Here is a 72089-nt window from a genome sequence, read left to right as displayed (position 1 = left end):
GTGTGTGTCTGTCTGTTTGTCTGTCTGTGTCCCTGTCTGCAGCCCATGTTCGGAAGAGGAGCTGCTGTCCTGGGGCCAAGCCCATGGCATTGTCCCCCTCAGTGACAGGCCCGTGGATAGCCCCGCGAGCACCGTCACCACGAGACCCATCACAACAATGCCCTACAATGCGCTGTCTGTCACCTGTCAGCCGGCTGGCTGGCCGACATCACCAAGCCCAAATGCAATCGCCCATGTCACTGCCACATCCTATCTGCTTTGTTGTTGTGACTATTTAAACTAAAATCCCACAGACTACAGATGAAAATGTGCCTTTTGGCTAAACATGGCACATTGACATAAATGTTTATTCCTGTGCATTGGCAATGTCAAATGTAATGAGGTTGTTGTTTGGTTCTGTGCATGTTTGGTGGCCATTTTCAAGATGTCATCATATTCCATGGTGATAATAATGAAAGCTGTGTGAAATTTCAAGTCTCACCAATTTGGATGCACTACTTACAACCAATAGTTCTGGCCATGCATTATGATTGACAGAGAGTCGATTTATTTATTTCACAATAAACCGTGAATAAATACATTTTCACACATGGTTTGATAGTAAACTGAAATTGGATTTAAATCATTTTGCGTCACTGGAATTGAGCTACAGAATAAAGGCTATAGCCATAAACTCTGTCACTATCACATTCATATACTGTACATAGATATAACTAATTGCTATTATTAACCAATTTACTGTGGGGAAAAAAACTATTTCCTGTCTTTTGGGGTAAGAGTTGATCAAATGTATTGAATTTATAGTTATTTGGTATGTCTTTTTCTAGATGTCAGTTACTTGCCAGACGGCCATGTTTGATGGTGGCAGTTGAGTCTCTCAGGTTTTCTTCCCAGGGTGGATTCATAATTCTTTGTCCTGCCTTCAAAGCCCTTGGCAGATTAACACGGCAACAGTGCTGTGTGATTTGGCCTGCCGTGTAATTTATGTACCTTCCCTGGCTCAAGGGTTTGCCTCTGCACCTGTTCGGGTCCTACAATAAGCAGTGTGTCCATGCCAGGACTGTTGTGTGGGGAGAGTTGGTGACTATGGCTATGGGGGTGGCTGTGCAGGTCAGCTTTTGAAAGACGGCAAATCTTTTTTTCCGTCCTTCTTTTCCACATGAGTTGTGGTCGAGAGGGAGGGCATGAGGGGTGCACTTCCAGGCCAACCAATAAATCCGCGGTGACCTCATACTGTACGCGAGATAGATTCATCGATAGGCGCAACATAAAAGGCCTCCACTGTGGTAATGTGGACAAGGTGCGCCGGCTGTCTTAACAGTGGCTCCTTCTATGGAATTGTTTCAGTGCCAACAGAAATTGTATTTGAATTCCATCATTTCTAATTTGTATTAGGATATAGAATTAGAATTTCATATATTTGAATTTGTAATCCACAAATTGAATCAAATACAATAAACTGAACTTGTATTTCATGATTTGAAACTGAATTGAGTGAATATTGCATTCAGTTTAAAATCTAAATGTAAATGTAATTGAATATTCAAAATCAATATATATACTGTGTATATACTGTATATTTATTTATTTATATATATATATTCAGTTTCAATATAGTATATATTGCATTCATTGTCTGTTTATCAAGTTTACAAACTATAATTTCAAGTTGATCAAAGTTTCATATTTTTCAACTACTCAGATGCATTCAGATTCAGTTTTCAAATTCAGTTATCTAAATTCAGATTCAAAACCAATAACAACAACCTAGTACTTTGCCAGCCAGGAAAGGTAGAGGAGAACAGATTGAATCAAACTCTCACTGTGGTAAACAGAAGCTTCTGGTGGTTTCTGAAGCCAATGTGGCATGTTGAATTTATTTTCTTCCTATGAATTTGGACCCTAGCATTTGAACCGTTTTGGCTATAAGCTATTACATGGAAGTGCCTTCCGTTTCTCTCTATGATGATCACAGACCGCGTTAAAAAACGCAATTTGGCCCCAATAAGAATATAGTTGAATAGCCCTGTCATAGCCCTTCTAAAGATAGCCTTTCCACTCCCTATTTAATCTTGCTCTTGTGACTGACTGGGTTCAAACCAGGTCTCCTACATGTTGATTCAGGGGAACACATATGACAGCCACTCATTTGAAATATAGCATAAGTCATTAGCTTTTAAAACGTATAAGGCTTAAGCAGACAGCCAGAGCGACAGCAGAGAAGATGCTGAGACAGATAGACAGCACAACAGGGAGGCAAACAAAATGGCTAGAGCAGAGGCACAGTTATAGTGGTGAGTTGTATCTCCAGTGGTGCTTTTACATATTGTATTTGTTTTAACGGAGTGGCTGCGGATCCAATTTTTTTCTGAGTCTTTAGTCTGCCAACTAGACTAAAAGATCTGGAGCTTCCAACAAAAGACACAGGTAGGCTATGTTTGTTAGCACCATCTGCTAAAAAATTCGCTCAATGTACATCATTCAAAACAAAACTCTAGGCTACTTCGAAACAACACTGTATAACTCAAGATCTAAATGCATATCCATGAAACCGATTGAGATGAAATGGTTTGTTACTAATGTATGGGTAAAACTTGATTATCATTCACGGTTGAATGCGGTGTGTTTTTGACTTACCGTAACGCTTTGCTATTATATCCGGTTCTGTTATGTAGAATACTGTGATCATTATGTGAGATCTTGCAGACATTGATTCAGCTTGATAAAATTTTATTAAACGAGCACCATTCACCTGAGTAGCCTGTTGTCTGCGTGTAAAGTAGAGAATATACACGTCCAGAACGTGGTCCGCACACGCACAGAATCTTCGGGAAGGTCTGGATCTTTTAGTCAGCAGACTAAAGATCAAGTGAGTTGGCGGAGCACACAGTGATGTGGGCAGGTTTGGATTAAATGCCAGGGCCGAATTCATGTCCCAGTCCGCCCCTGGAAGCTTTGATAAACTTGAAATTATAGTTTGAAATCTTGATACACTGACAGTGAATGCAATATCTGCCATATTGAAACTGAATATACAAATATTGAATTAGAATATTCAAATAAATTGAAATTTAGTTTTATAACTGAATGCAATTTTCACTCAATTCAGTTTCAAATCAGGAAATACAATTAAATTTGTGCATTACAAATTCTAAAATATGAAATTCAAATTCAATATCCTAATACCAATTCAAAATTATGGAATTTAAATAATATGAATGTTGGCACTGAAATCTCTCCATGTCCTTCCTTCACAACATTCAACATGGATGGACCGGACCACTACCCCAATGACGAGATCTAGTTTGCCACTTGAAGCACCTGAAGACCGAAGACCTGGGATCGGAAGACACCACAAATGTTTCACATTAAGGTTTCATCATTGGGAGGAGGACAGGGTGCAACGGAGGAAGGGGGAAGTGCGGATGGGAATATGATGGTGCGCTAGTGGGTGCATGGATGGGTAACGGTGAGCCCTAATAAAGATGTCACAAGCAAACATCAAGAGACACAAAGTCTCAATTTCAGCCAAGGTGCTGCCAGCCAGATGTGGAGGCATGAAACCGCGATTGGACCATAACCCGACCTGTCTGCCATGCTAAATCCAAACCTAACAGGCAGAACCTCCGAGCCCTTTTTGAAGTGGGTGCCAAGAGGTGTCCAGATCCTTAACGACCGACAATTTATTACAACATCGTCCTGCTGGGAGTGAGAGGTCAAAGTATGCCCGGTGAACCCTAGAAAGCCTTCTCCGTCTTGCCTTATTTATCTCTCCTCTTCTCCTCTCTCCTGTGCTCCACCCCATCGTTCACCCCTCTTTTTCCTCCCACCTTCTTCCCTCCAGCACCTGTTTAACACCTTGCCCATTTATGAACTTTGTCAAGCTGCTGTTAAGTGTTTCGTGTTACTGTTGCCCTAGTAGGAGTGCAATTGGCTGTGCAAACTGGGGTTGCATGTGGTCGTCAGGCCTTCTGCCCAGGCTGTTAGTAGCCAGCACTTCCCTCCTCATAACGTGTGCCGCAAATGGAGACCCGTAGCCTCTCGACGATGTGGTGACCACGTTAACTCCTCCTCGAAACATACTTGGCCTGTGAATACAGATCATGAACACATAATCTATGTCGCTTTGCAAGAATTAGGATGCTTCAGCGTTGACTCATTTAGAATGTGTTAAGAACCTCTTTAGGTGTGACCTCTTTGATAACGAGGCGTTTGGGGAGGGCTAGATTTAGTGTAATGTTTGGGAGCCTAAAAAAAGCATTTATCCTAGGTAACAAACAGGGATGAATTAGTCCTCTGAACTTGTTTGGTGCTTTTCCTAGTTTCTTTATGTTGATTTATTTTAACACTTTAGACTTCCTCTCAAATATGCTCTCAACATCACCAAACTATTTCAAAGTGGCACTTCTGTCAGTGTTAATTGAAAATTCAGCACAACCTGGGATTGACTTAGGCCAAGACCAGATGGCCTTGTAAAATGAAAGAAGAAAGAGCATGTGAAACAAAGCACACATGTCCTGAAATCGCCAAATTCCAAGGGGATTCCCTGCCTTTCATCGAAACAAGTGTGAGGCTGCAATATCCAACTGAAAAGAAATATGCACAAATTTGCACCCTCAAACATGAAATCACGTTTGCTCTCCTTACTTTGCCCCTGTCTTTTTGACACTGCCAAATAAAAGTATTGGCCTTCACATGGGGTGTGCGAAAGAAAACTTGAGGAGCGAGGAGAGAAAAAAGAAATCAAAGAAAATATCTGGCAAAGAGATTTACGACTCTGGCGAAGCGTTTTCACTGCCTCTTAACCAGCAGCAGAAGTAGAAGGCTCAGAACTGTGGTTATGACAGCTTGAGACGGGGAAAAAAGAAGATTCCATAAAATGGCTTCACGACTCTTGTTATCAGGACTAAATAAATCCCACTTTGGAGAGGCCTACATATTTCACCGCTCTACTCTCTCATTGGTGGGGCCGTTGAGGCCTGACTGCAATGTTTTTGAGACTCTTCTTTATCCCTAAATTTGTATCTGGATGTAAACTTCATCTTTGCTCACTGTTTTGAATGAACAATATTACATTTTAATCCTGTATTGGTTAGCTTCAGAATATCTTTACCACAAAATGGGTATATTATACAGTGCATTGTGGGTACTGTAGCTACAGGTCCTGAATAATATCAAGTTTCAAGTTTTTATTGTCACGTGTACAAGTACAGTGAAATGCCTTTCCTGCAAGCTCTTACCTTAACATACCTTATGTTACGAACCCTCCATGTAATTGCGGATGCCGGTCATGTCCTGCCTCCTCCTTGAAACTGCTGCCAGCTGAATGGTTGTACCTGTCTTCCATCCATCCTTATCCAATCTCAGATGTTATTACAGGTATTTATGTCTCTGTCTTTCTGTTTCCCTTCATTATTTTTATTTTCCCTGTCGGATACAATGTCTTTTCCAGCTCTTCTAAATATGCTTCTTCAGTTTGCTCTTCTAAGGAAGTGTTTATTGGTTTGTCTTGTTGCCATATGTCTGTGTGTGTATCATCCTCAGGTTGGTGAGTGAACATGCACTAAAAATAGAAGTCAAAGTTCTGCCATAGCAATGTGTACAGTAAGTTCCTGCTACAGTGCCTTGCAAAAGGATACATCCCCCTTGGCGTTTTTACTATTTTGTTGCATTACAACCTGTAATTTAAATTGATTTTTATTTGGATTTCAAACAATGGACATACACAAAATAGTCCAAATTGGTGAAGTGAAATGAAAAAAAATTACTTGTTTCTAAAAATTAGAAAAAATAAATAACGGAAAAGTGGTGCGTGCATATGTATTTACCCCCTTTGCTATGAAGCCCCTAAATAAGCAAGGGGCACCACCAAGCAAGCGGCACCATGAAGACCAAGGAGCTCTTCAAACAGGTCAGGGACAAAGTTGTGGAGAAGTACAGATCAGGGTTGGGTTATAAAAAAATATCCAAAACCTTGAACATCCCACGGAGCACCATTAAATCCATTATTAAAAAATTGAAAGAATATGACACCACAACAAACCTGCCAAGAGAGGGCCGCCCACTAAAACTCACGGACCAGGCAAGGAGGGCATTAATCAGAAAGGCAACAAAGAGACCAAAGATAACCCTGAAGGAGCAGCAAAGCTCCACAGCGGAGATTTGAGTATCTGTCCATAGGACCACTTTAAGCCGTACACTCCACAGAGCTGGGCTTTATGGAAGAGTGGCCAGAAAAAAGCCATTGCTTAAAAAAAACAATAAGCAAACACATTTGGTGTTCGCCAAAAGGTATGTGGGAGACTCCCCAAACATATGGAAGAAGGTACTCTGGTCAGATGAGACTAAAGTGAGCTTTTTGGCCATCAAGGAAAACGCTATGTCTGGCGCAAACCCAACACCTCTCATCAACCTGAGAACACCATCCCCACAGTGAAGCATGGTGGTGGCAGCTTCATGCTGTGGGGATGTTTTTCATTGGCAGGGACTGGGAAACTTGTCAGAATTGAAGGAATGATGGATGGTGCTAAATACAGGGAAATTCTTGAGGGAAACCTGTTTCAGTCTTCCAGAGATATGAGACTGGGACTGAGGTTCACCTTCGAGCAGGACAATGACCCTAAGCATACTGCTAAAGCAACACTCGAGTGGTTTAAGGGGAAACATTTAAATGTCTTGGAATGGCCTAGTCAAAGCCCAGACCTCAATCCAATTGAGAATCTATGGTATGACTTAAAGATTGCTGTACACCAGCGGAACCCATCCAACTTGAAGGAGCTGGAGCAGTTTTGCCTTGAAGAATGGGCAACAATCCCAGTGGCTAGATGTGCCAAGCTTATAGAAACATACCCCAAGAGACTTGCAGCTGTAATTGCTGCTAAAGGTGCCTCAACAAAGTATTGACTTTGGGGGGGTGAATAGATGCACGCTCAAGTTTTCTGTATTTTTTTTCTTATTTCTTGTTTGTTTCACAAGAAAAAATATTTTGCATCTTGAAAGTGGTAAGCATGTTGTGTAAATCAAATGATACAACCCCCCAAAAAATCAATTTTATTTCCAGGTTGTAAGGCAACAAAATAGGAAAAATGCCAAGGGGGTGAATACTTTCGCAAGCCACTGTATGTTATGTTCTTCTGCCCTATTGCCCTTCGGATGCGACTATTTTTATTCAGATGTGTTATCTGGCACAGGAAATGCCTGGGAAATTCACCAATTGCATTGCAAACTTGTAAAATACATGATGCGTGTACGTGTTTGCACATGTGTGTGTGCTTATGTACTTGCATAAAATGCATACGTGTGATGTCTCACATGCCTGAGCTCTGCTTTTTACTGTATATGTGTTGTGGTACATTCTGTTGTTGCATGTTCAACAGGGTCACCTAGTCAAGTCACACAGACCTTGGAAGAAAAAGAATCATGACAGGAAATAGAGAAGGCTGTCCTGTTTGACTTGGTCATTTATTGCACGTCAGATGAGTGTCATATTCACATAGTTCACAGTACAGTCCTCCAGCTCATTCAAAAATACAGGTCATAAATGGGGGTTAGACATTTCAGAACAGGCTTGATTTTGTATCCTCTGAAAGTACAGTATAACCTGTGATGCTGTATTGCTAGTGTAATGATAAGGCATACTGATTGGAAAACAAATCAATAGGCAATACCACCCAGTCACATCAAACAGTCCTCTCCCACTGAGAAAACAGTTAAACCCATAAAACTTAGGAAACAGGAAACTAACAAGGAACAACCGACCAGTGGGGAACCTGTGGGAGGGGGGCGGCCCAATCGGGTATGGGGGGGCTACTTACCTCTTAGGTGATATTTGGGAAGTGATATGATGTGGGAGTGTGCCATGTTTCACTCCCCACACCTCACCCGCCCCACGCCTGGCATGGCAGGGGTTCCTGGATGGCACTGCCTGCCTGAAGCCCATATGGCCAATCACTCAAGTAGCTGAAATGTTTTGAAAGGGACCAGGCAGCAACTCGACGCGGTCCAGGTTCCACAGGGGTCAGCGTCTGGTTGGGATAGCCACTTTTCTACCAGCTTTTAGGGACATGCTGCTGCCCATTTTATTCTGTCAAAGGTCATAGGCCTAATCACATTCTTAAATCACTTTTTAAAAATGTGTTTTATGTAGAGAAGTACAAAAATAGGAAAGCGTGTCATAGGTATAAAATACTAACTACAGGACTACTTTGGTCAAAACTGATTCTTCCATTGAATCGTTTCTCTCTTTGTGTCCGACCATAAATGTGTTGTTATGGGGCATTCTGTGGATTGCGGTGGCGAGCCCGGTAAGAGTCCGGTGAGAAAGACAGTTGGATAATATTTCCTCAGCTCAAGAGCAGTGTTTACGAGTCTGTGACATTACAGCGTAGCGACAGGGTCCCACATCTGTGCAGATTCTCAGCTGCTAGAGCCATTCAGGATGTGGACATGAATATCCACTGGTGGAAAGGTAAGAGACCCTGAGGATTATGGGAGTTATTCCTGAAGACGGTGACACTTTTGCAAAGGAGATATGGATAGTTGCCCCCTCCTGTTGTTAGGGTTGTCATCATGCGTCATCTTAATTATCAAACACTGTCATGGTTTTGTGTAATAAAAAGGGTTGGAAAGTGAATCGTGGACGCAAAAAATAAAAATATGAAGCTATTCTTATTATATTACACACATTAAGGCTATTTATACATCTTCAAGCACATTTTCTAAAGATAGTGTCCAATATGGCTGCTTAAACATACAGTATACGTGCAATGAAATCTCAGTGAACATCAGTTCATACTGATATAATATTGTCGTTTTCATAATCCCTCTTTGGATTCAATTGTATAAAATACATGTAATCGTTCTCATCACCAGTCCATGTTGTATGAAAACACAAAAAGATCATTATAATACAGCGATACACAATAGTTATTATTGTAGAGGAGAAATGTCAACTTAAATGTCAACTGTTGTTCACCTCCACATTTGATCGATTTGTCAGGGCCTGCAACTTTTTTTCCCTCTTCCAAGAGTTCTGCTCCTTGACATAAATCTGAACCTTTTCCCAAGGCAAAGAATATAAACCCTGAGTTTTACAAGGATAACATGGTTCACAGCAACTATGTCCTTCACTCAGATGTCCAGCCATACCATGCGTGAAATAAAAACGTATACTGATTTGATTGAAAGCCAAGGCCTGACTGTTTTTCACTTTGTTTGTAAGCTTCCATTTAGCATTTTTTGGCAGACTTTTCATCCTCCTCAACTGCTCGCAAGCTTTAAAAGCCTGACTATTTCAGATATTTCTAATGGTAATATGTAGCCCTATGTTGCAGTGAAGAGGGGTAATTGCCATGGGAACAGGCTGTAAATGATGGGGCCATGTAGATATTGGTTACCTTTCTCAGAGTAGGAGCAACTCCCACTGTGGCCTGGTTTATACGCACACCTGTTCCTCTCCTATACAGACAGACACACTCATAGTATGAGCCACACACAATGGCCAATATGCAGCCCACCTGCTCCCAGCATATAACAGGAATTATTGTACTGTAATATTGGTCAAAGGGTAAACCTGTAACAGCCATGGTATAACTGTTTGGACCCGCCTTTCCCCAACACACAAAATGCTATAAGTCAGAGACAACACATATATAAAACAAACTACCTCAATATTAGAACAAAATACCCAATAATTTGATTATATAACCATTTAAAGCATGACTTCTTTCAGTAACTGCTCTCAAGGAATGTGACATGGCTGCATTTGAGGAACAGCTCATCACGTCAGTAAGAAGACAATGGCAGATTATTTTAATAGAAGTCTGAAACCAAATTTGCTGAGGTGGTAAATCACTTAAACAGCTGGACTACTAACCTAGAGTCACTCCTTTTATGATGCGCAACCCAGTTTGATCTAAATACCATATCCATACAATGGTTTTTATCGGACATGTACGTTTTTTGAAACGGTTTGTTAATTACATTGACCTTTGGTCAATGTCATTATGATTGAATACCTACAAGTAAACAGTACCAACAATTCTAATTAATGTTCCTGAATTTCTAGAAGGCATGAGAAACGGGAGAGAAAGTAAGCAGCCGTGTCTTCTTCACTTTGTCTAGCAGCCGACCTAACTCTGTTGTCAGCATTCCCACTAGCCTCGCTCTCCTCTCCCCTTTCAGCTGCCCAGTCGTTTGGGCTGATCATGAATCATGAAAATTGATTATGCTGTCACACCTCAAATCCCCCTGCCCAGGGCTTGACCGCGGTGTGTGTGACTATCGGTCGGTCAAGCCTGCTTAGGGATGCACTGCTGGCCTACCCTGGAGAAGGGCCAGCCGGCCGGTCAGCCCCGCAGGTCATGCAACCTCCTACCGTGGCGAATGGAAGGAGATCGCTCACGTCTGCAAGAGGGAATGAAGACATCCTGCTTAAAATACCAGAGGCGGCCCAATTTCCACGCTGTCTTCCCTGTCTCCCCTTCCAGTTCCCCGTCGCCACCTTTTCTGCTCGCTAGCCCAGTGTCATCCATCTTAATCCGAGTTATGACGACACCCTACTTTGGCCAGACAAGATTCCCACCAACTCCATGGAGATATCTAGAGAAGTTAGGAGGAGGAGGAGCATCATGTGATCCTCGGGTCATTTGTTGGTTTGGAATATCGAAGCCTCAGCATATCTGAAGAGGCAAATATGATTCAGTAAACCAATATTAGCGAGTTAATCCAACTAAAAGTTTGAACTCGCTCCAGAACAAATAAAGTGTGTTGAATTAAGTAATGTGCTTGTTTTTATAGTTACATGTCATTGTGATGACCTTGACCTGAAGCAGTCTGAACTATCCCCTGGTCACTTTCCCCTCACAAAAAAACCCTGCCTAAATCAAGAAACATTCAAAATGAGTGTTGTGATACATTGCCGTGAAAAAGTATCTGCCCCATTTCTGATTTTCTCTATTTTTTGCAGATTTTTGATATTGAATGTTATCAGATCTTCAACCAAAACCTAATATTAGATCAAGGGAACCTGAATTTTCAAATAACAAAAAAATTTGATACTTACAAAATGGAATGCAGTGTTTGCTTTTCTCCATACATAATGGGACCCATCTCATCCAAAAAGTTGACTGAATTTTATCAAAAAGCACCTGGAAGCACCTGGATGATCATCACGACTCTTGGAAGAATGTTTTATGGACAGATGAGTCAAAAGTATGCCTTTTTGGATGACATGGGTCCCATTATGCCTGGCGAAAACCGAACACTGCATTCCACAGTAAGAACCTTATACCAACGGTCAAGCATGGTAGTGGTAGTGTGATGGTTTGGGGATGCTTCGCTGCCTCAGAACCTGGACGACTTGCCTTAATAGGAAAAGGAATCATGAATTCTGCTCTGTATCGGAGAATTCTACAGGAGAATGTCAGACCATCCATCTGTGAGCTGAAGCGGAAGCGCAGCTGGGTCATGCAGCAAGACAATGATCCAAAATACTCATTAAGTCTACATGAAAAGGGCTAAAAAGCAACACATTTGAAGTTTTGGAATGGCCTAGTCAAAGTCCAGACCTAATCCCAATTGAGATGTTGTGGCAGGACTTGAAACGAGCAGTTCATGCATAGTTAAAGCAGTTCTGCATGGAAGAGTGGGGCAAAATTCCTCCACAACAACGTGAGAGACTGATCAACAACTACAGGAAGCATTTGGTTGGAGTTATTCCAGCTAAAAGGTGGCACAACCAGTTATTGAGTGTAAGGGGGCAATTACATTTTCACACAGGGTGTTGCATAACTTTGTTTCTGAAATAAATGAAATTGTCACGACTTCCTCCGAATCTGCCACCTCTCCTTGTTCGGGCAGGCTTTGGCGTTCGTCGTCACCGGCCTTCTAGCCACTGCCGCGCTGCATCTCATCATTCCATTTGTTTTGTCTTGTTTATTACACACACCTGGTTCATATCCCCTCATCAGTACCTGTATAAGTGTTCCCTCTGCCCCCTTGTTTTTGTGCGTGATTGTTTATTGTGGAGGATAGAGAAGCTCGGTGGAGCTCTGTGTATTTTGTATTGCCGGGAAGATTCCCTGTGTGCCTTGTATTTTCCAGTGCACCTGTTTTGCGCACTGGAGCATTTTGACGCATTACTGCGTAACTCTGTGTTTCAGAATAAATCCTGTTATTCTGTGATTTACCCTCCTGTGCCTGACTCCTTCGAAATCACCTCATCACAGAAATAAGTATGTAATTGTTGTGTTATTTTTTAATTCAGGTTTTGGTTGAAGATCTGATAACATTCAGTATCAAGAAATTTGCAAAAGTAGAGAAAATTAGAAAGGGGACAAATACTTTTTCACAGCAATAGTACGTCCAAAACAACCAGAACATTTTCATGTGTCCTCTGTTCTTTTTTCATGTCAACATGAAGACTGCAAGCCAGGCTTACACTCCCCAGCCCAGGCTTTCATTCAAACTCCACTAATGGCTTCTGCAGATTGTTGTTCTTTTTTATTGTGAGGATAAATCTGCTGTAACAAGCTGAAAACACCCGTAAATCTGGCACTGGGCTCAGGTTGCAAAGAGACTTTAAGGGTCAGCGTTGCTATGGTGATGCATCAATCCTTCTGCAGGCTGAGGAGTGTGCCATGAAAGAGTGGACTGTGTGTGACAGCGTTACTATTGTTATTGTGGGGCGGCCATTAAAGCATTCTTTGAGGACACAGATTGAGAAGACCGACTTAACCTCTCCCTAGCATGTCTGCACTTTGGGCAATACGTGCTTCTTTTGAGTGCACCAGCACATGTCCCATCTATGCTCACAATGTCATTCATTCAAATACACTTTTTGATACTTTAAATAACACCATTAATACTTGGAATATGAAATAACTATGTAATTATGTGGTAACTATTTCTACTTAATTAAGTCATGAGAGATGGTAGCACATGTATAGTAATGAATGGAATAAGCAGGACGTATTTCAAGTGCTTTAAATTATACTTATTAACATAAGCCAGAAGGAGTGCCCCCTACTGGCCACTTGTACACCATTTACAGAAGCATCTGTTCTCCCATCCACATATTGAGAATGTTAAACTCTGCCTAGCATCAGATCAAAGCAAGGGTAGGCTAAATGAAATAAAAATACAATAAAAATAAGATTCATTGAGGTATTTCAACTCATGTTGGTAAGGAATTCAGGTGTACAGTGCCTTTGGAAAGACCCCTTGACCTTTCATACATGTTCTTATATTACAGCATTATTCTAAAATGGATTAAATAAATAAAAATCCTCAGCAATTTACACACAGTACCCCGTAATGACAAAGTGAAAATAGGTTTTTAGAAGTTTTAGCAAATGTTTTACAAATAAAAAACAGAAATACCTTTTTTACATACAGTACAAGTGAAAGGTTTGGAGACACCTTCTCATTCAAGGGTTTTTCTTTATTTTTACTATTTTCTACATTGTTCAATAATAGTGAAGACATCAAAGCTATGAAATAACACATATGGAATCATGTAGTTACAAATAAAGTGCTAAACAAATCAAAATATATGTTATATTTGAGATTCTTCAAAGTAGCCACCCTTTGCCTTGATGACAGCTTTGCATTCTCTCAAACAGCTTCATGAGGTAGTCACCTGTAATGCTTTTCCAACAGTCTTGAAGGAGTTTCCACATATGCTGAGCACTTGTTGGCTGCTTTCCCTTCACTCTGCGGTCGAACTCATCCCAAACCATCGCAATTGGGTTGAGGTCGGGTGCTTGTGGAGGACAGGTCATCTGATGCAGGACTCCATCACTCTCCTTCTTAGTCAAATAGCCCTTACACAGCCTGTAGGTGTGTTTTGGGTCATTGTCATGTTAAAAAACAAATGATACTCCCACTAAGCGCAAACCAGATGGGATGGTGTATCGCTGAAGAATGCTGTGGTAGCCATGCTGGTTAAGTGTGACTTGAATTGTAAATAATTCACAGACAGTATCACCAGCAAAGCACCATCATACCTCCTCCTCCATGCTTCACGGTGGGAACCACACATGCGGAGATCATCCGTTCACCTACTCTGCGTCTCACAAAGACCCTGCGGTTGGAACCAAAAATCAAAATGTGGACTATTAAGAACAAAGGACAGATTTCCACCGGTCTAATGTCCATTGCTCCTGTTTCTTGGCCCAAGCAAGTCTCTTCTTCTATTTGGTGTCCTTTAGTAGTGGTTTCTTAGCAGCAATTCGACCATGAAGGCCTGATTCACGCAGTCTCCTCTGAACAGTTGATGTTGACATGTGTCTGTTCCTTGAACTCTGTGTGGTGCAATCTGAGGTGCAGATAATTGTCAATTTCTGAGGCTGGTAACTCTAATGAACTTATCCTCTGCAGCAGAGGTAAGTCTGGGTCTTCCATTCCTTTCGCGGTCCTCATGAGAGCCAGTTTCATCATAGCGCTTGATGGTTTTTGCGACTGCACTTGAAGAAACTTTCAAAGTTCTTGAAATTTTCCGGATTGACTGACCTTCATGTCTTAAAGTAATGATGGACTGTCATTTCACTTTGCTTATTTGAGCTGTTAATATGGGTAATCATCTGTATACCACCCCTACCTTGTCACAACATTTACATTTACATTTACATTTACGTCATTTAGCAGACACTCTTATCCAAAGCGACTTACAAATTGGTGCATTCACCTTATAGCCAGTGGGATAACCACTTTACAATATGTATTTATTTTTTATTTATTTTAATTATTGTTTTTGGGGGGTGGTATATCCCAGGTATCCCAGGTATTCCTTAAAGAGGTGGGGTTTCAAGTGTCTCCGGAAGGTGGTGAGTGACTCCGCTGTCCTGGCGTCGTGAAGGAGCTTGTTCCACCATTGGGGTGCCAGAGCAGCGAACAGTTTTGACTGGGCTGAGCGGGAATTGTGCTTCCGCAGAGGTAGGGGGGCCAGCAGGCCAGAGGTGGATGAACGCAATACCCTCGTTTGGGTGTAGGGACTGATCAGAGCCTGACGGTACGGAGGTGCCGTTCCCCTCACAGCTCCGTAGGCAAGAACCATGGTCTTGTAGCAGATGCGAGCTTCAACTGGAAGCCAGTGGAGTTTGCGGAGGAGCAGGGTGACGTGAGAGAATTTGGGAAGGTTGAACACCAGATGGGCTGCGGCATTCTGGATGAGTTGTAGGGGTTTAATGGCACAGGCACAGGCACAACACAACTGATTGGCTCAAACGCATTAAGAAGGAAAGCAATTCCACAAATTAACTTTTAACAAGGCACACCTGTTAATTGAAATGCATTCCAGGTGACTACCTCATGAAGCTGGTTGAGAGAATGCCATGAGTGTGAAAAGCTGTCATCAAGGCAAAGGGTGGCTACTTTGAAGAATCTCAAATCTCAAAAATATATTGAGATTTGTTTAACACTTATTTGTTTACGGCTTGATTCCATATGTGTTATTCCATAGTTTTGATGTCTTCACCATTATTCTACAATGTAGAAAGTAGTACAAACAAAGAACATCCCTGGAATGAGTAGGTGTGTCCAAATTTTTTTGACTGGTGCTGTAAGTATTCAGACCCTTTGCTATGAGAATAGAAATTGAGCTCAGGTGTATCTTGTTTCCATTGATCATCCTTGAGATGTTTTTACAACTTGATTGGAGTCCACCTGTGGTAAATTAAATTGATTGGACATGATTTAGAAAGGCACACACCTGTCTACATAAGGTCCCACAGTTGACAGTTCATGTCAGAGCAAAAACCAAGCCATGAGGATGAAGGAATTGTCCGTCGAGCTCCGAGACAGGATTGTGTCGAGGCATAGATATGGGGAAGGGTACCAACGCATTTCTGCAGCATTGAAGGTCCCCAAGAACACAGTGGCCTCCATCATTCTTAAATGGAAGAAGTTTGGAACCACCAAGACTCTTCCTGGAGCTGGCCGCCTGGCCAAACTCAGCAATCGGGGGAGAAGGGCCTTGGTCAGGGAGGTGACCAAGAACCCAATGGTCACTCTGACAGAGCTCTAGAGTTCCTCTGTGGAGATGGGAGAACCTTCCAGAAGGACAACCATCTCTGCATCATTCTACCAATCAGGCCTTTATGGTAGAGTGGCCAGACGGAAGCCACTCCTCAGTAAAAGGCACATGACAGCCTGCTTGGAGTTTGCCAAAAGGCACCTAAAGACTCTCAGACCATGAGAAATAAGATTCTCTGGTCTGATGAAACCAAGATTGAACTCTTTGGCCTGAATGCCAAGAGTCACGTCTGGAAGCATGGGGTTGGCAGCATCATGCTGTTGGGATGTTTTTCATCGGCAGGGACTGAGAGACTAGTCAGGATCGAGGCAAAGATGAACAGAGCAAAGTACAGAGAGATCCCTGCTCCAGAGCGCTCAGGACCTCAGACTGGGGCGAAGGTTCACCTTCCAACAGGACAACGACCCTAAGCACACAGCCAAGACAACACAGGAGTGGCTTCGGGACAAGTCTCTGAATGTCCTTGAGTGGCCCAGCCAGAGCCCAGACTTGAACCTGATCAAACATCTCCGGAGAGACCTGAAAATAGCTGTGCAGCAACACTCCCCATCCAACATGACAGAGCTTGAGAGGATCTGCAGAGAAGAATGGGAGAAACTTCCCAAATACAGGTGTGCCAAGCTTGTAGCGTCATACCCAAGAAGACTCAAGGCTGTAATCGCTGCCAAGGGTGCTCGAACAAAGTACTGAGTAAAGGGTCTGAATACTTATGTAAATATATATTTCCATTTTTCATTTTTAATAAATTTGCAAACATTTCTAAAAACCAGTTTTTGCTTTGTCATTATGGGGTATTGTGTGTAGATTGATGAGGGAAAAAACGATTTAATCAATTTTAGAATAAGGCTGTAACGTAACAAAAATGTGGAAAAAGTCAAGAGGTCTGAATACTTTCTGATTGCAATGTAATTTAAAACCAAGTAGCTCTTGGAAAAACTGCTATAGTTAAATGGTAGTAAGTGACCAAATCAATCATTTTCGAAAAAAAGACGTGCCATCCTATTTCAGTATGCATGTATGTTGAACACTGTCATGTGATTGACACCTGACCCTGTATGCTGTCTCGTTGTGACACCTCAGTGATGGACACAGAGTCTAATCAACTTTGAATTTGCCACTATCGATAAACTGCTGCCCACACAGCCATTTGAGAATGATCAAGCATGACTGACTTTACTGTCAAATTGGGAATGACAAAAAGTCATTGTGTACCTAATTTGAAGGTATTGACCACAATGCTGGTATATTGTACTTGCTCCTCATGTGTGCTGTAATTACCTATGTTTTATGCATTTCCCAGAACACCTTCTTCAGCCATAGCCTGCTGACCCTCTGTGCATCCTTTGGTTCCAGTTAGAATCTTCAGTTGACAGAGGATGGATGCCCAAAATGTGATATATCTATTCTTTAGGTCATTTGTTCCAATGTTCCAAACCAATAGGGAGAAAAACATTTGGACTTTGTGGAAAAAGTGGGGTGAGTGAGTGTCATTATCGGGCAGTCATTAAGTCACCAGCATTGGCTTGTCCATTTCATGTTATCACTGTGGACAGGACAATATTATTTGGCACCAAACCACCAGCACTGTTCCTTTTCGGAAATTACATTAAAATGCAATTAAAATAAAATTATATTCTTAATCCTTAAAAATTGTCAGAAAATCATATTGTTATGTACAAGATAGCCTAGTTAATTTTTAATTTTTTTACTACCAGAAGTTTGTCACTTTTATTTTGAATGCAGAGTAGCTTACTCTTGAAGTAGACTAGGCCAGGCAGAAAGTTTAGGGGTATTTATGTTTTATTTCCTTTTGTAAAATGAGTATTCATTGTATTTTCACTGGTCAGAAACTAAGGGTTATTGCTTTGCTAACAGGTGTGGATGGAGTAAGACTGGTGGCCTGTTGTAGGCCTACTCCATCTCTATTCAGGTACAGTGCCTTGCAAAAGTATTCATCCCCCTTAGCGTTTTTCCTATTTTGTTGCATTACAACCTGTAATTTAAATGAAATTTTATTTGGATTTCATGTAATGGACATACACAAAATAGTCCAAATTGGTGAAGTGAAATGAAAAAAATTACTTGTTTTAAAGAATTCTAAAAAATAAATAACAGAAAAGTGGTGTGTGCATATGTATTCACCCCCTTTGCTATGAAGCCCCTAAATAAGATCTGGTGCAACCAATTACCTTCAGAAGTCACATAATTAGTTAGATATAGTCCACCTGTGTGCAATCTAAGTGTCACATGATCTCAGTATATATACACCTGTTCTGAAAGGCCCCAGAGTCTGCAACACCACTAAGCAAGGGGCACCCCCAAGCAAGCGGCACCATGAAGACCAAGGAGCTCTCCAAACAGGTCAGGGACAAAGTTGTGGAGAAGTACAGATCAGGGTTGGGTTATAAAAAAATATCAGAAACTTTGAACATCCCACGGAGCACCATTAATCCATTATTAAAAAATGGAAAGAATATGGCACCACAAAAACCTGCCAAGAGAGGGCCGCCCACCAAAACTCACGGACCAGGCAAGGAGGGCATTAATCAGAGAGGCAACAAAGAGACCAAAGATTACCCTGAAGGAGCTGCAAAGCTCCACAGCGGAGATTTGAGTATCTGTCCATAGGACCACTTTAAGCCGTACACTCCACAGAGCTGGGCTTTATGGATGAGTGGCCAGAAAAAAGCCATTGCTTAAAGAAAAAATTAAGCAACACATTTGTTGTTCGCCAAAAGGCATGTGGGAGACTCCCCAAACATATGGAAAAAGGTACTCTGGTCAGATGAGACTAAAATTGAGCTTCTTGGCCATCAAGGAAAATGCTATGTTTGGCGCAAACCCAACACCTCTCATCACCCCAAGAATAGTTATGCATGCTCAAGTTTTCTGTTTTTTTGGCTTATTTCTTGTTTGTTTCACAAAAAAAAATATTTTGCATCTTCAAAGTGGTAGGCATGTTGTGTAAATCAAATGATACAAACCCACCAAAAATCCATTTTAATTCCAGGTTGTAAGGCAACAAAATAGGAAAAATGCCAAGGGGGGTGAATACTTTTGCAAGCCACTTTATAGTGCCTTTTGATATGAGAATTGCAAATGTTTTGTTTTTTATAATTTTTTTCACATTCATGCATTATACTGTTAATTTGTTATAATGTATCTTTTAGTACGACTATTAGTGTAAGCCATTATATATTGTAAACCAAGACTAAGAGCCTGTTGTATTCTATCTGTTTTTATAACTCTATTCAGGAGATTGATAATACTGTATACTCAGATCCATCCATTCTATGTGGTGTCAGAGTGAAACCCTGTAGCCTGCACTTCGTTGGAGATGGTATTGGGCCTCTACTACAAGGTATGGCAAGAGTGGAAGCTGTCTGGTAGTTGGAAGTGATAGTGGTATTACCTTACACAGCCTGCTAGTTGACCTATTGTTGATATTATATTCATATCACAACCTCTACCTAAGGAGCATTCAAAAAATGTTCCTGCTCAGCCTTCATTTTTTTATAAGCCACACACGTCTAGGGCTGGCATGGTAATTGTATAATCGTGTAACCGATCGATTATGGATGAAGACCAGTGGTATAGTGGAGGGTAAGCGCAAGTAAACGTAATTGACCCACCTTTTGCCAAACTAGCCAGTTTTAGAATTTTGTGTTGTGGAACAATCAGCTGACTGAAGCTGATGTGCTGTTGAGTTTCCATGGTAACATGGACTCTTTACAACATGATGAAACTTGGTTGTTCCTTGTTTCAGCAAGGTGTTGTAGCAAACCCCCCTCCCAGCAGCAGCAGCACATGCAGTCATTTTTCTTATTTTTCTTTGCTATTCAAACTTTTATAATGGTGACCGCAGTCATTTGGCTGACCAATAACCGTCATCTGAAATTCTATGACCGTCACAGCCCTACACACGTCACTAACTTTTGATAAACAATGATGAGGTAGAGTAGGCGGTGTATTTCTGTCAAAAGTTCATTTGTTGAGGAGGCTACCAAACTATTGTAAAGTTTGAAACATTCAAATGTATATTGTGATTAGTTTAGCGTCACAGGAATTCGAAGATATTCAGTCAGACGACTGACCTCAGTTTGCTCTTGATAAAGTCATCAGCGGCTGATGGGAACCACATGCCAGCACTCTGTTTCAATGAACAGTTAAGTTTAATGGAAGACTTGGAGAATGACATGGGTTCTATCAAGGTGAACTCTATTGTGATATATGCTGATGAGCTGAGAGTGCACCTCCCTCTCTACGTACTCTGTCTTTTCTAGGCTATTAGAACGTTTGGCTCATGCAAGCTGTTGAAAGAGGCCTGACAATGGACAAGTTCAAGAATGGCAGAATGGTTGTGCGCATACACTATATATACAAAAGTATGTGGACACCCCTTCAAATTAGTGGATTCGGCTATTTCAGCGACACCCGTTGCTGACAGGCGTATAAAATCGAGCACACAGCCATGCAATCTCCATAGATTGGCCGTACTGAAGAGCTCAGTGACTTTCAACATGGCACCGTCATAGGATGCTACCTTATCAACAAGTGCCCTGGTCATCTGTAAGTGCTGTTATTGTGAAGTGGAAACATCTAGGAGCAACAAAGGCTCAGCCGCAAAGTGGTAGGCCACACAAGTTCACAGAATGGGACCGCTGAGTGCTGAAGAGTGTATATTGTAAAAATCGTCTGTCCTTGGTTGCAACACTCACTACCGAGTTCCAAACTGCCTCTGGAAGCAACGTCAGCACAAGAACTGTTCGTTGGGAGCTTCATAAAATGGGTTTCCTCGGCCGATTAGCCGCACAAAAGCCTAAGATCACCATGCTCAACGCCAAGCGTCGGCTGGAGTGCTGTAAAGCTTGCCGCCATTGGACTGTCGAGGAGTTGAAACGTGTTATCTGGAGTGATGAATCACGCTTCACCATCTGGCAGTCCGACGGACAAATCTGTGTTTGGCGGATGATGATGAGAACGCTACTTGACCCAAAGCATAGTGCCAACTGTAAAGTTTGGGTGGAGGAGGAATAATGGTCTGGGGATGTTTTTCATGGTTCCGGCTAGGCCCCTTAGTTCCAGTGAACGGAAATCGTAACACTGCAGCATGCAATGACATTGTAGTCGATTCTGTGTTTCCAAATTTGTGCCAACAGTTTGGGGAAGGCCATTTCCTGTTTCAGCATGACAATGCCCCCATGCACAAAGCGAGGTCCTTACAGAAATGGTTTGTCGAGATCGGTGTGGAAGAACTTGACTGGCCTGCACAAAGCCCTGACCTCAACCCCATCGAACACCTTTGGGATGAATTGGAAAGCCGACTGCGAGACAGGCCTAATCGCCCAACATCAGTGCCAGACCTCACTAATGCTCTTATGGCTGAATGGAAGCAAGTCCCCGCAGCAATGTCCAACATCTAGTGAAAAGCCTTCCCAGAAGAGTGGAGGCTGTTATAGCAGCAAACGGGGGACCAACTCCATATTAATGCCCATGATTTTGTAATGAGATGTTCCATGAGCAGGTGTCCACATACCTTTGGTCATGTAGTGTATCACTCATCTTCACTAGTTATTCTTATCTTTGAACTTGGGGGTCAAGTCAAGAAGGAGATATTTTACCTTTCAGTTTGTGCTAAATGTAACAGTTGAGTATGCATACAAGAGCTTGTTATGTGTTTCTTACAATAAGCCTTAATTCTTGAAGTCTCTCGAATACCACTCCCATTTAGATGTATGTTGCTTAAAAAAAGTGTTTATTCATTTGATTAATTTCCAATATTGCTATGGGAACGTTGTCCCTGAGCCTTCACATTGACGTGGTTGTTCCAAATGTTTGACAGAACAAACTCAGCAAACGCCTGACCATTCTCTGCCATGTCCCCTGTCCCATCATGGAATCCTTCCTCATAAAACAAAGTGATAAATGTTGAAACGTTGACCAGGCTCATTTTATACCATCCAAAGGAAGAGGGAAAAACAAAGTTATTGAGCAGGGAACATCACTTGCTGCCGTGCCATTTCGCATTTGATTAATCTACAGCCAAACGTGAAGTCCGTGATTGTGAAACGCTGGATCTGTTAAGGAACAACTGTCATTCATGAATGCGTTTCGGGGCAACTCAGACCAGGACCTGGCAGTCAATGTGAGAGTGAATGAATCAAGGGGAGGGTTAGTTGGAGACCAGTGAGGCTGGAGTTCTTTCTTTCACCACATGCTCTGGTTCCTTGTCAGGACACTTTGCTGGAAGTGCTCTCCATCGGTAATGGACTGCTCAGGTGGAGGATCACAGAACACATAGAATCAGATTAAAGTGCCAGTGGTCTTCTTTGATCTTATTCCGGTCAGTCTCTTGTCGATTTAGGCCCTAGGTGAAGTAGAAAGAAAACGCCATAATTTGACAGGCAACAAGTGCTTGACTTGAGACTGAAAGAAGTTTGCTGTACACAATGACCAAGTGCTTTGTAATTTATTATTTAATTATTGAATAACGATTATTGAGTTATTATTAAGAGGTTCTAGTTTGCATTATGTCACTATCTTTTACACTTGTGCCAACGCTCTGAAAATGTTCCTGGCAGTTTTTAGGATATGGAATAAGCTTCCATTAATATATTCCTATTGCGTGCATGACACCTGGCTTTTTATTTTATCTTCCAAAATGTTTACTAGGAATCAGACACAAGACAATTTCGGTCTTCTCCCCCCCAAAAAGGACATATAAAATTAAATCACACTTGAAACCCCTCAATTTTGTATGTCATACCTGTCAGAACTTCAGTGCCTCACCACATCAATGTGATTGCTTTTCAAATCGTTTGACCCACTGAGGTGGTTGTCAGGATACAAGCAAACATTGCCAAAATCCCAGTAAATATTGGACTTAAGTGTTCTGCAAATTCCCTATCAGCAGCTCAGTGTCTGCTGACAGCTAAGTGAAATGCACATTTCCTGGCAGAAAGAAAAAATATATTAATTAAAAAAAGCTGTAGTTGTGTGCCTTTCTACCAGAGCATCTGTTTGGGATCTGTTTTTATTTCCCTCCATTAGATTTGCCTTCCCCTTCGGGATATGGCTCCCTTGAACGCTCACCATTTCTGTGAATGCTACAGGAAATGAACATTTTCATTCTGCATGCCAAAGCTGGTTATCACCCTCATCAAGCTTTCATCAATTATTTAGTCCTTTCTCAAGCGTGCTAGATCAAACATTGCCATGAGTTTGCTATGATTTCTCAAGACTTCAGAATGAGACTTCAGAACTCAATAGAGATAGCTTTCTTTGAAGGTCATGCAAAAATGAAAGATGTTTGTAAAACAGTGAAATATATGTGATTTGGGATATTACAGAACAGAAATATTGAAGTAATAGAAAACGTTCAAAGAGAAAGAGTAAAAAGTCATAAATTACAATCATATGTGAGTTGTCTTCCTCCCACAATGTTATTAAGATTACATTTAAGTAGAGCTGATCAGAGTATCTTGATGTCACAGTCGCCAGTGGTCTTTAAAATTCTCTCGAAGTCTCACGCTTCTTAATACATCTGTCATAGCTTGTCAAGCCTTGTATGACGAGTTGGATCTTTCAGTCAGTAAAATAATTTCCTATAATTTCTCCCATCCATCTCTAATCTTGGCTAATGAAATTGTCATCCGACACCAAGTTTGAGGAACGCTTGGGGAAGAGACAGTCTATAATTGCCAGGATAGAGCTGGGATCCCAAGAGACCTATTCATCAGTTAATGTTGTTATTGTTCAGAGGATGAAAATTGCATTTAGCTGGATTGTGATTTTCTTCCAATAAATTATTTTTGTAAGCAAATATCCCACGTTTCTACAGTGGCTTGCGAAAGTATTCACCCCCATTGGCATTTTTCCTATTTTGTTGCCTTACAACCTAGAAATAAAATGGATTTTTGGGGGGTTTGTATCATTTGATTTACACAACAATGCCTACCACTTTGGAGATGCAAAATCTTTTTTATTGTGAAAGAAACAAGAAATAAGACAAAAAAACAGAAAACTTGAGCGTGCATAACTATTCATCCCCCCAAAGTCAATACTTTGCAGAGCCACCTTTTGCAGCAATTACAGCTGCAAGTCTCTTGGGGTATGTCTCTATAAGCTTGGCACGTCCAGCCACTGGGATTTTTGCCAATTCTTCAAGACAAAACTGCTCTAGCTCCTTCAAGTTTGATGGGTTCCGCTGGTGTACAGTAATCTTTAAGTCATACCATAGATTCTCAATTGGATTGAGGTCTGGGCTTTGACTAGGCCATTCCAAGACATTTAAATGTTTCCCCTTAAACCACTCAAGGGTTGCTTTAGCAGTATGCTTAGGGTCATTGTCCTGCTGGAAGGTGAACCTCAGTCCCAGTCTCAAATCTCTGGAAGACTGAAACAGCTTTCCCTCAAGAATTTTCCTGTATTTAGCGCTATCCATCATTCCTTCAATTCTGACCAGTTTCCCAGTCCCTGCCGATGAAAAACATCCCCACAGCATGATGCTGCCACCACCATGCTTGACTGTGGGGATGGTGTTCTCGAGCTGATGAGAAGTGTTGGGTTTGCGCCAGACAAGCTCAATTTTAGTCTCACCTGACCAGAGTACCTTCTTCCATATGTTTGGGGAGTCTCCCACATGCTTTTTGGCAAACACCAAACGTGTTTGCTTATTTTTTTCTTTAAGCAATGGCTTTTTTATGGCCACTCTTCCATAAAGCCCAGCTCTGTGGAGTGTATGGCTTAAAGTGGTCCTATGGACAGATACTCCAATCTCCTCTGTGGAGCTTTCCATCTCCTTCAGGGTTATCTTTGGTTTCTTTGTTGCCTCTCTGATTAATGCCCTCCTTGCCTGGTCCGTGAGTTTTGGTGGGCAGCCCTATCTTGGCAGGTTTGTTGTGGTGCATATTCTTTCAATTTTTTAATAATGGATTTAATGGTGCTCCGTGGGATGTTCAAAGTTTCTGATATTTTTTTATAACTCAACCCTGATCCACAACTTTGTCCCTGACCTGTTTGGTCTTCATGGTGCCGCTTGCTTGGTGGTGCCCCTTGCTTATTGGTGTTGCAGACTCTGGGGCCTTTCAGAACAGGTGTATATATACTGAGATCATGTGACAGCTCACGTGACACTTCGATTGCACACAGGTGGACTTTATTGAACTAATTATGTGACTTCTGAAGGTAATTGGTTGCACCAGATCTCATGTAGGGGCTTCATAGCAAAGGGAGTAAATACGTATGCACGTACCAGTTTTCCGTTATTAATTTTGTAGAATTTTTTGAAACAATTTATTTCACTTCACCAATTTGGACTATTTTGTGTATGTCCATTACATGAAATCCAAATAAAAATCCATTTAAATTACAGGTTGTAATGCAACAAAATAGGACAAATGCCAAGTGTGATGAATACTTTTGCAAGGCACTGTACAAGGTACTTGTAGTACATAAAGTTTTGTTTAGATGCGTAAATCATGTAGAATCCTAAAATTGTCCTCCTGAATAAAGATAAATAGTAATGACGTATATTTGTAGGCACTAACTCCGCTATGGTTCGTTGGACAAAGCCTATGGAGAAATTAATGGCGTTTTTGTAGGGTTTTTGGATAAATGCCCAAAATATGGTCTGTGGTAAACATAGGTTTAGGATTTCTTTTCTTTTATTTTTTTTATTTTTTTTATGGTTTATCAAGGGATCATTTTTTAATTTTATTTTTTTTAATTTTAAGGGGTATATCAGCTTAATATTGCAGATAGATTGTAACTTCCATCAATGTAATTGTCTGCATCACTTCCAATCCCCCATGTTTATATATATATATATATATTTTATATATATATATATATATATATATATATATATATATATATATATATATATATATACACATACATATACACACATACAGTGGGGAAAAAAAGTATTTAGTCAGCCACCAATTGTGCAAGTTCTCCCACTTAAAAAGATGAGAGAGGCCAGTAATTTTCATCATAGGTACACGTCAACTATGACAGACAAAATGAGGAAAAAAAATCCAGAAAATCACATTGTAGGATTTTTTATGAATTTATTTGCAAATTATGGTGGAAAATAAGTATTTGGTCAATAACAAAAGTTTCTCAATACTTTGTTATATACCCTTTGTTGGCAATGACACAGGTCAACCGTTTTCTGTAAGTCTTCACAAGGTTTTCACACACTGTTGCTGGTATTTTGGACCATTCCTCCATGCAGATCTCCTCTAGAGCAGTGATGTTTTGGGGCTGTCGCTGGGCAACACGGACTTTCAACTCCCTCCAAAGATTTTCTATGGGGTTGAGATCTGGAGACTGGCTAGGCCACTCCAGGACCTTGAAATGCTTCTTACGAAGCCACTCCTTCGTTGCCCGGGCGGTGTGTTTGGGATCATTGTCATGCTGAAAGACCCAGCCACGTTTCATTTTCAATGCCCTAGCTGATGGAAGGAGATTTTCACTCAAAATCTCACGATACATGGCCCCATTCATTCTTTCCTTTACACGGATCAGTCGTCCTGGTCCCTTTGCAGAAAAACAGCTCCAAAGCATGATGTTTCCACCCCCATGCTTCACAGTAGGTATGGTGTTCTTTGGATGCAACTCAGCATTCTTTGTCCTCCAAACACGACGAGTTGAGTTTTTACCAAAAAGTTATATTTTGGTTTCATCTGACCATATGACATTCTCCCAATCCTCTTCTGGATCATCCAAATGCACTCTAGCAAACTTCAGACGGGCCTGGACATGTACTGGCTTAAGCAGGGGGACATGTCTGGCTCTGCAGGATTTGAGTCCCTGGCGGCGTAGTGTGTTACTGATGGTAGGCTTTGTTACTTTGGTCCCAGCTCTCTGCAGGTCATTCACTAGGTCCCCCCGTGTGGTTCAGGGATTTTTGCTCACCGTTCTTGTGATCATTTTGACCCCACGGGGTGAGATCTTGCTTGGAGCCCCAGATCGAGGGAGATTATCAGTGGTCTTGTATGTCTTCCATTTCCTAATAATTGCTCCCACAGTTGATTTATTCAAACCAAGCTGCTTACCTATTGCAGATTCAGTCTTCCCAGCCTGGTGAAATCTTGCTTGTTTGTAGGTGACCAAATACTTATTTTCCACCATAATTTGCAAATAAATTCATTAAAAATACTAGAATGTGATTTTCAGGATTTTTTTCCCGCAATTTGTCTGTCATAGTTGACGTGTACCTATGATGAAAATTACAGGCCTCTCTCATATTTTTAAGTGGGAGAACTTGCACAATTGGTGGCTGACTAAATACTTTTTTTCCCCACTGTACATACACATATACATACATACATACATACATACATACATACATACATACATACATACATACATACATACATACATACACATACATAGGATATCTTATCATTTTGTTCTATGAGATAATCTTCCTAAACTAACAACCCTTTTTGTGAATTTTGAAGTTTTTATGTAATAAAAAATACAAAATAAAAGCACATAAAGGCTTCATAATTCATAAAGGTCATGTTAACTGACTGCTATATCTCATAAGCCTGTGTGAAGCTCAGACCTTATTTTCGGGGTTTATCCCAAAACCCTATTCTTTCCCTATTCATTTTCCCCATAGGGATGGCTGAACGAACCAGAGGTAACTCATTTCCAGGTTTTAGGGCTGCAAACTGGTGAGCTCTATGGATCTGGAATAAATCAACTCAGTAATACAGCAGAAATATGCCTCTGTGCTATATTGTAGTCGTGTGTTATTACCAAGAGTACTCCAGCCAGGTGCTGTGGAATTAACCTGTGCTCTATGATGAACTTGATTTCACTGCCACAGTTGTTGTTATGTACATAGTGCTATTTCTATTTCTATAGTTTGTATTGCCATTATCATTATTTTATTTCACTAGTCCTGCATGTTGGATCTCAAAGCCTAAGATGTTCACTGTACCCTGCAATCACACCTGCCACCCTGTACATTTCACTATTAAACAATCTGAATGTGAATCTGATTGTCTTGATCCTTTTTGAAAATCCTGTTAAAGTTGACTTTTAGAAAATATGAAATGGATGTTGCCATTTCATATCGAACCATACAATGTTCAACAGAAAACATGGGATTCTCTTTGTGATCAGGCTGTGTTATAGTAAACTTTACTGGGTCTGTATCATCCCAATGTTAAACAGACACAATGCAGTATTACAGATAGGTTGCCTAATAGAAAACCATAAGAACCCTTCCAAAATATTTCTGTTTTAGAGGTCAAAAAGGTATGTTAGTCTACTGTTGCTACTCTAATGATTAACAAACGGTGAAACGGCTCTTTATTAATAAAGTATGGTCTCACTGTAGCCATGTCCTTTTCTGGAACCCCAGAATTTATGTTCCACGGGGAGAATGCTACCTAAAAGCCGCTTCACACATGTCTTTACCCCCCCCCCCCCCCCCTGCTTTAGAGGCATTCTGAACTGATTTGGGGGATATCGTAAAACAAATGATACATTTGTACCCCTGTCAACTGGGGCTGTGAGTTGAAGATTTCCTCCTGGAATCATGCAAGAATGCCATATATTCCGACTGATTGCTGCTCCCTCAACTGGAAGCAGAATACATTACATCATTAAGGTAGAAATAACATAGCCTTTGTTTCAGCTATTGTTCTGACATCTAACAGCCTGTTTGATGTAATAAAGATCTATGCAAAGAGACAGACATTGAACATGTGTCTCATGATGTACAGTCAGACTTTAGCAAAGGAAAGAATGAACATTAAAGTAGTTTTGAGAGGAACTATATGTTTCATGTAAACTACTATACAGTATCTATAGTTAGTGATTTGTAACTGCCACTACACATCCATCAAAGGCTGCATAAACTATGATGTTTTCTCATAAATATCTACTCATACTACCCTTTGATATATTTCCACTGTGCATACAGACAGGAAAATTATTCTATCCTGTTGAGGACACACAGTGGGGAAAAAAAGTATTTAGTCAGCCACCAATTGTGCAAGTTCTCCCACTTAAAAAGATGAGAGAGGCCTGTAATTTTCATCATAGGTACACGTCAACTATGACAGACAAAATGAGGAAAAAAAATCCAGAAAATCACATTGTAGGATTTTTAATGAATTTATTTGCAAATTATGGTGGAAAATAAGTATTTGGTCAATAACAAAAGTTTCTCAATACTTTGTTATATACCCTTTGTTGGCAATGACACAGGTCAAACGTTTTCTGTAAGTCTTCATAAGGTTTTCACACACTGTTGCTGGTATTTTGGCCCATTCCTCCATGCAGATCTCCTCTAGAGCAGTGATGTGTTGGGGCTGTCGCTGGGCAACACAGACTTTCAACTCCCTCCAAAGATTTTCTATGGGGTTGAGATCTGGAGACTGGCTAGGCCACTCCAAGACCTTGAAATGCTTCTTACGAAGCCACTCCTTCGTTGCCCGGGCGGTGTGTTTGGGATCATTGTCATGCTGAAAGACCCAGCCACGTTTCATCTTCAATGCCCTTGCTGATGGAAGGAGGTTTTCACTCAAAATCTCACGATGCATGGCCCCATTCATTCTTTCCTTTACATGGATCAGTCGTCGTGGTCCCTTTGCAGAAAAACAGCCCCAAACTATGATGTTTCCACCCCCATGCTTCACAGTAGGTATGGTGTTCTTTGGATGCAACTCAGCATTCTTTGTCCTCCAAACACGACGAGTTGAGTTTTAACCAAAAAGTTATATTTTGGTTTCATCTGACCATATGCCATTCTCCCAATCCTCTTCTGGATCATCCAAATGCACTCTAGCAAACTTCAGACGGGCCTGGACATGTACTGGCTTAAGCAGGGGGACACGTCTGCACTGCAGGATTTGAGTCCCTGGCGGCGTAGTGTGTTACTGATGGTAGGCTTTGTTACTTCGGTCCCAGCTCTCTGCAGGTCATTCACTAGGTCCCCCCGTGTGGTTCTGGGATTTTTGCTCACCGTTCTTGTGATCATTTTGACCCCACGGCGTGAGATCTTGCGTGGAGCCCCAGATCGAGGGAGATTATCAGTGGTCTTGTATGTCTTCCATTTCCTAATAATTGCTCCCACAGTTGATTTCTTCAAACCAAGCTGCTTACCTATTGCAGATTCAGTCTTCCCAGCCTGGTGCAGGTCTACAATTTTGTTTCTGGTGTCCTTTGACAGCTCTTTGGTCTTGGCCATAGTGGAGTTTGGAGTGTGACTGTTTGAGGTTGTGGACAGGTGTCTTTTATACTGATAACAAGTTCAAACAGGTGCCATTAATACATGTAACGAGTGGAGGACAGAGGAGCCTCTTAAAGAAGAAGTTACAGGTCTGTGAGAGCCAGAAATCTTGCTTGTTTGTAGGTGACCAAATACTTATTTTCCACCATAATTTGCAAATAAATTCATTAAAAATCCTACAATGTGATTTTCTGGATTTTTTTTTCTCAATTTGTCTGTCATAGTTGACGTGTACATATCATGAAAATTACAGGCCTCTCTCATCTTTTTAAGTGGGAGAACTTGCACAATTGGTGGCTGACTAAATACTTTTTTCCCCCACTGTATTTCATAATCATATTTTCATGAATTCTCCCATTGACAATGACAGTCCTGACATCCATTACAAATGGGACAAACAGAAGTTCATTTGTGATCTCCAGCATATGCTCTGGCTCTGTAAATAGATCAATTAACTATTTGCAATCCTCTTGAAGTGTAAATGGTATCCCACCCCGGATCTTATTGTACTTGGAGAGATTAGCATATTCTGAGCCGTGCCTTTGGATTACACGGTGTGAGAAATGTGCCTTGAAGGTTCAAGGGGCCTGGGGAGCTGCCGCCGCTGCATCTCTGCCATGGCGGTGGCTGGTAATCCCCAGGCCAGAAGCAATAAAACTCTGGTTTCTACTGTACCTGCCAGCTGACCGTCTTAGTATATTTGAAGCATAAATAGCATGAAATTCCGAGGGCCATATCAAAGCCCCAGCCCCTTCATTATGACATCAGAGCCCTCTGAAGTCAACAGGCATGAAGGCGCACTGGAGCTCTGCGTGGGTTCACAGCCTCGAAGGGGATCGCTTATAATTAGGGGGGTAGAGATGGGGGAGAAGGGGGAGAGAGAAAGGATTATATCTATCACCATACTGACCGACTCCCCTCTAGAAGTCTGCCCACCATTTGCCTGGAAACTTGTCCAACTGTTATGACACCTGACTCGGCAATAAAGATGGTGGCGGTGTGGTAAACGCAGCACGAAAGCGGGTATAAAATATTTTTGCCCAATCAGGAAAACCTGTGTAGCTCAGTTGGTAGAGCATGGTGCTTGCAACACCAGGGTTGTGGGTTCGATTCCCACGGAGGGCCAGTATGAAAAATGTATGCACTCACTAACTGTAAGTCGCTCTGGATAAGAGCGTCTACTAAAATGAAAACAAATGAACGCATTAAATTAATACATTCATGCTGATGGTGCAGTTTACATTTTGCCCACTGCTGTACATGTCTTCGTGGGTGTCATACTGCTGAATATTGCTGTACCCTGAAGTTTGGCACTGTGGTGTGATTGAGGATTCACCAGGAGCCATTAGCCTGTTGTTGTGGACTACACTGTGTGTGAAGTTTAGTCTGAGTACCTTTTTGATGCCAGTCTTTGTATATATACGCTTCTGTTTAGTAAACCATCCTTTTATAGTTAATCCTGTCTGTTCTAAAGCTTTTGAGGGTTAAACTCTGTATGGATACCAATGGACTCTTTTCGACAAAGACAATTTGGTCCCTTTTTCCAAATCAAACCCATCCTGGTAGGTACAGTACATAGACAGGGGCTTGCTTTGAATCACTGGCTCCAGATAGATCAAACCCAATCAACAGTATGTTTGGAGGTGTTGACAGAAGCAGGCTCTTCCAGCAAGGCACTCATTTGAGTCAAAACCAATGAGATGGCTCATTTGAAATGCACAAACCCACTATTCTGAGCAATTGGCTGAAGACATATAAATCATTTGGCCAACTATTAACTCAATGGACCACACTATTCTTTTTACGAAACCATGTTTTTCATGGAAATGATTCCAATTATTTAGGATGGAGACATCAACAGCTTCTTTAATTTAGCTTCAAACTAAAATATCTGTTGATTCAATATTTTTTTAATCTTAAGGTTTTCATGACTTTCTGTCATGGTTTCACCATTGTTGTTTTATTTGGAAGTACTGAGTACTACACTGAGCCTTTATTTAATTAATATGATAGGGTGGCTAGTGATGCTAACATTTGGAATTCTAAATGGTAATTATATTGTAGTAAAATGAATGCAAGCAGGTGTGCTTAGTGCAAACTGGTTTCGGTAACACTTTCTATGAGATCCATAGAATGTCTTATAGTAACCATTACAATGCCTTGTTTATTTTATTTCCCCTTTATTTAACCAGGTAAGCCAGTTGAGGACAAGTTCTCATTTACAACTGCGACCTGGCCAAGATAAAGCAAAGCAGTGCGATAAAAACAACAACACAGAGTTACATATGGGGTAAAACAAAACATAAAGTCAAAAATACAACAGAAAAATATACAGTATGTGCAAATGTAGCAAGTTAAGGCAATAAATAGGCCATAGTGCAAAATAATTACAATTAGTATTAACACTGGAATGATAGATATGCAAGAGATGATGTGCAAATAGAGATACTGGAGTGCAAATGAGCAAAATAAATAACAATATGGGGATGAGGTAGTTGGGTGGGCTAATTATAAATAACATAATACGCTTTTATCCAAAGCGACTTAAGGTCATGTGCGCATACATTTTTACGTATGGTTGGTCCCGGGGATCGAACCCACTACCCTGGTGTTACAAGCGCCATGCTCTACCAATTGAGCTACAGAAGTGTATTTATAATACACTTAGAATGTGTTAACACATATAACAAGGGCTGTTTAAGTTGGAATTGAAACTACTGCAGTTCTGATCATATTTCCATGTATTTCATGAACAAAAATATGTGCAAGGAAATCTGTGCAAGATAAAATAAACTGTTAGGTTGAGAAGTATGCCAGAGCATATGCCAGAGCAATTGACACAAAACACTAATTTTCATTGGAATGTGTTTCTTGACAAATAGAGTAATTTATTAGGGCACAGTATCAAAGCCGAAAAAACTGTGTTTCTTCAATTGGCCAGATTAAATGGATACACATGTTAATAATCCACATTGTTTCCTTGATTGTTTAAAAGGAAATATTGAAACATTTAAAACCAGGATCGAGTCTACAGTGGAATGTGCTTTAATTGCTGCACTTGGCAGCAGAAACATATGTGTGTATTTGATTTTACCCAATGTTGGCACCACTGGAGTGAACACACCCCCCTCTTATACATTGTAATTTACTATCAGGCTACCAAACAATAATTGTTGATGATGACAAAGACCAAGCATGCTTTCCCAACAGCGGCATAGAGCCAAATTCCGATCGTTCCTGCGGCCTCCATGCAACACGTATCCCACATCAAGAAGCAAAATGAAATTCCTTATGATGGATGACTAGGGCATGTGAGGCTGCCGGATGGGAATGGTCGTCCAACACTGGGATGCGATCCTAAATCTCTGTGTAATGGCCCCAGCTGCCTTGTCAGTCACCTGAACATTCCGCTTTTTAATCGAACAAACAATAATTAATCATTTGATCCCCAACCTGACAAATTGATTTGGATTCTCATCTGACGAGGCACTCTCCTTACAGTTTCTAGCTGATTATACTTGGCCCAAGTAGTCTTGAGCAGAAAAATGATGCAATAACCCAAGATGCAATATAGTTCCAGATCAAAAGAACACATCTGTTTATACAACTAGTGCAAACTTCACTTATAGTTCATCTAATTTTGTTTTTATATTTTTTTATCTTTAACTCTGCATTGATGGTAAAGGACCCATTTCACTGTTAGTCTACACCTGTTGTTAACAAAGCATGTGACAAATAACATTTGATTTGATTTGATTAGCACATTTGGCTCATTTTAGGTCAGTGACCTTTGCTTTGGGTTTGTTTGCTTATACACATAGAGTTTGGAGAACTGCCTGAATTCTCTTCTAGCACTAGCAGGATAACTACACCACAACCGTTACGTGTCCTTAATTTTCAGTCAGATGTAGTTGAAATGCACCCATTGTAATCAATGTGACTTGCTACACTTGCCCCAGGATTACACAATAAAACAATATAGGTCTACTGTATAACTGTGACTTGCAAGTGCAACCCAGCAGCGATGAATGTATATATTCCAAAATAATCAGTAATCTTCACAGTTTTATTAAATATTTCAGGCTACCCACACATTTCTGTTAACTTAAGATAATTTTCTGTTAGGACTTGCTGTGTTCTTTCAAACAGTCCAAGACCAATGCCGAGTGAAACAAGAGAATATAGGATGGAAAATAAGCACAAAGCTCATTTGGTAGACATTTCCCTGTCACTAAGATATGGACTCTTTATGAAATTGTGACTGACAAACACAACTCACATTCAGGCTTTCGTGCTCTCCAGACTCCCTGGAGGAAACGTCTTGATGTCCTCTCTGCCTGTCTGAATGATGATATCTAAATCTCAGCACAGCTGCCCTGCCAGAAACAATGAGAGAGTCACAGAGAGGGATCAGGAGTGGTAGAGACAACTCCTGCCGCACTTGGGACATGCACAAGTCTCATTCAGAGACCAGTGTGAGATATGTGCATAGTTGTGAGCCCCCTGAATTTCTCTCGCCCAGAGATTGAGCCCCCCTACTTAAGCCTAGGATCCACATACCACTGGGTAATGTAGTTTATTGGTTAGGTGGCACCGTTCCAAGCATAACATGTTTCTTTGAGATGGAAAAAATAGGATACTTAAGATCTCGGAAATTGGATAATGTAGTAAAACATGAAGAGTAAAATTATTCTTAGTGGCCTCAATCATCCCAATAATAGAAGTGACTTTATGGATAAGATGACCACAATCATTCTTGTTCCTCAGAACTCTAAGGTTTAATGCCACAATGACTACCGCCATGTAGCACTCACTTCTGTAATCACGAAGTGCTTTGAGAGGCTGGTTATGACACACATTAACTCCACCATCCCAGCCACCCTAGATCCACTCCAATTTGCATACCGCAACAGATCCATTGACGACGCAATCACAATTGCTCTCTTCACTGCCCTCACCCACCTAGATAAGAGGAATACCTATGTGAGAATGCTGTTCATTGACTACAGCGCAGCGTTCAACTCCATTGTCCCCTCCAAGCTCGTCACCAAGCTTAGGACTCTGGGTCTGAACATCTCCCTCTGCAACTGGATCCTGGACTTCCTGACGGGTCGACCCCAGGTGGTGAGGGTAGGCAACATCACCTCCACCACGCTGACCCTTAACACAGGGGGCCCACAGGGATGTGTGCTTAGTCCCCTCCTGTACTCCCTGTTCACCAATGAATGTGGCCACGCAACACTCCAACACCATTATCAAGTTCGCTGACGTCACGGCGGTGGTAAGCCTGATCACTGGCGACAATGAGTCAGCCTACAGGGAGGAGGTCAGTGACCTGGCAGTGTGGTGCCGGAGCAACAACCTCTCCCTGAACATCAGCAAGACCAAGGAGTTGATGGTGGACTACAGGAAACGGGGAGGCGAGAACGCCCCCATCCACATCGACGATGCGGCAGTGGAGCAGGTAGACAGCTTCAAATTCCTCAGTGTCCAAATCACTAAAGACTTTAAATGGTCCAAACGCACACGCACAGTTGTGAAGAAGGCGCGACAGTACCTCTTCCCCCTCAGGAGGTTGAAAAAGTTTGGCATGGGCCCTCAAATCCTCTAAAGGTTCTACAGCTGTACCATTGAGAGCATATTAACTTAACTGGCTGCATCACTGCTTGGTATGGCAATAGCACCGCCCTCGATCGCATGGCGCTACAGAGGGTGGTACGGACAGCCCAGTACATCACTGGGACCGAGCTCTCTGCCATCCAGGACCTCTATATCAGGCGGTGTGAAAAGAAGGCCTGGAAAATCGTCAAAGGCTCCAACCACCCAAGCCATAGACCATTTTCTCTGCTGCCACACAGCAAAAGCTACTGCTGCATCAAGTCTGACACCAACAAGGCTCCTGAACAGCTTCTATCTCCAAGCAATACGACTGATAAATAGTTAACAAAATAGCTACACAGACTATCTGAGTTCACCTTGTATGTTTATTTACCTTTTATTTCAATCTTTGTCTCTATGCACACTCACAGGGCCCTACACACTCACACACACTGTCACTCCATCATCTGCTCACTCACACATAACATGCACATACATGTATACTGACTCTACACACCTGCACACCCACTCACATACAAGCTGCCGCTACTCTGTTTATCTTATATCCTGTTGCCTAATCACCTTACCCTATACCTATCTACCTCCATCACCGCAGTATCACAGCACATGTAAATATGGTATTGGAACTTACTTTTTAAATATTTCCTGTATATAGTATACTTACTTACTTACTTTATTGTGTATTTCATAATTCCTATTCTTATTTCTCGTGTGTTTTTTTCTAGTAAATTGTTATTGATTATTCCGTTGTTGGGTTCTGAGTTTGCAACAAAGGCATGTCTTGTACTTGTGCATGTGACATTAAAACTTGAAACTTGAAACTTGATTACTCTGTCAGGAAACAGAGTCCTCAGCCACTGAAACGTTCTGTTGCTTGCAATACATATAGCATTGTGATGAATCGTGATAAATATAGAATCGCAATGCATATCGTATCAGCACCAAGGTATTGTGACAATATAATAATAATAATAATATGCCATTTAGCAGACGCTTTTATCCAAAGCGACTTACAGTCATGCGTGCATACATTTTTGTGTATGGGTGGTATCATATCATGAGGTCACTGGCAATTTCCAGCTCTAATGAAGATGTTTTTCCTCTTCTTATCGCACACATTTCCGCAGATACAGTCAGGTCCAAAATTATTGGCACTCGATAAAGATAAGCAGAAAAGACAGTAGGCTATAAAATAAATATATCAAATACTGAGCTATATTGTATGCTATTATTTTTTAAAATATATTTTATACTAATACAATTGCTCAAAGAAAGATTTTGTTGAACAAGTATTACTTTTTCTACTCAAAACCATAGGTGTCAAAATTATTGGCACTCCTAACGATTCTCATAAATAAATCAAACTAAATAAAATCGTCATTAACATTCTACTTTTTCAAACTAATCTAAGCTTAAGGAACTGTAATGTGGCCTTCCATGACTTCCTGTTTCACTGGGGTATAAACATTTGGTAACACGTATGTAGAATCCCTTTGTCATCCATCACCATTGGAAAAGGTAAAGAGCTCACAAACAAATAGAGACAAATAGTTGTTGACCTTCATAAATCAGGCAATGGATACAAAAAATTGCACCCAAAACAAGTTATATACTGTATATACAGTGAGGGAAAAAAGTATTTGATCCCCTGCTGATTTTGTACGTTTGCCCACTGACAAAGAAATGATCAGTCTATAATTTTAATGGTAGGTTTATTTGAACAGTGAGAGACAGAATAACAACAAAAAATCCAGAAAATTAATGTAAAAAATGTTATAAATTGATTTGCATTTTAATGAGGGAAATAAGTATTTGTCCCCCTCTCAATCAGAAAGATTTCTGGCTCCCAGGTGTCTTTTATACAGGTAACGAGCTGAGATTAGGAGCACACTCTTAAAGGGAGTGTTCCTAATCTCAGTTTGTTACCTGTATAAAAGACACCTGTCCACAGAAGCAATCAATCAATCAGATTCCAAACTCTCCACCATGGCCAAGACCAAAGAGCTCTTCAAGGATGTCAGGGACAAGATTGTAGACCTACACAAGGCTGGAATGGGCTACAAGACCATCGCCAAGCAGCTTGGTGAAAAGGTGACAACAGTTGGTGTGATTATTCGCAAATGGAAGAAACACAAAATAACTGTCAATCTCCCTCGGCCTGGGGCTCCATGCAAGATCTCACCTCGTGGAGTTGCAATGATCATGAGAACGGTGAGGAATCAGCCCAGAACTACACGGGAGGATCTTGTCAATGATCTCAAGGCAGCTGGGACCATAGTCACCAAGAAAACATTTGGTAACACATTACGCCGTGAAGGACTGAAATCCTGCAGCGCCCGCAAGGTCCCCCTGCTCAAGAAAGCACATATACAGGCCCGTCTGAGGTTTGCCAATGAACATCTGAATGATTCAGAGAAGATCTGGGTGAAAGTCTTGTGGTCAGATGAGACCAAAATCGAGCTCTTTGGCATCAACTCAACTCGCTGTGTTTGGAGGAGGAGGAATGCTGCCTATGACCCCAAGAACACCATCCCCACCGTCAAACATGGAGGTGGAAACAATATGCTTTTGTGGTGTTTTTCTGCTAAGGGGACAGGACAACTTCACCGCATCAAAGGGACGATGGACGGGGCCATGTACCGTAAAATTTTGGGTGAGAACCTCCTTCCCTCAGCCAGGGCATTGAAAATGGGTCGTGGATGGGTGTTCCAGCATGACAATGACCCAAAACACACGGCCAAGGCAACAAAGGAGTGGCTCAAGAAGAAGCACATTAAGGTCCTGGAGTGGCCTAGCCAGTCTCCAGACCTTAATCCCATAGAAAATCTGTGGAGGGAGCTGAAGGTTCGAGTTGCCAAACGTCAGCCTCGAAACCTTAATGACTTGAAGAAGATCTGCAAAGAGGAGTGGGACAAAATCCCTCCTGAGATGTGTGCAAACCTGGTGGCCAACTACAAGAAACGTTTGACCTCTGTGATTGCCAACAAGGGTTTTGCCACCAAGTACTAAGTCATGTTTTGCAGAGGGGTCAAATACTTATTTCCCTCATTAAAATGCAAATCAATTTATAACATTTTTGACATGCGTTTTTCTGGATTTTTTTGTTGTTATTATGTCTCTCACTGTTCAAATAAACCTACCATTAAAATTATAGATTGATCATGTCTTTGTCAGTGGGCAAACGTACAAAATCAGCAGGGGATCAAATACTTTTTTCCCTCACTGTATATATATATATATATATATATCACTTACCACTATTAGGGCAACAATTAGGATGTTTAAACCCACTGGAACAGTGGTAAACTTGCCTGATATTGGAAACAAGTGTATCTTGTCCCCACGCACAGTGAGGAACTTTGCTTCTTCGGGTCACCAAGTCTCCAAATCTACAATTAGATGCAACCTCCATGCCAATAGGCTCTTTGGAAGGGTTGCCATTAAAAGCCTTAATTGAGAGCAACCAACAAAACGCCTAGAGTTTGCTGACCGGCATTGGCACTTGGATTGGTGGAACCGGTGCTATAGTCAGATGACACGCTCTTTGGCGTCAAAAGAAGGATGCATATGCAGATAATAACCTCATACCTACTGTAAAATATGGTGTTGGATCTTTGATGTTATGGGGCTATTTTGCTTCCACTGGTCCTGAGGCTTTGTTAACGTCAACGGCATCATGAACTTTACCCGTTGGGCTGTTTTGCTTCCACTGGTCCTGAGGCCCTTGTTAAGGTCAACAGCATCATGACCTCTACGAAGTACCAGGACATTTTAGCCAGAAACCTGTTTGCCTCTGCCAGAATCCTGAAACTTGGCCACAAGTGAATCTTCAGCAAGACAATAACACCAAGCACACATCAAAATTGACAAAGAAAGGGTTAATTGACCACAAAATCAACATTTTGCAATGGCTATCTCAGTCTACGGATTGGAACCCAATTGAAAAACTGCGGTTCGAATTAAAGAGAGCAGTCCATCCCTCCCAATGTGTTCTCCAATCTCATAAAACATTTTAGAAAAAGGCTCAGTGCCGTTAATAAAAAAATGTGAGAATAGTTTTTTTTACTTGGTAGTGCAGTCAAATGACCTAGTGGCCTCGTGTGTAAAACCTGCCGAAAATCCGGTGTTTCTATGTCAAACAGTTTTGTTATATTTCATTCTTCTGTGATGTATATAAAGTGTAATATTGTGATGCAAACTCAAAATGTAATACATTTCAACTCTATATCTGACATGGTACAGGTATCTTTTTTTTAAGCCCATAACCATGTGTGTGAGGTGTATACTTTTGTTTCGAAGTAGATTTGTTAAGACTACCAAGAAACACTCTGTGTGATCCTGATTTAGCCAACTGCAGTAAAAGCTTAAACAAAATCTCTTTCTCTGAGCAATTGTAGAAGCATAAAATAGCATAATTTAGCATACAATGGAGCTCATTATTCATATTATTTATTTTATACAGTCTTCTTTTACTAATCTTTATCAAGGGTGCCAATAATTTTGGACCAGACTGTACACTGTATGTCCTCTCTTGTGTCTTTTTAACATCCTGTGAAAAAATTAATCAATCACATCTCCATCATCATTCATCTTCCCCAAAACAGGTGTTGAATTCACTATGACGGTTAAGTTCTATGCATAACCCCCAAAATGGTATCTGTGAACTTTAGACTCTTAACACATTGATGGTTCTCAGGCTGCAGTGGAAGGTGTTAAAGAGCTCATGAGTTGAAGAGTGCCAAACACCACTGAGAGGCTAATTATTGTGGGTGTGGAGAGGCAGAATGGACTTGGTTGTTTATACCCCCCGTAGGGAGACAGTCATTCGGTTAGACCCACTACAAGTGGCCTCCAACCCACAGACAGGAAGTTCCTTGTCGTTTTTCTTTGTGCCCCCTGACACCCTGGCCTGTGTGTGTACACACGCACAGACATACACACTTGCATACGCACACACGCACATTACAACAAGCAAGCTTCTCTTCCTAGAGATCTGGGCCTCATTTCTCAGTTGTGATGTAACTTAAGAATTACGATGATCGTACCAGATGCATCGTTATTTACGAGGCAAGTTTTTAAGAGTGTTTCCCAAACAATCATGTAGAGAGAACGTTCGCTAAGTGCGTCATTAGGACATGTGTCCATAGTCATAGGATCGAAAGAAACGTAGCGCTGCTCTCGGATCAGCTTTCTCCATTCAAATCTTACCTTAGCATTAGAATTATTCCACAATACTGGCGATTGAAATATGTAGGCCTACGTAGCCTATAATGTATTTATCTTTTGCAGTCATCTCGGTTTTCATTTGAAGCATTGTTTCATTCTTCGCTTGTTTGTAACAATTCCAAAGACATTGACAACTTTGTATTTGTAGTCAACTTCATTCTGAAGTTATTGGCGGTCACAGAGAAAGAGATAAACCTCTTGATTCTGTGTTTAGAGGAGAACATCTGTGTGTGTATAAAGTGATGTGGAAGGGCAAAAAAAGCATCTAACGACGTGCTTAACTCTTCTACTAGTGGTCTGAGGCAGTCGGTAAAAAATGAGTGTTTTCAGGTGCGACTTTAGTAACAATGGTTTTGGGAAATGACTACGAAAGCAGGCCCTGACGGTTTTAGACTAAATTTGAGACATGCTGATCGTCTCCTATCTTTTCTTGACACCTTATTAGCAAAACTGCTATTCCGAAGGAGCATATTTAGTTAGTATCTGGGGGCAATTGGCCAGAAGCCATGAATTTTACAAAGTCTGTACATAACCTGTCAAAGTCTGTTTACCTCTGAATAAAGTAAACCTGAGCCCATTTCTCTGCTATGCCAGATGGACATAGCAAGCAATCTGACTGTTTCCTTTGGAATGTGATGATAGCTGTGGCTTCTGTAACATTCTGGAGCAGTGTGCTCCCTTTCTGTCGTCATAATGGCTAGCAAGCGGTTTCTCTTTGTACTTTATCAGATCTTACATCAGTGTGTTGCTACAATGACTGCCATTGCTCTACAATTCAGTGCACTCATGCATTTTAGCAACAAAACTTACTGTATTTACACACCGTTGTAGAATAAATCTTCAGGAGGGACAAATATAATTGACATGCCGTTTTAGACATTTCCCTCTCAGATACATTTTCCATCACACAACACCCACATGCATGAAGCGTCTCTGTTCATGCTTTAATAGGAAATTTGAGATACTATTGAGTCCAGAGCTTAGACTGTCACATCATATGACGCGCTGCAACTAATGCAACCGACAAATGGGCATATCACAGATCCCAGTTTCATAGCTATCCTCCCATAGAAACAGGTGGCAGCCGCTGAAAGACCAGATGTCCCGCTACAGCCGTGGTAAAATGTGTCTGTCGCAATACAGCAGGGAACAATGTGTGACGAAGACCGAAGGTGGTCCGGCTTGCGTTGAAGCTCCAGGAGGGGCTGGGTAGGAGGGTGGGGGTCCCAGCCTGCCCTGGTGGGCATTGGCAGCTAGGCGAACGAAACACTTTAGTACCCCTCCGAAAACCATTCTATTTCCCACTTTGAGGAAATGGGTGCTTTTCAACACGTGGAAGCCATCCCAAACATTCCAGAGGCCCATGCCAGACAATGCTCAAAGTCCAGCGTTTACTTTGTTAAAAATATCAGCTTGTTAATGCCACTGTGCGAAACCTGCTACCACCATTTGCTCTTGTTGTATAAATAGACACAGGCATTACCGGTCCAATGGAAGTAAGGTTATGGCGTGGTGCCAACCTCCGGTAAAGGCTGCATAGTGCCAGGTGGCAGAAGATCAAGCCACAACCAACCCACACTGTTGAGCAAAATTAGCCCTAACACTTTTGCCCCCGTTAAATATCACCAGCTTGAATGTTGCCTTTGTCATGGTGTTGTCTCTGTCCTTCAGGGGGGTAGTGGTAAAACAGTGGTGGATATGACTGGAGGCGAGTATCATAAACGCTAATGTTGCTAACACTAACACCTAATTGGTGCTATTCACCAAAGGGGTGTGTTTAGTTGTGTTTACCATCCACTGACCTCTAACCTTAAATCAAATTAAGATGGTGCTGGTCATGAGATGTGGATGAAATTGTGTCAAATCTTGCCAGTATTGTTTTCAGCAATGTGGACATCATAGCATTTTGCTTAGAATAATGTCAATTAAAATCTGAAGAAAATAAGTAGGTGACCAGTGAAGACGATGCCAAAGTAAAAACTGTAAGTCTCATGACAATTTCAATGATTGCTTAGGACAATGTAGGAGATCTCTGTGAAAAGTTCCTCAGGTTTTTTGCAAAGCTCATTGTGAGTACTTATCATTGTTTGAAGTAGATCAAAGGGACGTAATATCTCACACATTGACATGCTTCATGGGAACAAATCATTCTAGATTGTCTGGCCACGTCTATTTGTAAAGACAAGTGCGACATACTTGAATTCTTTCAGCTGCACACGTGCTTTACAGACTTGTTCTGCTTGTGATGCACCCTGTGCTGATAGCATAGATAGCTTTATATGAACTGTGTATCAGAAGCCTCAGGAAATCTACATGCAGTGAAATCTGGTCCAATGCTAGAATGAACTCAGCTACACTATTTATATTTGTAAATTAGACATGTATTAACAAATGCAATGTTACGGTCACATAACATACCTTGACCAAAATATTGTATAGTAGTGTACATAATTTGAACCAATCTATTATACCATTGGACCAGATTGTACCATTCTACCATTTTGCTTCAATTGTTTGCTTGTCATGGCTGGTTTGCAAAATGTAATGTACTCAGTCAAATCTGGTCCAATCAGAGGGCCATCCATAATGAGGGTCTTCTCATTATGTAACTTTTCTCACCCACAGAGACATACCACTACTCATAGGAGAGATGATGCATGCCAAATCTATGCAGCGGTGCAATCAGTGATATCGTCCCTAACCCTGACGTGGCTTGCAGACTTACACGGTATGGAGGAGGGATATCGTTCCCAGCTTCTGGATGGATCCTCTTTCCATAGAAGACTCTGGCACTCGCTCTCTCTATGGACTCCATGTGCCGGCAGGTGCCCAATCAGTCAACAAGGATTTATTTTACTGTTTGATACCATGGTAACATGCCTTGGAGACAAACACTCACACGCACACTCAACCCTAAAAAGACATATAGACCCTAAGCATGTTCATGTTCGTGGCAGAATTGCTAAAGAGGAATTGCTACATATGTAGGATCTTAATTTGATCCCTCTTTTGTTGCAGAGAATGTTCCTGCACTGCAGGAAATGCAAACTTGTAGTGTATTTGAGTTTCAAAAAGGCTTCTAAAGTTTGTCATTTCCACTTTAAAATGTAAGACTTGATTTGCCGTAACGAAAAATGTATCAACCCCTACAAAAATGTCCATTAATTATAATCCACGTTATAATTCTCATTTTCTGTTGCTGCAGGATTATTTATCTGCTGTAGCAAACTGGCTCAAATTAAGATCCAACATCTGTATACGCCTCAGAGGCCTTTCAACCTTTTATCCTGTGGCTTTAGAATGCATGTATATTATCCATAACAGTATATGTTCCAATATCCACTTCAACTTACATGCAGTTCAGTGCTTGGGATCTTCTATAAGGGTAGTGTGGTATAGAATTGCATTTGGAAGTGAGAAATACCCTTAGTGCAGTCCTAATGGTGTTGGCTATAGTGTACTTTATACCCCCAATACAGTGTAAATAATCTACCCTTATATTCTTGGATCTCAGGTTTGTTTGAATAAACTTCCAATTCTGATGTAGTTGTGATGAAGGCAATGATAACACTTCATTGGAATGTTATGTTATAATACCTACATACAGTAGTCATAAACAGGACTTGGAACATTACATTTTATGGCATGGCAATTTATTAAAGCATAACGGGTCTCCCCTATAAACCTGTTTAGAAGCATGGTATTTTTGAATTATGACAGAACACTCCCATACATATAGTTCTGTGACAGTCATGGAATTTTGGATGACAGTTATTGGCCAGCCAAATGATTGCGGTCACTGTAATAACTGTTCAAATAGCAAAAAAACAAACAAAAAAAACATGCTGCCATAGAAATAGAATGAATTCATTATATTTCTATGTGTGCTGCTGCTGCATAGAGGGGGTGTTGGTCTAGGCAACCGAAGACTCGTTTCCTACAACACCTTGCTTGTTTCAGCAAGAAGCAACAAAGTTTCATCACGTTGTTAAGAGTCCATGTTACCTCAGATTATTTTATTTTTATGACAGTTTTTTTATTTTCATGATGGTCTTCATCCATACCGTTGGTTACATGGTTAATGTGCTAGCCCTACTCCAACAGTGTTACCAAACTGAGTGACCACTTACTTTGAGAGATACAGTATATTCGATGGAATCAGAAACTTCATGTTGTCAGTCACTCAATAAACCAGGAGAAACAGGTCCTTCATACAAGACTCATTTCAGTCACCAGGGGTCAGACCTCAGCTTGGTGTCGGTCATTGGCAACCCAAGGCACTCACTTCAGGATCACTTCCCTACTTGATCCCGGTAGAGCTTGACTAAAGAGGTGTGACTTGATTTGCGTCTCTCCCATAGGGGAAGACCTGCAGGGGTAGTGTAAGGAAGGACACTTCATTTATAACTGCTTGGTGACAGGAACCTAATCAATCAGAGGTGGCAATTTCCACCCTCCACTAGCCCAAAGAGTAACAAGCCTAATCCTGAAGGCTAAGAACCCCACTAGCCCAAAGAGTAACAAGCCTAATCCTGAAGGCTAACAAATCCACTAGCCCAAAGAGTAACAAGCCTAATCCTGAAGGCTAAAAACTCCACTAGCCCAAAGAGTAACAAGCCTAATTCTGAAGGCTAAAAACTCCACTAGCCCAAAGAGTAACAAGCCTAATCCTGAAGGCTAAGAACCCCACTAGCCCAAAGAGTAACAAGCCTAATCCTGAAGGCTAACAAATCCACTAGCCCAAAGAGTAACAAGCCTAATCCTGAAGGCTAAAAACTCCACTAGCCCAAAGAGTAACAAGCCTAATTCTGAAGGCTAAAAACTCCACTAGCCCAAAGAGTAACAAGCCTAATCCTGAAGGCTAAAAACTCCACTAGCCCAAAGAGTAACAAGCCTAATCCTGAAGGCTAACAACTCGACTAGCCCAAAGAGTAACAAGCCTAATCCTGAAGGCTAACAACCCCACTAGCCCAAAGAGTAACAAGCCTAATCCTGAAGGCTAACAAATCCACTAGCCCAAAGAGTAACAAGCCTAATCCTGAAGGTGAACAACTCCACTAGCCCAAAGAGTAACAAGCCTAATCCTGAAGGCTAAAAACTCCACTAGCCCAAAGAGTAACAAGCCTAATTCTGAAGGCTAAAAACTCCACTAGCCCAAAGAGTAACAAGCCTAATCTTGAAGGCTAACAACTCCACTAGCCCAAAGAGTAACAAGCCTAATCCTGAAGGCTAACAACTCGACTAGCCCAAAGAGTAACAAGTCTAATCCTGAAGGCTAACAACTCGACTAACCCAAAGAGTAAAAAGCCTAATCCTGAAGGCTAACAATTTACAGCCTTGATCTAGGCCCACAACCTCATTAAAGGGAAACCAAAGAGAGGGAATTCCAAACAAATTGACCACTGTCAAAACATTCCATCATGGTTTTATGAAGTGTGAATGGTAATGAGGCAAAATAAGGCCCCACTCCTGTGGCTTGCTCTGGCCATTACTGCAGTTTCTTCTCTTAGAAGGAGAGAAACATTGCTGTCTCACAATGAATCACCCCATAATTTCATGTGTCTCTATACATGCACAACCTTCCTTGACAATTAATGTTTTTGTGAATGATGATTGAGGATAACCAGGGCTATGAACAAGAGAAGTTTCAAGAATGATGTCTATTCTGCAGTGTGCCATATATGATTTTGTCTATTATTTTTCAATTAAAAACACATCCTAGCATTCTGATCCAGCCTAATCATATGTGCTTTGTAACATAACAAATGGCGCTAGGCAGGGTGTTTTGTTTTTAGACGCTTGTTATTTTATGTTAATGACCGGATACAACTGTGCACCAACAAAAAATTTAACTTAAACATTAAAATCTGAGAGACCATTTGGAGCACAAATTCCATGTTTGGTTACCTATATTTACAATAACTATTCAATTATTTTATCATTCCAATTTTCAGCAATACGTGTTGGGTATATTGCTTTACACAAACATGCAATACCATAAATTGAAATAAATTTTAACAAATATTGGATAATATAATAATGGGCAATCTTCATTGAATCGTCCATAATCAAAAACAACAAGCGGATAAGCCAAAAGTTCTGCTGCTGGTAGCTACACACTTGTATGTCGTTTTTCTTTGCTGGTGTCACACTGTCAGTAAGCAGCCTCACAGATCCGGGCTTCACTGCATTGGACACCCAACGTAAACAAATCTATGTGCCTGTGAAACAAAATGGTGACATATATCAGAAGAATTTCAAGAGATGCTATCCATTTTTCTTACCTCAAGGTGTCAACCATAAACAAATGCAATGTCCCCTTCCCACTCAAGCCGTCGTTTACAGCTGTTTCTGCCCACTGTAAGTGAGATATACCTTTAAGACAGCCAGTGTGCTGTCTTAAGCCCGTGAAAATGTGCTGCAAGGGAAACATTCCGAGCCGTCAGAGGAGCTGTCAGTATGAGAGAATACCCTAGTCATTACCACCTTTAGATCTAGCTTGGATGCAAACTGTGGTGCCCCCCTGGTGAGGAGGAGTTGGACTTTCCCACAGTGAGGGGATCCTAACTTTTATGGTTGGAAGCTACTTCCTTCACATTGTTCATTGAAATTATGTGTACTGTGAATATCTGTACTATACCTATGTTGTAGCATTATTGGTCAAAGCCATGCAATATTTAGGAGGACTGGTTTTATTTTCCAAGTCAGATGAGCAGTGGTTTACTGTCGGGGAAACCAAAGATATGTTAAACTGATATTATATAAAATAACATAAATAGTGGGGTGGCAGGTAGCCTAGCGGTTAAGAGGTTGGGCCAGTAACTGAAAGGTTGCTGGTTCGAAACCCCGAGCTGGCTAGGTGAAACATCTGTTGCTGTGCCCTTGAGCAAGGCACTTAACCCTAATTGCTCCTGTAAATCGCTCTGGATAAGAGCGTCTGCTAAATGACTAAAATGTCAATGTAATAGTCACTAACATGATCCAGTGATGATTGTTACACAAAAAAAAAATATAGCATGTCATTTGAGATGAACTTGCTTGATACAGTTGTCAGATGTCCTTAAGGGTGTCTAATAAGTGCAGGTTACAAGATGGTTCTGAGAAGTAACAGATAGTGACAGCACACCCCCATACAATAAGGCAACAAGCCTGGAGTGGATTTCACATTCATGGCAGAACATACTCTAAACCTATTTTTACTGTCCTGATCTCAGGCGGCCCTGGACAAGATCCAGAATGGCTACAGTAATATTCTGTGCTAATGCTGCCCATTGCTGTTCCCTCTACTGGGAATAGACGAGAGACTGGGAGCATAGCACCACCGAGAGGGGAGGGACGACACCGATTTAGAATTCCCCAAACTTCCCCAAGCTGTGTTTGCATTATGCACACTGATGTACGAGTAAAGGCATCAGCATGCTTCAGTTCGGCTGGTGCCTAGCCGAACTCGGCTAGCTGAACCAAACGAGCGGCAATAGCACTGTTTGGCCATTTTAAGACGCCATAGCCAGTATACACTTCCTCAAAATAGTCAGAACTAATCTAAGACAACTCAAGAAATCTGTCATTAAGTTTGACGTTTTTGCCGAAGAGATCTTAGTTATGGAATTTTACATTTAACTAAGATGTTTGGTGCAGTATTTTTTAATGAAAGAATGTGCATCAAAACGAGTCAACTCTCGTTTAATGACAACAAACACTTTATTTAAAAATCCCTACTGTTGACCAATTACCGACGAAGGGACATAGACTTGGGCGCGAACTTTGGCTTGGCTCGAGAGAAAATGTGTGCCTGAACAGCCGGAAAAACCCTCCCCGAAGTCCGAAACGAACAAAATGTTGTCATAATATATGCATGATCTCTACTGAACTGTATCAGCTGGGAAGCATGCGTACGCCTTTAGTCCCACACTGCCCAATATTCTCTCCCTGGTGCTTTTTTGTTTCCAGGTATCCCAGGTCATCCCCTTTCAGCAGGGATTGGCATGCCTGCTCCTTTTATAGTCACACTCCCCCACTCTTTAGTTACACTGGATACCTGATTAGGAGGGGCGGCCAGCTCAACTCTTGACCGAATCGGAAGGGGGAATCGCGAAGAGGGCATTGCAAATGAAAATGATGGAAAGGAGGCGTTTCGACGTGTCTCCGAAAGTATCCAGTGGATTTATGGCTGGGTCCGGAGTCCTCTATTTTCTCTTCTCCCATGGAGATAAAGGCGTTTTTTCTGAAAAGCTACAGGGGGTTGGGGGTAGTTAAAGGGCACACTCAGCTGCTAGATTAACTCATCAACACTGCATTGCCGGATGTCAACAGAAATGTTTCACACACAAGACCGACAAGGAATGAATACCATTTGGAGGTCACAAGTGGCAGCCCCTCAGTCCTTCAGTCTTTTTAAATTCCTTTCAAGAGCAAGGATGTAACCTCTAAACCTTTGAGAGGAAAATAGATCCGTGTTGGACGCTATTTACCTCGTGTCTCTGTTTCAACTGCTCATTATGGTGTGGAGTTATTCATTTAATAGATTGAGTACTGTTTAAATAATTATCCTCCATAAAAGTTAAAAAACTGTATCTATTTGGCAAAGAATTTGAGACGTATGAGTAAATGTAAGTAGTTAAAAAATATATTAGTTTTCAAAAAGCCAATCTGTGCAACTTTACAAGCCCCACTTGAAAGCATGGTGTCAAAAAGCAAATGAACAAGATCAGAGAAAAAACACAGAACTATTTGACATTGGCCTCTAAGACAACCAGAGCAGGATAATGGTTATCCAAATTGCCGACTCAACATTTGGCACTTAACTGCCTTTATGTCTTAGTTTTTGCTGTCCGTCTGCACTTTGGTTTGAGACTGAGCACTCAAACACTCACTCACTCGCCCTACTCAAGTACAATGGATTGTGAGACCTACGCATTTGGCTGGACGTAAAGCTTTGATAGCTGCTAAGAGAAAGTCAATGTTTTCCCTGTAAAGTTTCATTATGAAGGGTGGCATGGCTTTCATGTTGCCCATGTTTGCTTTAGATTTGTGGAAGATAAAGCATGTGGCTCACTAAGCTGCAACACCGTGTGTGCTGCCTTCCTAAATACATTAGAGAGCCCACACATCTATCAGTGGGGTAGTGCCATTGAAATCACATTTGTCACTCAGATTTCTCCCTTAAGGAACTATCATTCTCATCTCCCCACGCTACAGAGCAATGCTGCTTAGAGATGCTGTCATGATTGCATAGTGGACACATTGGTTCATCAGAACAACCTTTTTCAACCCACGAGTCAAGCAGATTGAATCAGGGCCCAAACACATGCCTAGGCATTTCTACCATTCCTGTCCACGGACGAGGATCGTGCAAGTGGTCCTGACGGTGTTCTTAGTGTTAGGTTCCTGGGCCTTTTGGTGGTGGGGCATGGGGGGTTAAGGAGCGAATGGCAACGTTGGCCCTGTCAGCCCCTAGCTCTCCGGGTCCCAGGGGCTGGCGCCAGGCAAGCCCTGAGCAGCCGGGGTAAAAAATAGACCGCTGCAGTTGTTGCACAGGGGAGAGTGACAGGAAGAGCATGTCACACTGGGGATCAGGTTGCAGCGGCTGTCATCAGAGAGCGGTCATTACTTCTAGGCTAATTATCTCAGGCTGCGTGTAAACAAACAACCTGCCAAAGTGAGGACCACATTGTGTTCACAGATCCGGGCCTCGTTTTTGCCCCCTTCAGACCCTAGCATTAATTTGGGGACCTTGAGAAATTGCAAGGTTTACAAACTTGGAATTGGGTTTGTCAGCTGCAGAGGGAAGCAGCTACTGTAATTGAGATGTGATTAGTGCCTGATGTAAAAACATGTTTTATAATAATAATTGTTTTCAATCATTTTTGGTATGGGCTAAGATGCAACTGTAACACAATTCATCAAACATCTACACATTTTCAAAACTATAAGTATTGAAGTTCATTCACATTATTAATCTCTAGTATATATGTCAATGTCATCTAGAGGTGACATTAGATTCATTTAGGTAACATTTAATTAAAGTACACACATACTTTAAACTACGACTACATTACGACTACATTACATTTTTACATTGCTGTTGGTCAGGGGAAAAGTCTGATCTGCATATAAGTACATATTTAATGAATTATGACTTTTCAAAGGCAATTTGAGATCAGAGGCAACTGGACAAGAGATATAAGACAAATTGCTGTTCATTTTCCGACTTTGTTCCCTGCCATGCATCATGATTTAATTTCAGCAAATGCCGAAGGGGGAGTCCATAAAGAATCTGCCATGCACCGTCTCACTGAAAACTCTATCCCCCCCAACCCCTCGCTCGCATTCCCTAGCCTTCATGGCACGTTTATTTTTTCGGCTCCTCTTTCTATCACGCGCTTGCCATACCATACCTGTGTACCATGACCGCAGCCACAAACCATCGTGTGTGACAGTGGTAAAGTTGTCTTCGTCTCCTCAGAGTTGAATTGTGTCTTACTGTAAGAGCTGGTTTCCATGTGTCGCTGTGGTGCTGACGTACTGTAGGTTGTCACTTTGGCACAGGTCTAAGGTGTTATTGAATGAAGCAAGGCCTAATAGAGATGCAGAGCGACAGTAACCTTTGCATGGCTAGTGTCAATTATAACTGTCTGGGGTAGATGGGCTGTCAGCTCTAACAGTACATTATTAATTACTTTGTTGCTCAGCTCACTCCTTGTATTTGTAGCTGTTTAGAAGGACCAAAGTATTTGTGCTGAAATATTTATGTATGTCTCGCAAACCAAATCACTTCATCCCCAGGACGTAGCTAAAGAGCTCATTTGCAGGCCGGGCCTCGTCGCAAGGGCATGAGTGAATGCCAAACTTACGGAAGTACACTGTCAAGCAGGTGAATGACATTTCTAATACGAGTGCGCTGCTGAATACAGATTTAGCCGTACCATTAGCCCTGGCACTTTGATGATGGCCAGAAACATGATAGGTCATTAATTTTCGAGAACAAGTGTGCTCATCCCGACCAATCCCTGTTTAGGGTTTGCGTGATCCCCCATTAGCTAATTGAGTTAGCTGTGGTGTTTTGGTTTGGTACTTGAGAAGTGTCGGAGATCAGAGTGTGTTTATCTAGTGTTATGTGGGAGTGAGAGGCTTAGTTTATGATATAATTATACCTCGCAGGACAGTGACCCCGGCCAACCTTGTTTTGTAATGCAAAGTGGTCTGGCTGGGGTCTTGCTGCAACCAAACGAACTTTGCCATTTCATCCAGCTTTTCTTAATGCTACTTTTATCTGGCCTGACCTTTCTCTAACACAATCAATTGGAATATAAAATCTGTGTGCACCAAGAATATGGAATGAGTATTTTCCTAAACGCAGAGAGATGTTCAATTAAAATGCCAGGCTTTTGCCAGATGTCAGCGGTGTTGTGAGGACATTGAATATCGATGAGTGTCTTGTGGTTGCAATCAAGCACAGAGCTAGACTTTCAGCAGTTTGGCCTGATCATAGATAAAGTCAAGGGAGACAGGATGCCTGTATTAGGTTATATGGACTATTATCAAGAATAGTATTATGTGACAGATGAAATGTTGACTTTGTATGGTATGAAGGTTCACATACTAGTTTAGAAATAATCATAAACTAGTAAAATGTTTGTTTTATTTAACAAATCATACTTATACCTTACACACCTTCTACAAATAAGGCAAACAGTGTTTTTCCACCACTATCCTGGTTTTATACTGTATCTGCAGTGCCACAGTTTTTGCAGTGTGTTTATACAAATATTTGTTAATGAATTAAAGAAATAGAGCATCGTTTTTTGTAGCCAAACACATGCTAATTAATATAACTGCACATAAACATACATAAGTATTATATTGTTATAATAACACTGTACGTGTCTATGCCACTACTATGTAAATAACTAGAAATAATGTGAAACTTATTGTAAAGTTAACCAAATATTAATAGTTTTCCAAATTCAGTAGTCAACGGTTGCCTGTGCACTATTAAAAAAGACAGCTTAAAAATAATTAAACAGTAACAAACTAAGTGGAAATGTTTTATAAGCATGAAAACATTTCTCGCCAGAAGTTGAACAGTATGTAGAAAGACTGCATTTGTTGTGTGTCTGAACAGCGATTTGATAGACACTATCCACTTTCACAGAAGAGCCCCTCTGCCCTCTCTGAAGACATTTGCGACTGGTGTCAAGGCCCAATAAATCATTCAGTATCAAAGAGGCCATGTAACGGTTTCTACATTTCAACATATGTGGAATCAGAACGTGTCTGTCATCAGTGTGCACCACTCTCAGGGATAACATTTTTAGAACTCTTTCCCACTGTAACGTGGAACATATGTGCCAATGATTTGGGGAGGCTTTACCTGATGCCCCGGGATACCCACAAACGAGGGGAGGCAGACGTTGTCATACGCCTTAATATTGAAGGATTATCCCTGTAAACTAAAGTCAACAATGGAGCTAACTAACATGCAATGGTAAAAAGCACTGCAAGTCACCAGTCAGGAATCCTGCAAACAGTGAAGGGATAGGAGGATTGGGAATTGCAGACATACCAACAAGTAGGATCTATTTAGTGATACAGTAATTACTTATGAATGAACTGTAATTAGGGGTGGTGGTAATAATTGCTGGTTGTTTATTCAGGGTTTATTAGTTTGTTAGTTTTTTCAACAGAATTGTACAAATGAGTGTTATATCAGTAATTTGAGTTAGTTCACAAATCTAATCCATTTAAATATCTCAACATGTAAATATACGAAAGATAAACATTGAAACAGTTGTAAGTACTATGTAACAATGTGTACCAAATTGTCATTACCTGTAAATACTAGATGTAACTACTACTATATGAAGGCATAGGTTATAGGGACTTACTGTAAAGTCTTAAAATTCCTCCTCTAACATAATTGCTCCTATTGTCATGTTTTAAAGGTACAGTGCCTCTATTTTACTAACTCAAGTAGGTCATACCATCATTGTCCCTTTAATCATTTTTGGATTCAAAACCAGTCTAGATTTGGATCATTTGTATCAAATTAGACACATTTTTAACCATGTCCGCCAGTGCCAAGAGGAGCCTATCCATCTTGGCGTTTAAAATGGCCCTCCCTGTCATTTGCGGTTTTAAGTTCCCAAAGCCACTGATCCTGGTTCTGGCCTGCCTATATATCTCTCTTTGAAAGCAAACAGTTTGAGCCTCCTGCTGCTTTGTATTTAAGGCTGGCCCTACATCTAGGTTTAAAACCTGCTTCTTAAATGACCATCATAACTTTCCAAATCAGTTGTAGCCAGTTGGGGGGCATCTCCATTTGTTTTGCCTAAGGTCTTGCGTCCTCCAAGTGTAAATCAAACGATAAATACTATCAACGCATTTGTTCCTCGTTATCCTCGCCTCTTCGTTTCTAAATTCAGAATAGTTTCCATGCAGTTCCAAGCAAAATTCCTGGCAGGTTCTAAATATAAACTGCGGAGTACCAACGGTGCAGTGATACCCATATTTCATGGTCAATGTCGTTGATGCATAGGGGGACTATTTATGAAGCTACCCCATAGTCTTCATGAATTTGAACAATGTCCATTTGTCATTGCTGATTACTATTTAGCTTCTAAAGGAGAGTGCAATATCATCGGTGACCAATTTCAGAAATTAAATATATCATTTTTGTTGATGCTGTAACTTGCACTACTTTATGTTATTGTCATGACATATCTTGTTTTCAGTTGTATGAGAGGAAGAATGAGACGCCATTTGTGTTAAGTGCAGTGCTGGTGAATTGTTTTCAGAGAAGTTAAATAAGGTATTCCAGTGTGAGGGCCAAATGACTACTAACTGACCCTGGCAGAATAAATAAGCTGCCATGTTTGGCCTTGCAGTGCTGTGAGTGATACTCTGAAGGCAGCCAATACCTGCTGGGACAGATAGACCGTCCCCGTCATTAGCAAATACACACCACATACTCCAACCGCACAGGCTAGTTACAAAGCTCAGCTATTCTAGGAACCTTAATCTCCATAGCCTGAAACGAAAGCTGTCTTAACATTCCTGGCTTAGAATATTGTGTTCCAACTAGGAATGCATTATCAGGTAATACAACTGTTTGTGGGTGCCACAGAGCTCCATGTCTTATTGGCTGATGATGTCTATGACTCAATTACAAATAGAAAATCACAGATTGAAAATTACACACTACTAATTGTTGCTGGGAATTGCCAGAGACCTCACGATACAATATTATCACGATACTTTGGTGCCGATACAATATGTATTGCGATTCACACGATTCTCATGATTCTATATGTATCGTGATTCGATAATGTGATTTTTTTGCGATTCAATGTTCCAAACATATTGCTCGCCATATGTCTGCTGCAGCGAGATAAGAGAGAGATATGAGAAAATAAGTTTTGACCAGTTATGGAAATAAAAGTGTTGAAAACAAATTGTCTCCCTATTTAAAAATGAGATCGAGAAAAAGCAATGCCGCAAAAATAATATTATGATATTGTCAAAAGGATACGATACGATATACCGTCAAAAATAATATCCCGATATGTAACTGTATAGATTTTTTCCCCCATCAATACTAATCATGTTCTCAGTTATGCATCTTTCTATAGTAAGTCAGTTGTTAGAGCACCTTACCGATCACTGCACCTGTACACAGCCCATCTGAAATTAGCCCACCCAACTACCTCATCCCCATATTGTTATTTATTTTGCTCATTTGCACCCCAGTATCTCTATTTGCACATCATCTCTTGCACATCTATCATTCCAGTGTTAATACTAATTGTAATTATTTTGCACTATGGCCTATTTATTGCCTTACCTCCATAACTTGCTACATTTGCACACACTGTATATATTTTTTGTTGTTGTATTTTTGACTTTATGTTTTGTTTTACCCCATATGTAACTTTGTGTTGTTGTTTTTATCGCACTGCTTTGCTTTATCTTGGCCAGGTCGCAGTTGTAAATGAGAACTTGTTCTCAACTGGCTTACCTGGTTAAATAAAGGTGAAATAAAAAATAAATAAATTCATATCAGAACATCATGTATGGTTTTTCATTTTAGATAGCACTTATTTAGAATATTTTCTTTCATAAGGTACGTTTACTTCAATTGTTCTAACTCTAACATTCCTTAGACCATGGCATTGTTGAATACTCCTTTCTGATTGGCTTGAAGGGCATTCTACAGCGTGTATTATTTCCCTATAACGCACAGTATATTTGCATGGTAGAATTCAATGGCTATAGTTCATTTTTAAATGTTTTGTTTGAGCTGCTTTTTAAAACAAAAGTCGAATTGAAAACAGTATTGGTATTGTTGAATTAAATTTTCATAATAGCAAGCTAGAACTAATGGTTTGGTTAGCTAAACTAGCAAGTCTGTTTGTTTGGTTACCACGGCAACACACCTTCGATGTCATTCATTATTTTCCATAGAACGCATAGCCCCTCATTGATTATCCCTTACATATTGTGTGGACTAAATGAATTGTCCCAAACTGTTATGTAGGCCTATTTAACCTTTTTATTTCTAAGAAAATATTTTGCACATTATGTTAAGCCAGAGAGGAACCCTCAGTTCAGACACTGAGCTAGTGGCTAGCCGATCTACATTGCAACCTGGTCTGGGATCCCCAAGGTTGATGATTTCACGATGGATGTTAATATAAAGGCTGACTGTTAATACAGGGTGTTTTGTATAAGACCAGAATCTCACCAGCTTAATAAATAACTACATTTTGTATATACAATTTATTTCTCAGCTTAAGTGAGCCATAATTTTTGGGGAACAGCTCAGACGCTAACAATGCATCTAAAGTTGTAACGATGAACTTAAGGCTATGTTTAAAACTGGCACATGGCCACACAATGAGCATGCTCTTCTGAAAGACTTTAAAATGCTCCTCAGAAATACTCCTTTGGGTGCCACTTTCTCCTGCTTGCCTTTGAGGACTCTTAAGTGTAAATGTGTTAAGTGTCAAAACAGACTAAAATATGTCTTGAAACAATAGAAACTAACACATCTCTCCTCTTGGCTGGACCCATGCCAAATGGATGACCTCCACCTCAGTCAAGGTTACTTACCATGTCATTACAGATGGTGTTCATTGATTCCTGTCCTTCCTCAAAGACCATCCCCTTCACCCCCTTTTGTGCCATGTCTCCATTAACAAAGTTAACCCGGTTTACTCTGACCTCGTCCCACTCCCGCTGACCTGGGGAGACAGCCATGCTTACCTGTGCAAAAAGTGCCATGGTAGGTCATCATTATCAAATTAACACACCCGTCACCTCCGGGTTGTGTCGAATGGAGTGGTCAGGTTCTGTTTTACTTCAGACACACGCACAAGTGCGCGCGCGCGCACGCACACACACACACACACACACACACACACACACACACACACACACACACACACACACACACTGTAAAAGCCTGCACTAACAGAAAAATACATAGTCCTAAAGAAAATGACACAAACACTTCCACTTCAACTTCTACACACCCAGCTAAAAAAGCTGAAAGCCACCGTCAATATAACAGTAACATTAACTCAATAAGAATTCGCTCAAACATGAAATATAGCTACAGTATGCTCCCACACAAAATCTGAGTCAAAGAAACGTACATTTACTTGAATTACAGTCGTCTTGGCTTAGGAAAGATATTCATCAGCACACAGTGCCTTCAGAATCTATTCACACGCCTTGACTCTTTCCACATTTTGTGTGTTACAAAGTGGGATTGAAATGGATTTAATTTTCATTTTTTGTCAATGATCTACACAAAATACTCTGTAATGTAAAAGTGGAAGAACAATTATAACATTTGTAAAACATTCATGAAAAAGAAAACTCAAATATATCTTGAGTAGATAAGTATTCAACCCCCTGAGTCAGTACTTGTTAGAATTAACTTTTGGCAGTGATTACAGCTGTGAGTCTTTCTGGGTAAGTCTCTAAGAGCTTTCCACACCTGGATTGTGCAACGTTTGCCCATGAATCTTTTCAAAATTCTTCAAGCTCTGTCAAATTGGTTGTTGATCATTGCTAGACAGCCATTTTCAGGTCTTGCCATAGATTTCCAAGCAGATGTAAGTTGAAACTGCAACTCCAGTGTAGATTTGGCCTTGTGTTTTAGGTTATTGTCCTGCTGAAAGGTGAATTCATCTCCCAGTGTCTGGTGGAAAGCAAACTGAACCAGGTTTTCCTATAGGCGTTTGTCTGTGCTTTACCCCATTCAGTTTCTTTTTTATCCTGAAAACCTCCCCAGTCCTTAATGATTACAAGCATACCCATAACTTCATGCAGCCACCACTATGCTTGAAAATATGGAGAGTGGTACTCAGCAATGTGTTGTATTGGATTTACCCCAAACATAATACTTTGTATTAAGGACAAAAGGTTAATTGCTTTGCCAAATTTTTTGCAGTATTACTTTAGTGCATTGTTGCAAACAGGATGCATGTTTTGAAATATTTTTATTCTGTACAGGCTTCCTTCTTTTCACTATGTCAATTAGGTTAGTATTGTGGAGTAGCTACAATGTTGTTGATCCATCCTCAGTTTTCTCCTATCACAGCAATTCAACTCTGTAACTGTTTTAAAGTCAACAATGGCCTCGTGGTGAAATACCTGAGTGGTTTCCTTCCTCTCTGGCAACTGAGTTAGGAAGGACGCCTGCATATATATAAAAACATGTTTTACCAATATGTGCCCTTCTTTGCAAGGCACTGGAAAACGTCCCTGGTCTTTGTGGTTGAATCTGTGTTTGAAATTCACTACCTGACTTAGGGACCTTACAGATAATTGTATGTGTGGGGTACAGAGAGGAAGTAGTCATTCATAAATCATGTTAAACACTATTATTGAACACAGAGTCCATTCAACTTATTATGTGACTTGTTAAGCACATTTCTACTCCTGAACTTATTTAGGCTTGCCATAACAAAAGGGTTTAATACTTATTGACTCAAGACATTTCAGGTTTTTATTTTTTAATTAATTTGTAAACATTTTGAAAAACATAATTCCACTTTGACATTACCGGGGTATTGTTTGTAGGCCACATCTCAATTTAATCAATTTTAAATTCAGGCTGTAACACAACAAAATGTCTCCAGTAAAATAAGTCAAGGGAGGTGAATACTTTCTGAAGGCACTGTATGTTTGGATTGTGAAATAATGCTTTGATTCAACACAATCTCACACTCAATTCGTGCAAATATGTACAAAAAGTATTTCAGCAGATTTTGTGCGTTTTTTGTGCGTTTTTGTGTGGCTTAATTCATGTGAAAATTCAAACATTTTTGTGCAACCTAATTCGTAGGAAAATACACATTTTTGTGGGACTTCATTTATAGGAATATACTTTTTTGGGGGCAATCTTCAGAACAATCTTTTGAAAGTTATTAGAGCAATGCATTTTGGGCAATGGTGTTCTACACTGCCTTTTTTTGTGTTCCACATTTATTTATATAAAAAAACAAATGTGTTAACAACCCAATATTGTTAATCAACCAGGTTGTCACCGAAATACTAATAATATAATAGTAGCCTTAAGTAATGTTTTTATTATTATTATTAATGCCAATGCTGTTTTCTATGCTTGTTTTCGCTTAATACTTTGGGATACTGTTGCTATGACGGATTTTACGAGGGTTGCCAGATTGAACTAAAAAGCAGATTTTTTATTTTTTTTTGTATCGATTAAGGTATTTGATTGGGGAATGGGGATACATTTTCATGATGGGAAATTAATTCATCAATAAATGTGGGGAAATAGAAGACCTGCAAAAAAATCTCTTTGGTTTAAATTCCCCTGGTGCCACTGCATGGTATTTGCAACTATAACGAGTCTGGACTATGATCAATTAAGCCATATCAATGCAGTTAAACAGGTTAATGTAAAATAATGAATTATGTTGGCTTACACTTATGGCACTTCCAAGGTCGTTTCACGGTTGTGTCAATCATGTTATATACTTAGGCTATTGTAACAAGGCATATGCCAGCATTGTAGGCCTACTGCCTCTGCCCAGAGGCCTACTAGTCTTTCATGGTAACGGCAGAGCTCACTTTGCCACGTATGAGCCCTGGTTAGAGTCCCTGTTGCAGCTTTCACTTTTCTCAACTACACTGGTGGCAGCGTTGGGATCGCGTCCAGCTCACGTCTAGTTATGTGATCTAGTGGTGGGAAGCATTCTGTTTTTCAACTTTGTGTTGGGTGAAATTACATTGATATATCTAGTGAAGAATGGATAAGCAACAATGGGCGTGACAGATAGAAGTAGTCACTACAGGTGTGATCAAGCCTTACATCAAAGTTTCCTGAAGCTGAATGGAAAGTGCTATGCCCAGTTATTTAGAAGAAAATCCTCTGTGACTGTCTAATTTACATAAATTAACTTACCAGTGTAGACCCAAAATAAACACATTCTACACATGTACAAACTACCTGTTTGACGTGTTATTACAATCATTGTGTTATTTTGTTAATGAAGCTTATATATCAAATAACAATGGTCCACATCATATGGGTAGACCATAATGTAAGTGTGTTATGCAGCAAAACACAACTATCCTTTTTTTAGGATGCAAACCAGTAATAGGAATCACTGTTGATCCATCCTGTTCTGATCTAATGAGATTGATGTAGGATTTCCTACGGCGTAGAATCAAGGCCTTTCCCAGTCATGAAGGACGAAGCTAGGCCCCTCTTGGTTCTCGTTGGCGAAGCCTGATCTCAAGTTAGGGGTTATATGTCAGACTGTCCTGTACCCCTTTGCCCAACATGTTATACCCCAGAGGTTGTAAATAAACCCTTTTTAAGGTGATATAACTTGTATCATTATTATAGGGCTGTAAAACCCATAGCTGAATGGCTTCAGACTGAGCACTTCTCACCATTTATTTACGGAGAGCAATTTCCATGTTATAACAGGTAGTGTCCATTTATTTACAGTAGTGTGTTTATGAATTATTGCTTTCTTCAGAGGAAATACAGAATATGTATGAAAGTGCCAAATATACCAAACGCTAAATCAAGCAGATATTTATGACTTTTTAACCATGTCATTACCGAAACATGCAAACTACAAACATTTAACCAGTTAAAGATAATGAATACATGACAACTACAGCGGCTTGCGAAAGAATTCACACCCCTAGGCATTTTTCCTATTACAACCTGGAATTAAAATAGATTTTTGGGGGGTTCGTATCATTTGATTTACACAACATGCTTACCACTTTGAAGATGCAAAATATTATTTTTTGTGAAACAAACAAGAAATAAGACAAAAAAACAGAAAACTTGAGTGTGCATAACTATTCATCCCCCCAAAGTCAATACTTTGTAGAGCCACCTTTTGCAGCAATTACAGCTGCAAGTCTCTTTGGGTATGTTTCTATAAGCTTGGCACATCTAGCCACTGGGATTTTTGCCCATTCTTCAAGGCAAAACTGCTCCAGCTCCTTCAAGTTGGATGGGTTCCGCTGGTGTACAGCTATCTTTAAGTCATACCACAGGTTCTCAATTGGATTGAGGTCTGGGCTTTGACTAGGCCATTCCAAGACATTTAAATGTTTCCACTTAAACCACTCAAGTGTTGCTTTAGCAGTATGCTTAGGGTCATTGTCCTGCTGGAAGGTGAACCTCCGTCCCAGTCTCAAATCTCTGGAAGACTGAAACAGGTTTCCCTCAAGAATGTCCCTGTATTTAGCGCCATCCATCATTCCTTCAATTCTGACCAGTTTCCCAGTCCCTGCCGATGAAAAACATCCCCACAGCATGATGCTGCCACCACCATGCTTCACTGTGGGGATGGTGTTCTCGGGGTGATGAGAGGTGTTGGGTTTGCGCCAGACATAGCGTCTTCCTTGATGGCCAAAAAGCTCAATTTTAGTCTCATCTGACCAGAGTACCTTCTTCCATATGTTTGGGGAGTCTCCCACATGGCTTTTGGCGAAGACCAAACGTGTTAGCTTATTTTTTTCTTAAAGCAATGGCTTTTTTCTGGCCACTCTTCCATAAATTCCAGCTCTGTGGAGTGTATGGCTTAAAGTGGTCCGATGGACAGATACTCCAATCTCCGCTGTGGAGCTCTGCAGCTCCTTCAGGGTTATCTTTGGTCTCTTTGTTGCCTCTCTGATGAATTTCCTCCTTGCCTGGTCCGTGAGTTTTGGTGGGCGGCCCTCTCTTGGCAGGTTTGTTGTGGTTCCATATTCTTAAAAATTTTTTATAATGGATTTAATGGTGCTCCGTGGGATGTTCAAAGTTTCTGATATTTTTTTATAACCCAACCCTGATCTGTACTTCTCCACAACTTTGTCCCTGACCTGTTTGGAGAGCTCCTTGGTCTTCATGGTGCCGCTTGCTTGGTGGTGCCCCTTGCTTAGTGGTGTTGCAGACTCTGGGGCCTTTCAGAACAGGTGTAAATATGCTGAGATCATGTGACACTTAGATTGCACACAGGTGGACTTTATTTAACTAGTTATGTGATTTCTGAAGGTAATTGGTTGCACCAGATCTTATTTAGCAAATGGGGTGAATACATATGCACGCACCACTTTTCCGTTATTAATTTCTTAGAATTTTCTGAAACAAGTAATTTTTTTCAGTTCACTTCACCAATTTGGATATTTTGTGTATGTCCATTACATGAAATACAAATTCAAATCCATTTTAATTATGCCAAGGGGGATGAATACTTTTGCAAGGCACTGTAGATACAAATATTTTATTACAAATAATTCATACAAAAGTCAAGAGTTGGCTGTAACATGAGTACAAACAAAGTGAGTGTGTGTATATGTGCGTAAGTGTTTGTGTGCGTGTGTGTGTATTATGGTGTGTATTATAACTTTCCATAATAAAAATGTATCCCCATTCCCAAATCAAATACCTTCATCGATACCCAAAAAATAAATAATAATATCTGTATTTTTTGCTCCAATCTGGCAACCCTCGTAAAATTCGACATAGTCTTGTATAAAATGCTTTGTGAAAGAAATGGTGTAATGTACACAATAAAGTGGAGTTTTGTATTAAATGCATTATGTAAAAAATGGTGTAATGTAGGCTCAACGAAATATGAAATGTGTTATGAAGAAAATCGTGTAGGCCTACTGTTGCCTACATGAATAAAGGGCCTTTCTGACTACAACTGCACCAGTATCCCAAAGTATTAAGCGAAAACAAGCATGGAAAACAGTATTGGCATTAATAAATTTAAAAAACAACATAAGGCTACTATTATATTGTAATTATTTTGGTGACAATTAATAATAATATTGGGTTGTGTAGCAGACAGTGTAGAACACCATTGCCCATCATACATTGCTCTAATAACTTTCAAAAGATTGTTCTGAAGTTTGCCCCCAAAACATGTATTTTCCTATGAATGAAGTCGCACAAAAATGTGTGTATATCCTACGAATTAAGTCCCACTATGTTTTGGGGTATTTTCACACTAATTTAACCACACATAAATGCACAAAAACGCACAAAATCTGCTGAAATACTTTTTATACATATTTGCACGAATTGAGCTAATATTATAATTTTTAGCATTCATAATATTATTAATAGTATAAAGATCATTAAGATGCATTTTGCGTACATGACCTAATTTATCTGAAGTAAATATAGCTGGAACATTACCATATCTTGAACACCACCCTACCCCTCTGTTGATGGTGGGGATTGGAGTAACAAGAGAAAGGAAAAACAGACTGCGGTCTCAACAGCACAAAATTGCCAGATTGATTAACTTGTCTGTCAGCTTGAGCTAGATGACAATAAACTCCATACCTCAGGGAACTTATTGAGAGATGACATGTCAAAGACACAAGGGAGAAGACACACACACACACACAATAAAAAACCCGTCAAAGTGAGCTGTCGTGGTGAAGGGTGAACAACACTCCCACTGTATTCCCCATGGATGTATACTATAGAGTCTGGTATTGGCACTCGGCTTCATTTAAACGATTCTCTCCGTAATTGAAAAGGAAACTCCAGGGCGCGTTTGGCCAGTTAATCCATTTAAGATCATTATGTGCATTGTCAATTGGCTTGACTCAGCTGCAGCGGCAAGAAACAATGGAGGTGTCTCAAGAGTGCGTAGATCCAAATCCCTTCCGGGTCAGAGGTTAATGAATGATTATTTCTCACACTATGGGATACCAGTCCAAAGGCCACGGTCCTACTCCCCAGGGTCCCCATAGCATAGACGATATAATAGGTACATATCACAGACCACATAGCCATTAATAATGTTCTAATATGATATGAGGACGTTTATGAGGTATGGGTTTCACCTTCACCCCAATAATGCAATAATACAGAAACCCTATTCTTTCTTAGAAAATGATATAAAAAATGAAGCATACATTTCTATACTGTATGAAAGAACTAACTTAATTGTGAAGTTTCACCTCTTTCAGCATCAGTTACGAATAGTACAGGATTTCCATCCAACTCACTTTTTATTCAGAGACCTCTTAGATTCCCAAACTGGCTGCTTGATCACACTTTATGGTCCTGTCACTTTCACCACTGTGGAGAGTGTTTTCAATAAGGTAACTTGGCACAGGAGTATGTGAGTATATGAGAACACAGAGGTGGATTATCACAGGAAGGGGCCACAGTGGTGGATCAGATTCGGGCAAGTCTCAGTGCTGGGGAAGAGGGGGTAGCTCTGTACTACAGTGTAGCTCCCTGTATGTGCCACTGGGGGCCTGCTGTTAAAACTGAGTCAAGTGTGATTCATGTCGAGGATAGGCTTGTGGCTCACCCAGCCCCCACAACTGACAGACAGACACACAGACAGACAGCAAGACAGAGAGAGAGAGACACACACACACTTGTATATACGCACACAGATAAATACAATGTAGAAAGCATGCACTTATTCATATTTACTTCTAATGAGTTTCAGGTTAGACCCTCGTATCCTTTTGAGCAATGATTTTTATCACTTGAACTAACTGTCAAAATACTGTACCCTGTGCACACTAAATTCTGTAGGAGATGTAATGATGCTGTATATCACAATAGTATGACAGTAAGGCTTGAAGGTGTGAAGTATATCAGAGAAAGGAGAAATAAGGAAGTGTGTTAATCAGCAACTACAATAACACAGTCCCCATTCCTTTTGTTTTCACGCTGAAATAATCGCTTCACATGTTACATTGTGCCATTTTTACTCGTGTCGTTAGACCTGCAGTGACAGAAAATAATGTGACAGAAGATAAATCGGCCTCGGGCGATTGTTTTTCAATGCTTCTGTTTGAAGTCGGAGGGCCTTCCTGCTCAAATCCTGTATGAGCCATTTGTTTATGTCCTCCTGGTCTCTAAATCAGTTATCGCATCAAAGAGTACAATTCTGTCCCATACAACAATGGGGGGTCATGCCAGCATGAAAACATGACAAGGATACAGACAAAGAAAATGCCTTCCTCTCTTGAGGTGATGACAATTGGTGTACCCAGATTTATGTCATTTTGACATTACAGAGAAAAAAAAGTCTGAGAGTCTTCGGGAGTCATTTAATGCAATAATTCCTCACGATTTCGGTATTGCTTAATAATTTTTCTTTTTTTGAAAGTAGTACAGTATGTAGGAAATGGCCCGCTCAAGTTAACATCTACTGTACGCTCTGAGCTAATTTACTGGTGTGCTACAGAAAATCTTCAGAGCCCCAACTAATTCTGTCTTCCACTCAGTTTGGTGCCGATAGGTGATGGATGAGAGGAGAGAGAGCAGTGACTTGATCCATTTGAAGAAGGTGGGGTGAAGTGGAGCCAGCCAGGCCTTCGTAACGAGTCTGTGCCATCTGAAGCACTTTGTAGAGAGTGACCGAGTGTGGACTTGGTTTAACAACTCCTCAGGGAAAAGCCATCTTTTTTTAGTCAGGTAGCCTCCACACAAAATGTTTATGCAAACAATTCATGACCCCAATCGATGCGCCAGCCTCGCTTTGAAGGTTGTCGACAAACTTGACAAACCAGGGTATTTGGCGCAGTGTTTCGCTCTGGCAGCAGCCTTCATTCTAGATATATAACAAGGACAACCTGTAGTACCTTTACCTCTAACGCTGCCTCTACATTGGGTTTATCCATTTCCTTTGGTCCAATTTGTCTGTAGAGATGAGACAACAAACAGCCCAGAGGTGAAGAGTTCCCAGCGACACACTCGATTTTCCATATGTTTTCAGAGGAGACAAAGTGACAGGCTAAACAGTTTCACAAGCCTTTCTATAAACAGCCATTGCTGAGTCACAGAGGAAAAGGCCAGAGTAATTCTGCCCTTCTCAGCTATCAACACATCGTAGGAAGCTAACGCATTGCTGACGTCAGGGAGGGATGCTCTCCACTCCCCTGTAAATATACTTTGTCACAACCGTAACGTCCCTCGAGCCTGATAGGCCTAAATGTAAGGGAACAGGAAACTTGCAAGGTAGACTAACGCCCTACTACTTCTACTCCAAAAGCCCTGAAAGAGATTGCGTGGGTGAGACCCAAGGCCAACAATTTGACTACATCCCCATTCCCATACCCACATCCTGTCTGGAAATGGCACCATCCCCAATCTCTTCCTTTTTTCCTGCAAAATGGCTACATTTTGGGGCAGAAAAGGGTCCGTTATATGAGGGCCGACAAACAATTGTGGGCACTAAGTTCGTGCGAGCCTGTGTGAACGGTTAGGAGTTTATGGCTTCAGACCCCTATGACTGGTCCCCATAGACTTCTACTAAATGACTAGTAGCTTTTATTTTTGCTTTGTGCATGAATAGTTTGTGAATACGTGATCCACCCCCATAGACTTGCTCATTTGCTAACCACACCTTGCTCTGGTTGGTGATCAAATTGAAAATTAAAAAATTTCAAACATCCTAGTATATGATGACTTAATTGTCCTTGTAGTTAAACCCCTTCCCCTCAATGCATTTACATCAGAAATGCATGAGGAATAATTTCCTCCATATTAATAGGAACATTCACACAGTTATGGCACATGCATTAATTTACTGCGATGACATTAGCCTGATTGCCTGCATTTCTAACAAATTTGCTGGGGCAGCAGACCAGAGCGGACCCCCTCCCACTGGCACCTAATGAAAAAGGCATAAGCAGGCGTTGAGAAGGTCAGGTGCCGGGTTGACAGTAAACCTGCATGTCTCTCCCTCTCCCCTGACAGCTTTTGATGCGTCAGGGGTCATCGGCTCCATCATGAAGGTGTGAGGAGGGGGCAGCTAGAACGGGATGGGCCTCTTTGGCTCTCTCTGGCTGGCGACAGCACGTCTCTCTTTGCTGGAGGCTACATCACTCCCTCCTCCTCCTCCTGCACCCTCGCCACCCTGCCATCCTTGTCACATCTAGTGTGGCGGCCGTCACCTTGCTTTCCGCCACGTCCCAAGGCTCCCGCCAGGTGTTCTGGCTCCCCGTAATGAAACATAAAGGGCAGTGGGACGAGGCGCGAGGAGCCAAATTGAATCGGGCCTCTCCTTTTGTGCTGCATTAAGAACTCAATTAAACGCCAGGCAGCATCTGCTGCTGCACTGGCAGGCAGGCACACCTCACTCATTTACTCGCTCCTCTGTGCGAGTGTGTGTGCGTGCTGGTGCAATGGATAAGGTGTAATCGTTGACAGTATAATCACTCCTAACATTCTTCAAGGTGACAACGGTCCTTCGGTTTACTCTACTTCGGTTTTGGGGGATAACAGGATGTAGAATCCTATAGATGGGATGGAGTTTAGCACTGCTGCACTGGGATGGAGTTTAGCACTGCTGCACATTGTCAGACAGCTATTGTTTGTATTGATAAGTAAGACTTTCTGAGAGGAGTATAGGACTATGGGTAACACAGCCATATGGGGTGGGGGGGGGGAGTGAGAGAGAGAGAGAGAGAGAGAGAGAGAGAGAGAGAGAGAGAGAGAGAGAGAGAGAGAGAGAGAGAGAGAGAGAGAGAGAGAGAGAGAGAGAGAGAGAGAGAGAGAGAGAGAGAGAGAGAGAGAGAGAGAGAAAACTGTTCATCCCAGAGTGGGACTTAATCCATCATTGGAATCAGCATGCGCTGTAATTACTGTGTCAAATAGATGGGATGATGCCTTTGAGGAAAGTGTCTGTATGCGCACGCGTGTGTGTGGGGGAGGGGGGATGTCCTGTGGACACCTTATCTTCATAATCACCTCCACTCCCAGATCGTTCCTACCTCCACTGTCATCTGTCATACATAGCTGTGCTGTCAACTGGTGCTGTCATGCATTGCCAACATCAGGGTATCAGGAGAGAAGAAGTCTTAACTCTTTCAATGGCACAGCCCTTTGAGGTGGCTGGATCTTACCATTCTAAGGACATAATGTAGGAATGCAGCAATTAATAGAATAATGGGAGTAATGCTAACAATCCTTTCAGGCTAGCCCAAATTGACCGTAGTTTCCTAATACCAATGATACTTTTTTATAGAGCCCGGAAGAGTGTTACTGTATGTGGACTTGCTAAGGCACATGTCAATCCCCTTATATGACATTAAAGTGCAGCCATTTCCTCAGTCAATCATGCAAACAAAAAAGCTCCAATTAAATTGTACTTAATTCTGAGATTAGCTGCTTGCTGGTCATACAAGAACTCTGACCAGATAATGGCAGCTACTCCATATTCAAAACATGCATGTGGGGAGGTAGGGCTAATTCTCCAGAGCTCCGGCCCTGTCCTCTCGCTTGAGAAGTTATCTGAAAAATGAGGAGCGTGTCCTGCAGCCATATGGCTCTGCCGGAGCAATGTCGAGGAGAGCAGCGGAGCACGTAAAGACTTGGAAATAGCGTAAGCTGCTTGACTGCCCGACGGTGGCAATCAAAGCACTGGTGAACCAGTGAAAGATCTAAGTGATGGCGAGGAACCCGGTCTGGTCACTCACCACGGCAGTGTGACAGGTCACGATGGGGAACAGTTTGATCTGTTGGCGAGCAGGGGCTTCCAGTGCTTGAAATCAGAAAAACATTGGTTGATAACACAGTAGACAATACAATTATCACACATTACAGTGCTTTAAAATGCATTAGTATATACATTTACATACATATTTACAAATAACTATGTTATAGCAGGTTTAGTACATCTAAAGTGATACCCTCTGAGATGCAACCCACTTCTGTGGTTTCAGCACAGCTTTCCCCTTAATTTGAATGGCAACAAAGCTACTCTCATGGGCTATTAGAGAAATGTAACATTTGGTGCCATATGCTTGCAGGTTGTTTGGGAATAGCGATCATCCAGCCTTATTGTGGCTCATTGTAACTTACATTTTGCCAGTTAATTACCATTGTGACATCGATATTAGGGGAACAAACCGCAGATGCCAGGATCATGACAAGTTGAGACATGGCCCTTGGAGAGAAAACAATAGCATTGAACTGGGAAGATCATTAAACAGTAGAACCTGGATATCTCCGGTACACAGAGATAATTGTCTTTAGTAAATATGAACATGCACAGTTCATCTGTAGTAGTAAACCATTTCTGAGACTGTTGTGCTTTCTCATAAGGCAAAGACATGTGGGTAAATGAGGACACAGGATCAACTTGATGGCAGTGCTGCAGCCAATATTATCAAATAATAATTTTCTAAAACTATCACACTCACAGGGCCATTTTGTGTGTGCGTGTGTGTGTGCACATTTGTGCGTGTGTTGTGTATTTGCTGCAGCAAAACAAATCGAGCCCTGGTCCAGAAAGCCTTGGGGCTATTTATAGGAGGGAGCAGGCTGACTGGCAGACTTCTCTTAATCAGCATGCTACAAGAGGTAATTTAAAGACACTTTGCCGCTGACAAGAATTAAATTGTGTTTTGATTTTCTCATTAGCCTAATCTCAAGTGGGCCTCGTTATTGTGTAATTTTCCCGCGTTGACACGACATCTCGTTTTGGGAGCTGACAGCCGTATGCCACCGTTTTGGGGACAGGAAAGGGTTGGGGGGGGGTGACGGCTCCCTCGGAGGTGCTGGTTGGCTGTTCTTTTCATCCCCCCCGTCGGCTGATGCGAGGACGGTCGACACAAGATGACTCCGGGGGGTTTTGTGGAAGAGGGCTGGAGGGGGTAGGGGCTGGTTGGGTTGGCAAATACTGTGCAAATGAATCTTTCAATGTTACTGTTGTCGGAGGGTTCATTTTAGCAGCCAAGAAAATTCACTCCTCAGGGTGTGTGTTAGGCTCTCTCTGTCTGTGGAGGGCTCTGTTGCAGCGCAGGTCAAGTAGCGTACTCTCCCCTGGTCCCAGGATGTGAAGGGAGTGAATCGGGAAACCATTTTGTCCTTTCGTTTGAACAGACGTGGCTTTGCTGCAGAGTATATGGGTGATTCAACAGAAGTGGTGAAAATTGCAGTCCCACCCCTAAAATAACTATTTATAAAAAACAGTTATGTCTCCAAACTTAGGACATTTATTTACATCATGATACACTATATATACAAAATTATGTGGACACCGCTTCAAATGAGTGGATTCGGCTCCTTCAGCCACACCCGTTGCTGACAGGTGTATAAAATCGAGCACAAAGCCATGCAATTTCCATAAGCAAACATTGTCAGTAGAATTGCCTTACTGAAGAGCTCAGTGACTTTCAACGTGGCATCGTCATAGGACGCCACCTTTCCAACAAGTCTGTTCATCAAATTTCTGCCCTGCTAGAGCTGCCCTGGTCAACTGTAAGTGCTTTGATTGTGAAGTGGAAACCTCTAGGAGTAACAACGGCTCAGCCGCGAAGCGGTAGGCCACACAAGCTCACAGAATGGGACCGCCGAGTGCTGAAGCGCGTAGCACGTTAAAATCGTCTGTCCTCTGGAAGCAACGTCAGCACAATAACTGTTTGTCAGGAGCTTAATGAAATAGGTTTCCATGGCCGAGCAGCCGCACACAAGCCTAAGATCACCATGGCAATGCCAAGCGTCGGCTGGAGTGGTGTAGCCAATTTCGTGCCTTTTTTTGTGCTTTTTTACAGTAGCACGGAACACCCGCATTGGCATGCAGTTGTTCTAGCCTGTATTGAATTGACATTTGTGACCGACCGCTTTGATTCGGTCTTATGTAGCGAAATTTGAAATGTATTTTTTTTACATTGGATAAAAGCAGAGACACAGAGCTACAAACTGGTATAGTGGGGAGAACAAGTATTTGATACACTGCCGATTTTGCAGGTTTTCCTACTTACAAAGCATGTAGAAGTCTGTAATTTTTATCATAGGTACACTTCAACTGTGAGAGACGGAATCTAAAACAAAAATCCAGAAAATCACATTGTATGATTTTTAAGTAATTACTTTGCATTTTATTGCATGACATAAGTATTTGATACATCAGAAAAGCAGAACTTAATATTTGGTACAGAAACCTTTGTTTGCAATTACAGAGATCATATGTTTCCTGTAGGTCTTGACCAGGTTTGCACACACTGCAGCACGGATTTTGGCCCACTCCTCCATACAGACCTTCTCCAGATCCTTCAGGTTTCGGGGCTGTCGCCGGGCAATACGGAGTTTCAGCTCCCTCCAAAGATGTTCTATTGGGTTCAGGTCTGGAGACTGGCTAGGCCACTCCAGGACCTTGAGATGCTTTTTACGGAGCCACTCCTTATTTGCCCTGGCTGTGTGTTTCGGGTCGTTGTCATGCTGGAAGACCCAGCCACGACCCATCTTCAATGCTCTTACTGAGGGAAGGAGGTTGTTGGCCAAGATCTCGCGATACATGGCCCCATCCATCCTCCCCTCAATACGGTGCAGTCGTCCTGTCCCCTTTGCAGAAAAGCATCCCCAAATAATAATGTTTCCACCTCCTTGCTTCACAGTTGGGATGGTGTTCTTGGGGTTGTACTCATCCTTCTTCTTCCTCCAAACACGGCGAGTGGAGTTTAGACCAAAAAGCT

The sequence above is a fragment of the Coregonus lavaretus genome (assembly GCF_964263955.1).
Source record: "Coregonus lavaretus genome assembly, chromosome: 29".
NCBI classification, from domain to species: domain Eukaryota; kingdom Metazoa; phylum Chordata; class Actinopteri; order Salmoniformes; family Salmonidae; genus Coregonus; species Coregonus lavaretus.
Note: the sequence above shows the minus strand (reverse complement) of the source record.